We start from the raw sequence: 72,089 nt of genomic DNA on the forward strand, positions 1-72,089 counted from the left end.
ATAGATATAGATCTATATCTATATAGATATATAGATATAAATCTATATCTATATATCTATATAGATATAGATATATATAATGCTGTGAAAAAGTATTTGCCCCCTTTCTGATTTTTTATTTTTTTGTATATTTGTCACACTTAAGTGACTCAGGTCATCAAACAAATTTTATTATTACACAAAGCCAACCCGAGTAAATACAAAATACAGTTTTTAAATGATGGTTTCATTTATTAGGCAAAAAAGCTGTCCAAACCTGCCTGGCTTTATGTGAAAAAGTAATTGCCCCCTAATCCTAATAACTGGTTGTGCCTACCTTGGCGGCAACAACTGCAATCAAGCGTTTGCGATAACAGGCAATGAGTCTTTCACATTTCTGTGGAGCAACTTTGGCCCACTCTTCTTTGCAGAATTGTTTTAATTCAGCCACATTGGAGGGTTTTCCAGCATGAACGGCCTGTGTAATGTCATGATACAGCATCTCAATTGGATTTAAGTCCGGACTTTGATTAGGCCACTCCAAAACCTAAATTTTTCTTTGTTTGAACCATTTGGAGGTAGACTTGCTGTTGTGTTTCAGATCATTGTCCTGCTGCATAACCCAAATGCACTTGAGCTTGAGGTCATGAACTGATGGCCGGACATTCTCCTTTAGGATTTTCTGGTAGAGCTCAGAATTCATGGTTTCATCAATTATGGTAAGTCGTCCAGGTCCAGAAGCTGCAAAGCAGCCCCAGACCATCACGCTACCACCACCATGTCTGACTGTTGGTATGATGTTCTTGTTATGAAATGCTGTATTAGTTTTATGCCAGATGTAATGGGACGCACACCTTCCAAAAAGTTACATTTTTGTCTTATCAGTCCACAGAATATTTGCCTAAAAGTCTTGGGGATAACATAAGATGTTTTTTGGTAAATGTGAGATGAGTCTTTGTGTTCTTTTTGGTCAGCAGTGGCTTTGGCCTTGGAACTCTCCCATGGATGCCATTTTTGCCCAGTCTCTCTCTTATTGTTGAATCATGAACACTGATCTTACCTGAGGCAAGTGAGGCCTGCAGTTCTTTATATGTTGTTCTGGGTTCTTTTATGAACTCCTGGATGAGTTGTCGTTGTGCTCTTGATTTGATTTTGGCAGGCCGGCCACTCCTGGGAAGGTTCACCACTGTTCCAAGTTTTCTCCATTTGTGGATAACTGCTCTCACCGCGGTTCGCTGGAGTCCCAAAGCTTTAGAAATGTACTCCTTTCCAGACTGATAATTGTCACTTACTTTGTTTCTCATGTGTTCTTCAATTTCTCTAGATGGCAGCATGATGTGTTGCTTTTTTAGATCTTTTAGCGTGCTTCACTTTGTCAGACAGCTTCTATGTAAGTGATTTCTTGATTCAACAGGTCTGTCAGTAACCAGGCCTGGGTGTGCCAAGTGAAATCTAACTGCTTTCCAAAAAAAATTAGTTAATCACAGTTCATTAATGATTTAGCAAGGGGTGGCAATTACTTTTTCACGCAGGGACAGGCAGTTTTGGACAGCTTTTTGCCATTAATAAATGAAACCATCATTTAAAAACTGCATTTTGTATTTACTTGGGTTATCTTTGTGTAATAAAAAATCAGAAAGGGGGCAAATACTTTTTCACAGCACTGTATATACACAATACTGTGCAAAAGGAAGGTGTTAAAATGGTCAGTAACCAGGCCTGGGTGTGCCAAGTGAAATCTAACTCTGATTTCCAAAAAAATGTAGTTAATCACAGTTCATTAATGATTTAGCAAGGGGTGGCAATTACTTTTTCACGCAGGGACAGGCAGTTTTGGACAGCTTTTTGCCATTAATAAATGAAACCATCATTAAAAAACTGCATTTTGTATTTACTTGGGTTATCTTTGTGTAATACAAAATCAGAAAGGGGGCAAATACTTTTTCACAGCACTGTATATACACAATACTGTGCAAAAGGAAGGTGTTAACAAGGCCATAAATAATTAGGAATGCTTTCAGAAATAGAAGTGTTAATAGTTTATTTTTTATCAATGAACAAAATGGAAATTAGATGAAGATAAATCCAAATCAAATCAATATTTGTGTTAGCCACCCTTTGCCTTAAAAACAGCATCAATTCTTCTAGGTACACTTGCACGCAGTTTTTGAAGGAGCTTGGCAGATAGGTTGTTCCAAACATCTTGGAAAACTAACCACAGATCTTCTGTGGACGTAGGCTGCCTCAAATCCTTCTGTCTCTCCATGTAATCCCAGACAGACTCCATGATGTTGAGATCAGGGCTCTGTGGGGGCCAAACCATCACTTCCAGGACTCCTTGTTCTTCTTTACACTGAAGCATGGCCAACGCTACCTATAGGTAAGGTGGGCACCGGCCTAGAATGCACATCAGTCAGGGGTGCTGCGCCGGCATTGTGCTGGCGTGTTAAGCAAGCAAGCTGGTGCTGTTTCGACTGGGTTCAGAGGTACAGATGCAGGCCTGCGCAGTGTCCCCCCCAGCCAGAGTCCCAGGACACTAGAAAGCAAAGCCAAGCCGCTCCAGGTGAGAGCAATTCCAAACTTCAACCGCACGGTGCAGGTCCTGTCCGCAATCTGGATAGGAGCCACTGGAACAGTAAAAGGTTTTATCGCACTCACAGGTTTGAAGCGAACGTGAAGACTTTATTGAAGATAAAGATCATCAGACAACATCGTAGACATCATTACATCAATGCAGACCTGGAAGAGATTAATGTGTTTCACGAATTAGAATTCGCTTAGTCATAATATGACAAATACTGGTAAGTATAACCCTTATATAGCATATACTCGGCTGAAATCAACCAGTGATTGATTAATGATTATGCCAATTAACCCTTGTATCTGAGGTTTCTGCAACAAAACAGACAAAAACCACAAATGCCACAAAAACTACAGTACAACCTATACCAGGGGTGCCCAACCGCTGGTCCACAAGCCACATGTGGCCCGCGGCGCCCTCTGATGTGGCCCGCCATGTCTTGCTCTGAGATGGCAGGTCGGCAAGCCCGAATCGCGGGTTCCCGACCCGCCATCTCTGAGTATTAGTGCGAAGAACGGAGCCGCCGCTAGAGGAAGCAAAGCCGATGTTTCCTGTATAGCGCCAGCTCCTCCACAGGCGGAGTGATACCAAATGTACTCCATCTGTGACAGGAAGCATCGGCTCTGCTCTCTACTGCAGCTGCATGCTTCTGTCACAATTATGCTCGGGGATGGTGGGTCGGGACACAGGAACCGCGGTCTTGGACAGCAGCCACCAGTATCAGTACCAGCCACCAGTATCAGTACCAGCCAGCAATACTAGTACCAAACAGTACCAGCCAGCAGTACCAGCCAGCATTATCAGTACCAGCCAACAGTACCCGCCAGCAGTACCAGTCAGCAGCACCAATACCAGCCAGCAGTACCAGCACCTGTCAGCAGTACCCACCGGCAGTACCAGCCAGCTGCAGGAATCCTGAGGAAGAAGTGAAGATTGAGGTCAGTTGAGGTGCAGGTAAACCACTGTGCATCAGTGTGAAAGCCTTAGGCCCCTTTCGCATGATCGGTCCAATCGGGTCCGCCTGTCTGTTTTTCAGATGGAATCAAACGGACTCTCCATTCACCTCTATAGAGGGTGTCCGTTTACACACGCCTATCTGCAATCCGATCTTCTTAAAAAAAAACAGAAGGGGATCTGTCCCCTTCTGTCTGGGGGGATCGGAGGGCCCTTAGGGTAGAGTGGGTTGCACTTGTTGAATATGTAGAGTGGACACAGACCTGCCATCCCTCCTTTACGCTCATTGTGGCCCGCGACCGGTTACCAAGTCGATAAAGTGGCCCTCGCTCCTCAAAAGGTTGGACACCCCTGACCTATACAATAAAACCAGTACACATATAGGATGGGAAAAACACATATAAGGAGAGATATTGATGCTGCACACCCTGAATTGTATGTTATGGGAAAATTCCCCCAGAGGGATTTTCAAAAAATCCTCAATATTAGTTTCCTATATAGTGGTAATCAAAAAATGTTATAACAATCACACCAATGTTAACTGTATATGTACATAATGCTTGTATCTGTCAATACATGTCACTATTGATAAAAAAAAATACAAAATAGTGATGTACACAACCCTAATAACTAGTATATAAGTATATAGACTGCAACAGGATACTAAAAAAAAACAAAACAACTTATTATATGAAAGGGCACTGCCCAGAGGGGGAACTGATTTTAGAACCAAACAATTCAACTTCAAAGGAAACCAAAACAGGAACAAAAACAAAAAATAAACTGTGTAAAGAAAAAAAGCATTGCCCAGAGGGGGGACTGATTCTGGAACAAAAAGTCAGACTTCATAAAAATATGTGACATCCCACTCATGGTTTAACCCCCTCTGTATCCTACTCTGTAATTTGGAGATCCAATATACCTCTCTTTTGCAGATAAGCCGAAATACACCTCCTCTTCTGGGGATTTTCACCTTTTTGATAACCTGTAGTTGTACAAGTGATTAATTTCCTCCAAGTTTGGAGTTAAAATGACGGGCTACATTAGTGGGCGTACATAATCTAATGTCTGCTAAATGCTCACGAAACCTGTCTCTGAGTCTGCGAGTGGTTCTCCCCACATACTGTACGGAACATGCTGCACAGGTAATGGCATAAACTACATAAAAGGTGTTACGATTTGTTAGAAAGTTTCTTTAATCTAATATCTAATATTCATCTATTAACAAATATTAACAAATTAATGAATGGATTAGATCTTTACAGAATAAATGAGTTATACTCGAGTCAATAAGTTTTCCCAGTTTTTTGTGGTAAAATTAGGTGCCTCGGCTTATATTCAGGTTGGCTTATGCTCAAGTATATACCTTTATATCTTTTAGTTATGGAAAAAGTGAAATTATATAGACTTTTATACTTGTAAAGGTGTACATATTGTCATAAGCTTCATAAACATTCCTATGGAGAACCAAATGTGTTAGTAATTAGGAAACTTACGTTGGTTTCCCTCACCTCCCCCCATCACAGATGGAGAAGGAAGGATTCACATTTCTTAAGATGTAAAAGTTCATGTTTTAGTTAAGATTATAAGTTCTTTATACTACAATATTCATTGATTAGGAAATGAATAAGAATATTGGGGTTTCAATGAATATAATATACATACTGATTTATGTAGTATTTGATTTAGATGTTAAATAAGTTATATCCTATACTTAAAATAGTTTCACACATTGTTCTTGCCCACTCCTCAGGAATGTCAATGCATAGAGATTGAACAACCCCCACATTACATGAGGTGGTTAAAGCCCGCGGTTTTCTGTATTACTGCATGACATATGAGAACTTTAAACCAGCCCTTTTAAAGATAAAGTGGGGGTCAAATTTTAAGAAAAAGCTAGTAACAGAAGGACAGTTGGAGAGATTTGCTAGCAGACACACCACGAGACATTGAAGGAAGCTGCCACAGCTTCACACATACACAAAGATACACATCTGATTCGATCTTCATTTTAAGAATATAATACACTATTTATGTTATTTTTACATTCTACAGTTTGATACTGTATTTGTAATATTTTTCTATGTTATTATTAAATCATTTTACAAATCATTTACAAATACTGTACTGGTGACCCCACAATAGGGCTAAAACTTTTTCGCAGAAGAGAGTTTAATAAGACTCGTGGCCACTCATTACAATTAGAAGAAAAGAGGTTTAACCTTAAACTACGTAGAGGGTTCTTTACTGTAAGAGCGGCAAGGATGTGGAATTCCCTTCCACAGGCGGTGGTCTCAGCGGGGAGCATTGATAGCTTCAAGAAACTATTAGATAATCACCTGAATGACCGCAATATACAGGGATATGTAATGTAATACTGACACATAATCACACACATAGGTTGGACTTGATGGACTTGTGTCTTTTTTCAACCTCACCTACTATGTAACTATGTAACTATGTAATTTTTTTGAGTTTTTGCATAAGAACTGAATGGACTTTCTTGGAACTTTCCTCATCAATATAATTTACGGAATATCGATATAAAAACCATAATAACGGTATTTTAACAGTGGCGAGCCTTAGCCAGTTTCATTTTGTCCGAATATCAAAGATTTTTGAATTATTTCTCCTTCCGCTTGAAGAGAGCGAAGATAAGCAAGACAAGCACTGATTATGCAGTCAAGCTTCCAGGTGAAATATAAACAGCAAATGAACTTGCGGCATCATCGAATGAACCTGGAATCATAGAATCATCAAAATTGGAGAGACGTTTGTACACGTGCAAGAAAACTCTGTTTCTTGATGACGTCATTTTTTGCCAAGAGAGGGAACATGTGTTACATGAAGGAAGTCTGTCCTAAATTGGTAAGTAATGAATTTTATTGATGAATTATCTAGTGAGAGTAAATTAGAATTCAAAAATTTGTCAAAATTTGTTAAAGATTATGAATTATGGTGTTACAATGAATGCTTACAGGCTAATATTAAGATATAAAAATCAAAATGTACTTTTAAGAGATTCAGCAAACAGGTTAGAAATGTGAAAAAGTTAGTTAAAGTTTTTGACACAATGATATTAGGAGTTCCTAAAAGGAATGTTGTTTGTACAAAAGGGAAAACAAAGACTCAGCAGGATAACAGTGTATGTGTTAACTGTCTGATTTTCACTGAGCGAATAGATGATTTGCAAAGTGCAATTCAAATAAAAGATATTCAGTTGTCTGAATTACAAAATATTGTAAAAAGGATTTGTGTAAATTCTAAAGCACAGTCAAGCAAGAGTTTAGAGATTAATGATAGTGCAGACTCTAAACAGAAGTCTTTTGTACCAGATATGTGGTCTATAGAAATAGATGACCAGGACCATGAAGTTTTGCTTAAAAGTTTAGACAGACAAAAGCAAAATGGCGATCAGAGGGTTGCCACATGTATGGCCACACCCAGATATGGTGAGATACACGTCACAGGCAGAACCAAAGTTTCAGAGCAGACAGGAAATGTTACTTGCTTACATTGTAAGAAATGTGGCCATGTACAGAAATAATGTTTAAAATATAAATTAGATTCACTAGGAAAAACTTTGGAATTAGAAAATGAGAAAATTTCTGAGCAGTTTATTCATCCTTTTCCAAACAATAGGTTGATTGATTTGCCTTATGCCTCAGAAGTCAAACAGATCAGTACACTGACTGTTAATGACATTTAAATCAATATGACAAACAATGCTGACATGTCTTTGGATTATAATTGGCCACATACAGGAACCAATCCCATATTGGAACAATTGGTTCGATCACATAAAAGTCTGTGGAGTCAGACCAAAATTGATACAGGTTTGTTTAAAGATATTGAAATAGAAATTGAGTGAAAAGATCCTAAGCCCCAAATTCAATATACGTTGCCACAAGAATCAATAGGTCCAGTTTCTGACATTGTACAAGAATTTTTACAACAAGAAATATTAAAGAAAGCACAATCAGTGGTAAATAATTGTATTTGGCCTATCAAGAAACCTGATGATTCGTATTCTTTATCAGTTGATTTAAGATCACTGAATAAATGTATCACAAATAACAAACCTATTGTTCCTAATTTAAATTTAACCACTTGCTTACTAGGCACTTAAACCCCCCTCCTATCCAGACCAATTTTCAGCTTTCAGTGCTCTCACACTTTGAATGACAATTACTCAGTCATGCAACACTGTACCCAATTGATTTTTTTGTCCTTTTTTTCATACAAATAGAGCTTTATTTTGGTGGTATTTGATCACCTCTGGGTTTTTTATTTTTTGCGCTATAAATGAAAAAAGACCGAAAATTTTGAAAAAAAACACATTTTTTCTAATTTCTGTGATAAAATTTTGCAAATTCGTAATTTTTCTTCATAAATTTTGGCCACAATTTATACTGCTACATATCTTTGGTAAAAATAACCAAGAATTTGTGGAAATTATTTGGTCTGTGTGAAAGTTTTAGAGTCTACAAGCTATGGTGCAAATCATAAAAAAATTATCACATCTGATGTACTGAGGCCTATCTCATTTCCTGAGACCCTAACAAGCCAGGAAAGTATAAATGCCCCCCAAATAACCCCTTTTTGGAAAGTAGACATTTCAATGTATTTAGTTAGAGGCATGGTGAGTTATTTGAAGTTGTATTTTTTTCCCACAATTCTTTGCAAAATTGAGATTTTTTTTTTTTCCCACAAAATTGTCATTGTAATAGCTTATTACTCTCACATGGCATGTGTATACCACAAATGACACCCCAAAATACATTCTGCTACTCCTCCTGAGTATTACGATACCACATGTGTGGGACTTTTTCACTGCCTGGTCACATACAGAGGCCCAACATGCATGGAGTGCCATCAGGTGTTCTAGGAGCATAAATTACACATCACATTTCTCAACCACCTATTACACTTTTGAAGGCCCTGGAGCACCAGGACAATGGAAACACCCACAAAATGACCCCATTTTGGAAAGCTAACACCCCAACGTATAATCTATGAGGCATAATGAGTCTTTTGAATGGTTTATTTTTTTCCAGAAGTTTTTGGAAAATGTGGAAAAAAATGAAAACGCATTTTTTTTTACACAAAGTTGTCTGTTTATAAGATATTTCCAACACATAGCATTTAGATAGCAAAAATGACACCCCAAAATACATTCTGCTACTCCTCCTGAATATTACGATACCACATGTGTGGGACTTTTTCACTGCCTGGCCACATACAGAGGCCCAACATGCATGGAGCACCATCAGGTGTTCTAGGAGCATAAATTACACATCACATTTCTCAACCACCTATTACACTTTTGAAGGCCCTGGAGCACCAGGACAATGGAAACACACACAAAATGACCCCATTTTGGAAAGCTAACACCCCAACGTATAATCTATGAGGCATAATGAGTCTTTTGAATGGTTTATTTTTTTCCAGAAGTTTTTGGAAAATGTGGAAAAAAATGAAAACGCATTTTTGTTTTACACAAAGTTGTCCGTTTATAAGATATTTCCAACACAAAGCATTTAGATAGCAAAAATGACACCCCAAAATACATTCTGCTACTCCTCCTGAGTATTACGATACCACATTTGTGGGACTTTTTCACTGCCTGGCCACATACAGAGGCCCAACATGCATGAAGCACCATCAGGTGTTCTAGGAGCATAAGTTACACATCACATTTCTCAACCACCTATTGCACTTTTGAAGGCCCTGGAGCACCAGGACAATGGAAACACCCACAAAATGACCCCATTTTGGAAAGCTAACACCCCAACGTATAATCTATGAGGCATAATGAGTCTTTTGAATGGTTTATTTTTTTCCAGAAGTTTTTGGAAAATGTGGAAAAAAATGAAAACGCATTTTTTTTTTTACACAAAGTTGTCCGTTTATAAGATATTTCCAACACTTAGCATTTGGATAGCAAAAATGACACCCCAAAATACATTCTGCTACTCCTCCTGAGTATGGCGATACCACATGTGTGAGACTTCTACACAGCCTGGCCACATACAGAGATCCAACATGCAAGGAACACCGTCATGTGTTCCAGGGACACATAGCATGCACATACCAAGAATTACACCCCAAAATACATTATGCTGAGCAAAGCGTAAACAAAAAAGATTACCTGTGGTTGTAGTAGCGCAGTCGTACACAGGAGGATAGCACTGGTCCAGGCAGCAGGCAGGGACTTGGTCAGCAGCGGCGAACACAATTGTCCAGGCAGCAGGCAGGGTTACTGTCCATATAAAGTCCAGGGTCAGTGCAGGCAGAGATATTGTCCGCAGTGCCAAAAATATTGGTCCTGGTAGTAGGCAGGTCCATGTGGTGTGGTCAGTGCAACAGGCAGAGGCATGACGGCAGTAAGTCCTACAGGCAGAAGTAGGGCCTCGTTCAGGACAGAATGGGGACAGGCGTAGAGGCTTCTCCCACCCAAATCTCTTTGAAGCCTCCGAGTCTCCAGACCCTAATCTAGGATTGAGAAAACAAAATAAATTGTTTTCTTCATCCAGAAAAACAATTCTGGAGCCCCTCACATATGTGAGACCCCTGTGTTGAATCCCACTAGTCCAGTTGCAGGGTACAAGATCAGTCCAAGAGGCAGGCAAATATCATGGTCAAACAGTCCAAGGTCAGTTCCAGATCAGGCAGAGGTATGTACAGAATCGTTGGGCAGAAGCATGGTCGAATAACAGTCCAGGGTCAGTTCCAGATCAGGCAGAGGTATGTGCAGAATCGTTAGGCAGAAGCGTGGTCAAATAACAAGCCAGGGTCAGTTACAGAGGAGGCAGTGGCATAAGGGGTGTGAGGGTAAATTGCAGGAACGGAGGCTTACGTTTACCATACTTCACTAATAATTTACTGAAGTATGGTAACGACGAAAACATTCACCTACGCAGAGGCCTGGTTCAGAAGGACATTGTGCACAATAATAAGATGTGTCTCTTCTGAATCCAGCTCTGGTACACACCTTACATTTTTTTTGCCGTCGTTGGCCTGTTGGTTTGGGAAGGATCTTATCTGGAAAGTGGCGTTCGGAGAGTCGACTTAGAACATCAGATCGGATATTTTCTGGGGGGCCGTTCGGGAATGTAAGGGCAGTGAAAACTTCCTCCTGGTAGCCAAGGAAGCGTTTGGGGTTTTGGGTGGAGTTACGATATATAACATAAGAATTGTAGATGGCCAAATGAAAAAAATAAATTGCGACTTTCATATACCAATGGTATGTCCGTCTTGTGGCAAGGTACGGTTCTAGCATCTGGTCATTCAAGTCGACTCCCCCCATAAACAAATTATAGTCAAAGATGCATTTAGGTTTCTGTATGGGGCCATTTCTTCTGGGGATTTCCATGAAGGTATCATCGTGGATTGAAGACAACATGTACACATCTCTTTTGTCTCTCCACTTCACTGCCAAAATCTCGTTGTTTCGTAGACTCGCCGTTTCTCCTTTTCTCAATTTTTTATTGACCAGACTTTGAGGAAAGCCCTTCCGGTTCTTTTTGATGGTACCACATGCAGGCGTCTTCATCCGATGCAGGTTGTGGAACAGGGGCAGAGATGTGTAGAAGTTATCTACGTACAGGTGGTAGCCTTTCTCCAGTAGGGGGTATGTGAGATCCCAAACAATTTTCCCGCTTGATCCCAAGTAGTCTGGGCAATTAGGGGGTTGCAGCTGGGTGTCCTTCCCTTCGTACACTTTGAAGGCATACAAGTAACCTGTGACTCGGTCACATAATTTGTATACCTTCACCCCATAGCGTGCCCTTTTACTGGGAATATATTGCTTTATTTTAAGCCTGCCACTAAACTTAAGAAGGGACTCATCCACACATATGTTTTTGTCTGGGGTAAACAGCAGGGGGAATAGTGCAGAAAAATAATTTAAAAGTGGCCGAATTTTGAAAAGTCTATCATAGTTTGGGTCATTTCGGGGAGGGCACTGGGTATTGTCGTTGAAATGAAGAAACCTCATTATCATGAGGTATCTGTTTCTGGGCATTACCTTGGAGTATATTGGCATGTGTTGGAGGGGGTGGGTTGACCAATAGGACAGCAAAGTGTTTTTTTTCGTGAGTCCCATATTAAATGTGAGCCCTAAAAAAACCTTCAATTTCCCCACCGTTAGGTCTCTCCATTCGTAGGGACGGGCATAGTAGGATGTTGGATTATTCGCAATGAATTGCTGTGCATAAAGGTTGCACTGGGCCACAATACTTGACAGCATGTCCTCGGTAAAAATTAAATTAAAAAAATCTATTGGGGAAAAATTCTCCGTGTTCACCTGGACTCCTGACTGGGCAGTGAAAGGGGGAATGTTGGCTTCTCCTGAATTAGGAGGAAGCCACAAGGGGTTCTGCAGGGCATAGGGAAGGCTGGCATGGGTCCTTGGCCTTTCTTGCCAAGGCACTGCGGTGCTGGTGGATGGCACTGCGGTGCTGGTGGACGGGACTGCCGTGCTGGTGGACGGGACTGCCGTGCTGGTGGACGGGACTGCGGTGCTGGTAGATGCCACTGCCTCCCCACCAGAACGTCTTCGTTTGGCGGGCCGAATCTCTTCCTCCTCTGAGTCACTCAGTGTTTCACTACTGAGGACTGGCTCATAATTTATGTCCGACTCGGAATCGGAAAGGGAATCTGAAAAAGAGAGCTCCCCGTTGCTCTCGTCGGCCTGGGACAGTATTTGGTACGGCTCCTCGGCGGAAAAGCTTCTTTTGGCCATGGTTGCTAAGCCTCCACTGATGGGCACTGATGAGGCGGCACTGATGAGCACAGATGGGCACTGAGGTGGCACAGATGTGCACTGATGAGGTGGAACAGATGTGCACTGATGAGGTGGAACAGATGTGCACTGATGAGGTGGAACAGATGTGCACTAATGAGGTGGAACAGATGTGCAGATGTGCACTGATGAGGTGGCACAGGTGGGCACTGATGAGGCGGCACAGGTGGGCACTGATGAGGCGGCACAGGTGGGCACTGATGAGGTGGAACAGGTGTACACTGAGATTGCACAGATGTGCACTTATGAGGTGGCACAGCTGGGCACTGATGGGACGGCACAGATGGGGCGGCACAGATGGGGCGGCACAGATGGAGCGGCGCAGATGGGGCGGCACAGATGGAGCAGCACAGATGGGCACTGATGAGGCGGCACAGATGTGCACTGAGGCAGCACAGATGTGCACTGAGGCAGCACAGATGTGCACTGATTGGCACAGGTGGGCACTGATGAGGTGGCACAGGTGGGCACTGATGAGGTGGAACAGATGTGCACTGATGAGGTGGAACAGATGTGCACTGATGAGGTGGAACAGATGTGCACTAATGAGGTGGAACAGATGTGCAGATGTGCACTGATGAGGTGGCACAGGTGGGCACTGATGAGGCGGCACAGGTGGGCACTGATGAGGCGGCACAGGTGGGCACTGATGAGGTGGAACAGGTGTACACTGAGATTGCACAGATGTGCACTTATGAGGTGGCACAGCTGGGCACTGATGGGACGGCACAGATGGGGCGGCACAGATGGGGCGGCACAGATGGGGCGGCACAGATGGAGCGGCGCAGATGGGGCGGCACAGATGGAGCAGCACAGATGGGCACTGATGAGGCGGCACAGATGTGCACTGAGGCAGCACAGATGTGCACTGAGGCAGCACAGATGTGCACTGATTGGCACAGGTGGGCACTGATGAGGTGGCACAGGTGGGCACTGATGAGGTGGCACAGGTGGTCACTGATTGTGCAGATTTGCAGCTGGATCACTGATGCACTGATCACCGCTGGGCAGACAGGTGGGCACCGATTGGCACAGGTGGGCACCGATTTGGCACAGGTGGGCACCGATTTGGCACTGTACTGATGCTGCACTATTGATGGGGCACTGTATTGATGGGGCCTGTGTTGATGGGGCACTGTGTTGATGGGCACTGTATTGATGGGCACTGTGGGCACAGTAAAATGCAAACAAACACTCACTGAAGGCTGACAGATTTCTCTCTCCTCACACGCTGTCTCTGTGTGAGGAGAGAGAGCCGGCAATGAGAGATGATCTCAATTGTTTACATTTTAGATCATCTCTCATTGGAGGCAGCGATCGCGCTGTAAACGGCCGCTGTGATTGGCCGTTTACAGCGATCTGTGATTGCCTGTGTCCAAGGGACACGGCAAACACAGAATTTCCCCGTTGCACGCTCGTGAGCGCGCACGGGGAGCGAGGAAAGGGGAGGCCGTCATATGACATCCTCCCGGGAATTGACATCCGCGCTGAAGCCGTCATTCGGCTACGGCCGGATGTCAGGAGGTTAATGTCACACCTGGATGCCAAGGCCAAAGTATTTTCTGTACTGGAATTCGCCAATAGTATTTTTTCTATATCATTAGCTAAAGGCTGTCAATATAAACTTGCCTTCAGCTTTAATAAAGAAACCTATGCATTCACTAGAATAATTCCAGGATTGGACATTAGTGAGGGTATAGTGCACGTGTGTTTAAAGAAAGTATTATCAAAATTCTCTAGACCAGAATGTATTTTCCAGCATGTGGACAAGTTTTTGTTGTCTACACAGAGTATAGAGGAACATGTCACTCTTTTGTGTGAGTTATTTACTCTTTTACAAACAGCAGGGCTGAAACTGAACACAGAGTTAGTTTAGTTGATGAAAAGTCAGGTAGCATTTTTCATATGCAGATTAGTCATGGACAGAGACAGTTATCACAGGCAAAAGTTAGAAACATTTCTGCTATTCCAATTCCAACATCTTACAAGGAATTATATCAATTTTTGAGCACAGTAAATGGTTGCAAAGAGTTTTTACAGAAATGTGATGATAAAGTTAAACCATTATTTGATTTTTTGAGACAAAAAGATGTTGTGTTTGATCAATGGGGTCAAACCCGAAGAGATGTTGAAAAGGATCTGAAGAATGCTCCCTCATTGAATACAATTAAAGTTGGGTCGTCAATGCCTGTTGTTTTGCATACTGATGTATCTGAGAGTTCGATTTCAGTAACTTTGTCTCAATTATAAGAAGGTGATCATAAAATAATATTTTTTTTCCTCCAGAGGTTTGACAAATATGGAAAAGACCTTTTACCCACATATTAAGCAATTGTTAAGTGTTTATTTTGCAGTCAAAGTACCGTATATACTCATGTATAAGTAGAATTTTTCAGCCCCTTTTTTGGGGCTGAAAGTGCCCCCCTCGACTTATACACGAGTAACAGCCGTCTGCCTACATGATCAGCGTGTCATGCAGGCAGACAGCGGCCAGCGTGTGCTACATAGCACTCGGCAGCGGCTGTCGACTCTCACAGTTCAAAAGCCGCGCCTCCTCGTCTGTGATAGGCAGTCAGTGTACAGCCTATCACGGACATTCTCTCATCCTCGTCTGTGGTATAAGGATGAGAGAATGCCCATGATAGGCTGACTGCTGACTGCTGGGAAATGGAGTTTTCTGTCTATCATGGACGATGAGGAGGCGCGGCCTTTGAACAGTGAATGGCCGCCGAATAGGAATAGCACACGCTGATCGGTGCAGAGCGGCACACGGAGGCATGCACAGGACACAGGTAGGATGCACACAGACACATACACAGGACCATATACACATGACACATGCACACATACACAGGACACAGGTACAGGACACATGCACATATACACAGGACACAGGTACATATACACATGACACAGGTACAGGACACATGCACATATACACAGGATGCAGGTAGAGGACATATGACAGATGCACATATACACAGGACACAGGTACAAGACAGATGCACATATACACAGGACACAGGTACATATACACATGACACAGGTACAGGACACATGCACATATACACAGGACACAGGTACAGGACACATGCACATATACACAGGACACAGGTACAGGACACATGCACATATACACAGGACACAGGTACATGACACATGCACATATACACAGGACACATGACACATGCACATATACACAGGACACAGGTACATGACACATGCACATTTACACAGGACACATGACACATGCACAGGACACATGCACAGGACACAGGGAGGTATACAGCTGCAGATGGGCATTGTTGACCCTCTTTTTCCACTTACAGTAGCTGCTGCATTTCTCACCCTTGTCTTATACTCGGGTCAATAATTTTTTCCCATTTTTTGGTGGTAAATTAGGGCCTCGACTTATACTCAGATCGACTTATACTCGAGTATATACGGTAACAGAAAAGATTGTGAGATCTAGTAAGATCATAATACAGACACCTTATCTATCACTAAAACTTCTAGAGAGAATTAATTCAGGACAATTATATGACAAATATTGCCAATTTTTTAAAAACTTTACAATTAAAATCTATACAGGTAGATTTGGTAACAGAACATTATGCTTGTACAAATGAACCCAGGAAACCTGTAAATGGTATTTTTAGAACAAGTACTGAGAGAGGCTTTGAGCCAGTATTTGTTAATGCTATTAAAAGTCGTTCAGTAGGTCTTCCTATGCTTTACTCAAAAAATGGTTATGCTATTCAGCAAAAATTCTACAGAAAATGCTGAATTGGAAGATGCCAAAAATTAGAGTACAGCATGCATGACTCTAAATCTTAAAGAGGAGAAGTGAATGGACACAGTTCACTTTAGTGTTCTCTTCTGGGTTTATTTGAAACCTTTCTTTGTTTATGAAAACGAGGTTTCGAATCATGACAAAAAGGAGAACTTGCGTCCTGTTATAGTTAAAATACACAGAATAGCAGCATAAGTAGTATAGGCCAGTTTAAGAAAAATAAGTAAAGTAAGGTAATTAGAAATATTATGTCATAATAAAATATTAGGATTGTGCTATGTAAAATGAATAAGTAAATGAAAGTATATTTTGCATTAGTAAATTCAAAATAATGGTACTGCATTCTGTTTCAGGATCTCACTTATAAGTCACCAAAAGAAGAGAAATATAATATTTCTAAACCTTCCAGATGAAAACAAACCCTTGAAGCTTAAGAATATCAGTTCTGGGAGAAGATTAGACACAAGAGATTCATTCATTATAATTATTGTTGTCTTTTTATGTTCAATAAAGTTTTTCCAACTTTACAGAGGGCAGGAAGAAGAAAAAGAAGAAAAAAACTTCAAGACCTCTAATAAGAGAGAAACTTATAAAAAGTTGTCCCCACAATGTTGCAGGGTGACACTTTCTGCCCTTCAGTTGATGGCAGGCAGTAGAGTATTGACACATTTTTCAATTGTAACACCTTTTATGTGGTGTATGTCATTACCTGTGCAGCATGTTCTGTACAGTATGTGGGGATAACCACTCGCAGACTCAAAGACCGGTTTTGTGAGCATTTAGCAAACATTAGATTATGTACTGATGACACCCAAATCTATCTCTCCACCCCCCAGCTCTCTCCATCTGTCTCCTCACGCATTACCAACTTACTAGCAGACATATAAGCCTGGATGTCACATCACTTTCTCAAACTCAACCTATCCAAAACTGAGCTCATGATATTTCCTCCCTCAGGTGCCACTTCCCCTGATTTCCCTGTCAAGATCAACGGCTCAACTATCAACCCATCTCCCCACGCCAAGGTCCTAGGTGTAATCCTGGACTCTGAACTAACCTTTCGACCCCACATTCTATCACTATCCAAAGCTTGCCGCCTCAGTCTTCGCAACATCTCCAAGATACGCCCCTTCCTAACCAATGACACCACAAAGCTTCTAATCCACTCCCTGGTCATCTCCCGCCTCGATTACTGCAACTCCCTCCTCATTGGTTTACCTCTAAATAGGCTATCCCCACTTCAGTCCATCATGAACGCTGCTGCCAGGCTCATCCACCACACAAACCGCTCAGCTTCTGCCACACCCCTCTGCCAATCTCTCCATTGGCTGCCACTCAGTCACCGAATTAAATTCAAGATACTAACTATAACTTACAAAGCCATCCACAACCTGGCCCCCAGCTACATCTCTAACCTAGTCACAAAATATCAACCTAATCGTTCTCTTCGCTCCTCCCAAGACCTCCTGCTCTCAAACTCCCTTGTCACCTCATCCCATGCTCGCCTTCAGGACTTCTCCAGAGCCTCCCCCATCCTCTGGAATGCTCTACCCCAATCCGTCCGATTTTCTCCTACTTTATCCACTTTCAGACGATCCCTGAAAACTCATCTCTTCAGAGAAGCCTATCTGGCCCCCACCTAACAACTGTACATTTATCTTCTCAATCAGCACATCACCCATAGTTATTACCTCTTGTATCTCTTGACCTTCCCTCTTAGATTGTAAGCTCTAAGGAGCAGGGCCCTCTGATTCCTACTGTATCAAATTGTATTGTATTTGTACTGTTTACCCTCAAGTTGTAAAGCGCTACGTAAACTGTTGGCGCTATATAAATACTGTATAATAATAATAATAATAATAATAATAATAATGTATGCCCACTAATGTAGCCGTCATTTTAACTCCAAACTTGGAGGAAATCAGCTACTTGTAAAACTACAGGTAATCGAAAAGGTGAAAATCCCCCAAAGAGGAGGTGATGTATTTTGCCTTCTCTGCAAAACAGAGGTCTATTGGATCTCCAAATTACAGAGTAGGATACCGAGGGGGTTAAATCATGAGTGGGATATCACATATTTTTATGAAGTCTGACTTTTTGTTCCAGAATCAGTTCCCCCTCTGGGCAGTGCTCTTTTCTTTAAACAGTTTATTTTTGTTTTGTTGTTTTGGTTTCTTATGAAGCTTAATTGTTTGGTTCTAAAATCGGTTCCCCCTCTGGGCAGTGCCCTTTCATATAATACTTTTTTTTTGTTTTTGTTGGTATCCTGTTGCAATCTATATACTTTTATACTAGTCATTAGGGATGTGTACATCACTATTTTGTATTTTTGTTTTTTTATTATTAATAGTGACATGTATTGACAGATACAAGCATTATGTACGTATACAGTGTAACAAAGGTGTGATTGTTATAACATTTTTTGATTACCACTATGTAGGAAACTAATATTGAGGATTTTTGGAAAAATATTTGATCGTTTCATTAGTGGTGTTCTAAAAGGTGTTTTTTCTCTTATCTGTTGAGACAGCTATCCGCAACAGGGAGAGAAATTTTTCTACAATTTTTTCTACAATTTTTTCTATACAAAGGAGGACTCTGTTTAAAGTTTCTTTCCTGTATTTTGCTATACAGTATGTGTACTGGTTTTATTGTATAGGATGTAGTTATTTGTGGTATTTGTGATTTTTGTCTGTTTTGTTGCAGAAACCTCAGATACAAGGGTTAATTGGCATAATCAATCACTGGTTGATTTCAGCCGAGTATACGCTCCTCGCTCTGTCCATGCTGCTGCTAGAGAGGGAGCCTGGCATCCATGGACTAGTAGAATATATAAAGTGGGTGCAGCTGGGGTCACCAGCTACTGCGGTGGGACGTCTCTAAACCTCTACACAGAAAAGACACCCCGGTGAGGCACCCCTAGGACTCCAGTGTACCGTTGGGATCTCCTCATCATCTGCCAGGGGGCAACTCTTAAGCTTTCTTGACTCATACAGCATATGCTGTTTTGGGTCCCAACCTTTCGGTAAGCCTCCATTCATATGTGGTGGTATCTGCACATCTTTATTTGTCACAAGAGAAGGTCAGAGAAGGTCACCAAGATCGTTTATATATTTTTATATTTATTTTTGGATTTCTTTCTGATTGACACCGTTGCCATTAGACCTATAAGGCCTGTATAGACCTATATAGCATCAACTATCTTTAGGTCTAATATTCATGATATGCCTTCATCATTCGGGGGACTATTTTGACCATCTGTTTTCACTATATATTCACGTGGTGATTATCATTGTTTCACTATCAAGATGGACTGTTTGATTTACCAATGATGGACATTTATTATTATTTTTATGTTAATATCCACACTTTGTCACTTCACTTTCGAAATGTTTTCAATATGTTGAATTTATAGCGCTGCACCCACTTTATATATTCTACGGTCTTCAGCAAAATTTCTATTTGCAGTGTCAGCGGCTTATATGTTTTGAGTTAACACGTTTTTTGAGTTAGCGCAAGGTTATTTTTGTTTTTTCCATCCATGGACTAGTGCTCGGAGGATAGAGGGGGTCATCAAGTCCTGCCACCTGTGACAGCAGACAGCTCCATTTCCAACATGGTGCTGAATTCCTTACTGACAACCAGGAGTACGGAATGAGGTGGCACAGCCAGGCCATGCTGGGTGGGATCCAGCACCCGCTCTCCTTCAACTTCACTCTGCACCTTGGTAAGTGAAACAGCCCCATCTTCTCCATACACCACCCCATCTCTCCTAGGGTCAGGGACCCCATCACTAGATCATGCTGGCCTGCAGGGCTGGCACCAGCCGCCATACGGTGCCAGGATAGGAGAGGGGGGCAGTAAAAAAAGTCAAAATTTGTCCAGTAGTACAAGCACTGGGTGGCTGGAGGGGGGCTGGAGGGGTACAGCAGTACAAACATTGGGTGGCTGGAGGGGTACAGCAGTACAAGCACTGGATGGCTGGGGGGGGGGGTGTAGGGGTACAGCAGTACAAACACTGGGTGACAGGGGGGATGTAGGGGTAAGCAGTACAAACACTAGGTGGCTGGAGGTGGGGGGTGTAGGGGTACAGCAGTACAAACACTGAGTAGAATGAAAAATTGGGATGGTTCCTTGTTAATAGTTAGGTATTATGAATTGTGATGAGAACTGCTGCCCCTACTAATACAGCTACCTAAGTAAAGTATACAATGAGAATTGATTGGGCTAGTAGGTGTGAGGCTGTTCTATTGCTATAAATGTCCTTTTATAAGGTGAAATATTTGTGCTCAATTAGGTCTTATTTATATTGTGATAATCATTCCTGAAATTTGTGTCAAATATTCTTAATCCACAAATAAAATTATTAATAAGTGAAACAAAAATCAATAGAACTTAAACCATGTGCAAAAAAAGCAAACCGTATTGCGACTGTTGCTCTAGTGTGTATGCAGTTAATTGGAGCTTCTTTATATTTGCAATAGTTTTTCTTAGGACATATATCAAGTGCTCATATGCCTCAAAATTAAAAATGCAAAATAAGATGAAAGTAAAAATAAAAATAAAAATTCCAAAGCAAATATAGATGGTGCAAAATTTTGCACATAAAATAAAATATGTGCAAAATGCTCTTTTAAACATTTGATTAATCTCTGGTATATACAGGCAAATTATCAATCCTTGATATATACACAAATAGTCCTTATTTAAATATTCAGTGAATCAGGTGACAGGTGCTCTTCAATTTGTCATGAATTCATGCTTGTGCTCGTGCTTCTTGTTCCCCCTCTGGTGCCGCACTCACCAAAACGCTCTCCCCTCAAGAGGGTATCTCTCATTCACAGTTTATGCCACTGTGCAGCAGATCCCAGATCCTAACTCTCCTCTCCTTCCTCTTTTAAAAGCTCCGCCCCTCTGTTTCATCCACATGCAGATAGAAGATTACATCCCATAGCATAATATTGTTTTATATCATTTTATTTAGTTTATGTACTAAACCAGCCCTCAAATGTTGGAGGAAGAGGAGAGCTACGGGGTCACCGAGCGATATAGCATGCTGTTACAGCTTACATTGAAATTGCCTCCGCTCTGCTCGCTGTCACACACAGCCCCGCCTCCTCCTAACCCTGCGCCTGTGAAAGACAGAATACGGGTCCAATGCTGGGATGTGTTCTGTCTATCACAGGCGCAGGGTCAGGAGGAGGCGGGGCTGTGTGTGACGGTGAGCAGAGCGGAGGCAATTTCAATGTAAGCTGTAACAGCGTGCTATTCGTGCTCTGTGATCCCATGACTCTCCTCTTCCTCCAGTCATGATCAGGCCACCCTCTCTCTTCCTCCACCCTGGCAAGGCTGCAGTGTTGGGCACAGTGAGGCTGCAATGTGGGGCACAGTGAGGCTGCAATGTGGGGCACAGTGAGGCTGCAATGTGGGGCACAGTGAGGCTGCAATGTGGGGCACAGTGAGGCTGCAATGGGGGCACGGTGAGGCTGCAATGGGGGCATGGTGAGGCTGCAATGGGGGCACGGTGAGACCGCAATGGTAGCACAGTGAGGCTGCAAGGGGCACAATGAGGCTGCAAGGGGCACAGTGAGGCTGTAATGTTGGTCACGGTGAGGCTGAAATGGGGGCACGGTGAGGCTGCAAGGGGCATGGTGAGGCTGCAATGGGGGCACGGTGAGACCGCAATGTTAGCACAGTGAGGCTGCAAGGGGCACAGTGAGGCTGCAAGGGGCACAGTGAGGCTGCAATGTTGGGCACGGTGAGGCTGCAATGTTGGGCACGGTGAGGCTGCAATGGGGGCACGGTGTGGCTGCAATGGTGGGCATGGTGAGGCTGCAATGATGGGCACAGGTCACGTTGCAAAGATGGGCACAGGTCACGCTGCATTGATGGGCACAGGTGAGCCTGCGTTGATAAGCACTGGTGAGGCTGTGCTGAGGAGAACTGATAAAGTTGTTGTTAATATTTATTTTTATAACTTAATTCTGCATAAAACATTTAAGTGTCATTTCATGAGATAATTTATGAGGGCGTGATTAGGGACTTGAAATTTTGAGCCCTGCACTAAACTAAATAAAAGGTTATAATAGACAACACAAGGCACTGGAAAAAGTAGTGAAGAAACATTGGTCAATTTTAAAATCGGATAAAGTATTAAAAACAATTCTTCCACAGAGACCCACCTCCATCTACAGGGAAGCACCCACCCTGAGAAAAAACTTGTCCACAATGTACTAGACCCTCCCAAACAAGTCAGTATGTTCAAAGAACTAAAAGGATTTTACAAGTGCAAAAAATGCCTACCATGTAGAACTAGTCAAAACACAGGCCAGAAAAAAGAGATATATAGATATATATACACTGCATATATATACAGTATATCTCTGTACAACCAATTTATTTGTTCTGGGACTTTAAATGAGGCACAGCTCATACAACCAATGAATAACTAGTTTCCAACATTGTTGTTTAATAAATTAATAAATATTGCATACAGAAAGAGGATAAAATGGTAACAAGCTGATTTGTAATGAATCCATATTAATGTCTTTCATACATAATTGAATACAGTGTTGACCATATACAATCCAACTGACAAAAACATGATTAAAACAAAAATTTCATCCATAAACTTGACTTGCTTTGTGATCTTGTTCATTCTTCAGGAGTGTATAGTATCTGTAAGATAAAACATCAGGCTTGTACTATACCTAATGATATCTCGTAATACATAGGGTACTTCCAACCACAAAAGCCGCCAGAGGGGCTCTAATACTTACAAATCAGCTAAAAATAGATATGACAATATGGTGATTGCCAGGGGAGTCCCACCCGGGAGCTGTGGAAGCTTTGGAAATATTGTCATATCTATTCTTAGCTGATTTGTAACTATTAGAGCCCCTCGAGTGGCTTTTGTGGTTGGAATTACCCTATGTATTATGAGATACCATGGTATGTTACATGCCTGATGTTTTATCTTACAGATACTATACATGCATCTACTCCTGAAGAGGGAACAAAATGTCATGAAACACGTAGAGTTCATGGATGCAATTTTTGTTTTAATTAGGTATTGCCAGTTGGATTGTATATGGTCAACACTATATTCAATTATGTATGAAAGGCAATAATATGGATTCATTACAAATCAGCTTGTTACCATTTTTTTCCTCCTTTGTATGCAATATTTATTCATTTATTAAACAACAATTTTGAAAACTAGTTATTTATTGGTCATGTTTGCTGTGCCTCATTTAAGGTCCCAGGACAAATAAATTGGTTGTATAGAGATATTAATGAAGGGATGGAGGCACATAAATGGGTGCACCAGGCAATATTCCATATACTGTAAATATATGTATATATATATATATATATATATATATATATATATATATATATATGTTTATATATATTTTTTTTTTAAGCAGTGTAAATACATGAATCTGGCTGTTATCAGTCTCCTGTATAGCAGAGCTTAGCAAGAAGGCGGGAATAGCAGAAGGAGCCTCTCAAGGCTCAAGGTGTGCTGCAGTGCAAGGAGCATGTGGATAGGAGGAGGGAGCAGAGTAATGGAGGAATTAGTTCTTGGTGCGCTGCTACTTTTTTTAAAGTCTAGTCACAGCCATAGAGTAGGTAAGAGTCCTGCAGGCGAAAGTGAAACTGCAGTAGAGAAAAATGAGGTCTTCTTTTCTGAGAACTGTGCTGTGTGGCAGAGCTATGTAAACGTCAGGACTGGATGGACAGGGACACAAATCCTTTGGCAGCTTTCTTATATGTATGCCATCTATGTATTTAGAATTTTGTCTGCAGTTCAGCTTTAATTAATAGCAGCAGATTACCTGGGAAATATACCGGGTATATTGTACTGGGCACTGGCACACCATTCACTCTTGTAGTGTCACTGTTCTCCTTCCTCTTCTGTTTTTTCTTGTTTCAGGAAGTTACTTTTAACTACAAATCTTCCTCTCCTTTGATGCATTTTCTACTGTAGCTCACTTTCAATTCTCTCTCATTTTTCCTCATTACGTTATTTTCTGTGCTATAATGATGACTCACGGTTAAAGATGAACTGCAGTCTAAGGAAAAAGCCGGAGATTGTTTTAAATGAGTTGCTTATGAAATCGCTATATGCAGTCAATTATCACTTGTACCCCCCTCTCTCCTTTCCTTGCAAGGAAAGAGCAACTAAATTGCAGTCAAGTGCCTGGGGCCCTCTCAAACTACTCGGGGGGTGTTCAATGGAAGTCACACACATACTGTATATATATTATCATAATACCATGAACATAGGAAGGGGTTCTTTATGGTAAGGCCCATGTCACACTTGTAGTCCTGACACTACCGACAACTCATCGCAAGTGGCAGGATCACATTACAGGACAGAGATCTACTCACCGCTTCCATGTTGTCACTCCCTCATTGGGTGGACGAGGGGACATTGTCACAGATGAGTAACTTTCTGTAGCATTTCTGGAAAGGGAATATTTTCTCCACCCTTTTTAACGACGCAAGTGTACCATAGGCCTAAGAGTGATTACACTTTGAAATGCCCTACGGAAAGTAGTAATGACAAAGCCAATAATAAAAAATGTAAAAGGACAGGGTGATTTTTTTACAATATATACTGGTAATAATATTGGTGATAATTATGCTGTTGTGAATACTGGTGACATGCTGGTAATAATTATTTAAAGGGACTGTAAGCCTCAGACATGAACTATGAACCGAGCATATCCCTCTATAGTGTGTACTTGTCTCAATCCAGAGTGTCCTTTCTATCTGCTGCTTCGTTCCTGTGCTACTGTATATGAGAGGAGGGAGCCACCAGCGCACAGCCTGTGATTGATTGCATCAGCTCTGTTCCTGTGTGCCGAGGGAGGGGGGTGTCTCCCCCAGTTTTCTGAAAGCTTAGAGAAGCTGTAAAAGTAATGGACTTTTAACCACTTGCTGACCGTATAAATTACATATACGGTGGCAAAGTTGCATTCCTGCACAGGATCTGGAGCTGATCAGTGGGTACCGTGGACTCGATCTCCACCAGCATCCCCTGATCCTTCGGTACTAAGAGAGAACGGCGGTCTTCCTATGTAAACAAGGCAGATCCCCATTCTGTCAGTACAGAAGGCGTGGATCCTGTGTTCCTGCAAAGCAAGGAGAAGGATCTATGCCTCCCCCTAGTAAAAGCACCTCCCATAGTACACATAAACACAGGCTAGGCACACAGTTAACCCTTTGATGGCCCCTGATGTTAACCCCTTCCCAGACAGTGTCATTAGTATAGTGACAGTACATATTTTTAGCACTGATCACTATAGTAGTATCACTGGTCCAAAAGTGTCAGTTAGTGTCTGGCTGTCTGCCCCAATATCGCAGTCCCGCTATAAGTCACTGATCATCGCCATTACGAAAAACATTTTGTAGACGCTATACCTTTTGCTCAAACCAATCAATATATGCTTATTGGGATTTTTTTTACCAAAAATATGTAGCAGAATACATATTGGCCTAAATTCATGAAGAAATTAGATTTTTTTGTTTTGGGATCCACTTCGCTGCAAGCTTTCTCATTTCCAAGTCGTTATGGATAATGGCACCAACTGGCTTTCACATTTGCAGGCACAGACACAGAAACAGGCCTTCCACTGGGGTTTCTCACTTTCAACATCAAAATAGCCAGTTTTAACCACTTCAATACCGGGCACTTATATACCTTCCTGCCCAGACCAATTTTCAGCTTTCAGCGCTGTCGCACTTTGAATGACAATTGCGCGGTCATACAACACTGTACCCAAGCTAAATTTTTATCATTTTGTTCCCAAAAATAGAGCTTTCTTTTGGTGGTATTTGATCACCGCTGGGATTTTTATTTTCTGCTAAACAAATAAAAAAAGACCGAAAATTTTGAACAAAAAATTTTTTTTGTTGTTTCTGTTACAAAACTTTGTAACTAAGTAAGTTTTCTCCTTCACTGATGGGCATAGATGGGGCTACACTGACGGGCACTGATAAGGTGGCACTGATGAGGTGGCAGCAATGAGGTGGCACCGATGAGGTGGCACTAATATGCGGCACTGATGGGGCACAGATAGGCGGCACTGATGGGTACACATAGGTGGCACTGATATGCAGCACTGATGGGTACACATAGGTGGCACTGATGGGCACTGAAAGGTGGCACGGATGGGCACTGATAGGCGGCACGGACGGGCATTGATAGGTGGCACAGATGGGCACCGATAGGTGGCACGGATGGGCACTGATAGGTGGCATAGATGGGTATGGATGGGCACTGATAGGTGGCCCTGATGTACACTAATTGATGGTACGGATGGATGCCAATCAGTGCCAAACAATAATGCCTGCCAATTAGTGATGCTCATTGTGGGCACTGATTGGCATCCATTGTGAGCACTGATTGGCATCCATTGTGGGCACTGATTGGCATCCCTGGTGGTCTAGGGTGGCATACCTGGTGGTGACATCCCTGGTGGTCCTAGTGGCGTCCCTAGTTTTTCAGTGTGGGCATCCTCGGGGGGTCTGCGCTGACAATCAATCAGCACAGACCCCCCCTGTCAGAGGAGCAGCCGATCGGCTCTCCTCTACTCTCGTCTGAAAGACGCGTGGGAGGAAAAGCCTATCAACGGTTCTTCCTGTTTACACTGTGATCAGCCGTGATTGGACACGGTTGATCGCGTGGTAAAGAGTCTCCGTTAGAGACTATTTACCTAGATTGGTGTTGCGGTGTCAGACTGACACACCGCAACAACGATCACCGCGATGCGCGCCCGGGGGCGTGCAGTGGCTTGATATCCTGGCGACGTCATATGACACCTGGTCAAGATATTGAAACCACTTTGCCGCCATCATTTTGCTATATGGCGAGCAGCAAGTGGTTAAAATTGACAACCCAATGTTTAACTGTTGCATATGAAGGGCCACTGTCACCCAAAGTTTGTGACAATTCATCATGGATCTGCTTTGCACTTTTCCCTTGGAGAAAGAGGAACTTGATTATGATCCTATGCTCTTCCACACTGAATTTTTCTGGAGTAGCTGCCATGTTCATTTTGGACCTGAAAAAGAAAGATAAGTTAAAATCATAGGTAGTTGATTTTTCCAACATTGAATAAAGACAAATTGGCCAGTACACCCTGCAATTTACAGCTTCCTAGTTACATTTCTTCTGGGTAAGACTCAATACTTATCAGCACCCCCTTGTATATTTTTATCACTGATCACTGTATTAGTGTCACTGGTTCCCACAAACTGTCAAAAGTGTCAGTTAGAGTCAGATTGCCCGCAATACTATCACAGTCCTGCTATAAGAAACTGATTGCCGCCGTTACTAGTATTAGAGGGTAACTCCATTTTTGTGGGGGAAAAAAATAACAAATAAAGAAAAAAAAATATAGTGCATATAATTGTGACACTAATCATATTGTAATTGAATGCTATTAAAAATTACCTTTCCTTTTCAATCTGCAGCTCTGTAATTTTCTGAGAATGCATTGCAATATGGCTACCTGGGGTTGTTTTGCAAACAGAGTGTTTACTGATCACTCCCCAGAAACATCATTTCCTGCTTGTGTGATTGGCTCATCAATTTTCCCAGAAATCTGTACTAAGATATGTGAGATTTCAGGCATCCCCGGCAACAAAAATGTCATTTTTGGAGAGATACTTTCAATAGGAACCCGGGATGCAGGCCCAGCAGATTTCCTCATTAGTGCTCTGCTGCTGCCACACCTGACAGTTAATTATGAAACCACTCCCCTTAGACCCACTCAGAACAGAGGCACAGACAAACACACATGGATTTCTTCAGAATAACAAAGAGTAGGAATCTGCAACAAAGTTTGTTATACTCCTTGCAATGTACATTGATCTCCCAGAGGGGAATGTTTTTTTCTCAACAAAAGTGGAGTTACACTTTAAACAAATAAATCAGAATTCCAATATATATTCCATAGTTTGTAGATGCTATAACTTTCGAGCAAATCAATCAATATACGCTTATTGTGATATTTATTATTTTATTTTGCCAAAAATATGTAGCAGAATACATATTGGCTCCTGCAGGTCTTGGTTCTTGGCAGATCAATGAACCTCCACTGTCTCCCTAAAAGAAAAAAAATTTTGGAAAAAAAAAAAAAATTTTTTGGGGGGGTGGGGATTTTCTATTTTTTTATATTTTTATTATAATATTTATAAGTCCTGGTGATACATAATACTTATACTTAGTACTTATCTTTTAAAGATGCAGCATACCCAGCTGCTGACCACCACCACGAAGAAGGTCTTGTTCCGGGTCCTGATGTTTGGCCTCCACTGTCCCTAAATAGAGGAAAATGTACGAAAAAAGATATTATACACCAAATTCATGTGTTTTTTGCTTTTTCATAGTTTTATACATTTAAAAAAAAAAAAAAATATATGATTTTTTTTTTTTACTTTTTTGTAACATTTTGAAGGGTTTTCTTAATTTTGTTTTTATTTTGTGTGTGTTTTTTAGCTTGTTTATTTATTTTTTTCTTAAAACTGCTGCAGAGGGGACTTACCTTTCATATGCTGGGTATGTTTGTAGTAGAGGCACTAAAGGACCATATTGTCTCCGGAAAGGATGACAGCGAACCACCCTCTGAAGCCCAAGGAGGATCCTCTGTCAATCTTCATTGGCCAGTCGGTAGTGTCTAACTGGCCTGATAATCCGCAGACTCATTGGTGCCATGACAGGGAGGATAAAACCTATAAGAAAAATACCATTTTAGTATGGGTGTGCAACCCTGCAGTACAATCAGTTGTAATTGTAGAACAGAAACATTTCATATTTTTCATGTTGGCATATATTGATAATTTTAATACATAATAAATACAATATTATTATTAGTAATAATAATAATAATAAAAAGACATAATAATAGGTATTACGGTTGATTTACATAAGGAGCAAACACTGTTCACATTGCAAAGAGAATGTTGGTACATGGGGTGAAGCTGTGTTCCCTTTGAACGCCCAAATGTGCACATTTGGGCATTTAAGGCTTGCTCACATCATCTGCGTGTGGGCAGATGCCTACCTTATGTTGTGGGTTTGTATGTTTATTAAGCCAATGTGTACTGTGACTTTAAAGTTTTGGCTGATGCTGCAGGGTTTGGGTCAGTTATGACACATTTTCCCTTGCAGACATATCACTTCCCAATGAGAAGGGCATAAATGCAAAAGAGTCAACCTCATTGAGGGCAGTTCAGTGTGGGACGCAGACCAGTTGGACCTGTATCATAATGTAGCTCTTCTTCAGGCTGTGGGTCCTCCAATGGGACCCATTCTTTAGGGCAACCATGTGTACTGCATCTTACGGTAGGAGTGTCACTATTCACTTATCCACCATTATCTCTAAGTACTACTAGGGAAAGCATAACTAAATCCAGCACAGCCAGATAGCTGAGTCAAAGATTGTATTAATGTACATCTTTTGTGAATGTATGTATTTAAAGGGAATTATGTATTTATTTTTATGTGGATGTACAACTGTTAATTTGAGAGTCTGCAAGTAAAAAGACTTTCGTTACTAAGAGAAGTGTCTGAGTCATTTTACTGGGGAAGAAGTAAATGAAGTGTGAGAGCAAGGTGTAACAATGGAGTATAGAAAAGACCTTAAATACTGGGAGTGAAGCCATGTTAACACTCCAGGTTAGAGAAGGCAATTATGTGTGTAACCAAGTTAACTCTTGTGGTTAAGAGTGTGTAAATCACATCACAGGCAACCTTTACGTTTAAGGGTGAAGATGCGAAGAAGGAATAGTGGCCAGCCAGCAATGGAAGCAGGCACTGGTAGTACTTCATGTTCCCCAATTAGTAACTTGATAGTGTGGGAACCGGTGTACTTCATGTTCCCCACTTAAGGGCTCAGTTTCTATCTTGGAACCTGCTACAGTGCAGGGCTTGCCTAGGGACCTAGTCTTCAGTCACATTCTGCAGGGCCTTGTGAATTGGAGGTACAGTGGCTTCCCTATGTGCCCAAGAGGCAGACTAAACTAAAGTGTCAGGATCTGGACGTGGGATCTTTGTAGTGCCTGGCTGTGGCTCTTCTTGCTATACCTCCTGAAATGCTGGACAGCTCCCTGTCTGGTCCTGCTTCATACCTTGTCTCTGTTGAACCTTGAACTCTTTCCTCCTCCCATGAACTTCCTATTTAAGCCATGTCCTTGCACTTCCTGTTTACCAAATTATTGTTCTCTCTCATCTCTCTGCTCTCTCAGCTAATATCTTGCTCCTTGCATTTCTGCTGTTGACCCTATCTTCACTACCACTCATTATTGACCCATGGCTTGTTCATTGAAAATGCTTCCGCCTGATCCCAGCCAGCTACTACTTGTTACCAAACCTTTGGCTTGTTCATCGACTATGCTTCTGCTTGTTCCCAATCTGCTTCATCCACTACCTAACTCCCACTTGCTCTGTTCCTGGTGGAGCTATCCAAAGGGCCACGGCCTGGCATTAGCATGCAGTGAAACCCATCTCCACCGTCAGGAGCTCTGGTGAAGATCAGATAGTACTTAGACCCCACACCTAGGATGAGCCTGCGTCATCCACTAGGGGGATATGCTTATTTATTTATCCAGCTGATTACTGCATGAACCTCTCTACGTTTACCACCACTGACCTCCAAACATGATCCAAGATCGTAATATAAGGAGAGTTGAGAGTGTGAGTCAAAGTTACTGTGTCAAGTAAAGGCACAGTAACTTTTGGAGGTTGGAGGAGTTTAGGATATGCTCAGCATTACTTGCTCAAAACACAAGGGGTGTCAGGGCATGTAGGAACAGACCTAACCAACGGCTGAACAACTGGAACACTGTACTGTATTAAGTATGTATGGAGCTACAGTGTCAATTGGCTTCTGGCCTGAAAATGTTAATGCCCACACAGAACAGTGAGTTTGAGTTCTACTTTAATGGCTTGTAGACAGTGTGAACGGCCTCTAGGGGATGACCTCCCAAGACTCAATATAGTCCACAGAATACATCATGTACAAGGTTACATTATGTGGCTGCATATAATATGGAGTGTTCTCCAGGTGAACGTGTGCAGGAGAGTGATCAGAACATGATTAATGATGTCAGATGGTTTAATCTATTTCCATTGGAAATGCAACATATCAGGAGATGGTGCTTGGTCCAGGAAAACCCTGCCTGCCACTTGGTTTAGTGTATATGCCTGTGGATGCGTAACCATGGCCAAGCAGATTCTGCCCTGGAGATCCCGGTGAAAGTCAAGGTGCCCATACTTAACACTGGGGTGCATTATGGCCCCAAGGGAGGACTGGCACATATTCATGTGGAAGAGAAAGTACTGCTGCATGTGATATGTGTGTCCTGAAGGAGCCTAGAGTGCCAGTGGAGGACTCCAGAAGGTTCAGGCATTGCACTGCACGTAACTATAACATGTTTGTAATTTCAGAAGAAAAAAAATTAGCCTTTACAACAGCTTTACTTACATCTCTTTAAATGTAATTACCAGTATTGTAGGTGAAAGACTGTAAAACGAAGCAATAAGAACATTTCCTCTGTTGTTTTTGTAAAAGGTTTTGCTGTTCAGGCAGAGCTCAGAGAACTGTGTTACCTTGTATTAGCTAAATGCTAGCGAGCGGCATTGGTTGTGACACAGGACACGTCTCTGCCACTTCTCCCTCTGACAATCCATTTAGAAAAAAAAGATTTGTAAGTGCCCAGAGACCAGCAATTTTCTGCAATGCACTTGCCATATTATTAGTGTACTCTCAATTTAATGTAGTACTTCACAGCTTTCCAAACAAAAACTGCCTCTCCGGAGCCGCCTCCTCGCCCCCCTCCCTTTCTCCTCCGTCAAGATCCAGGCTCAAGTGTCCATTCGCCTGAAAGATGTCAGCACTCAACCACCAAAAAAAAAAAAAAAAAAAGAAAAAAAACAGTTATCTTATTTTACATCCATGGCCAAACTTGTCTAAATGGCTCTATTAAAACACACATTTCTCTTTTCCAGGAGACGAAACACAATTACTGGGGACTCTGTTTAGTTTATTATAAGAGAGATGCAGCCGGGGCCTCTCAGGGAGTCTGTAGAGCCTAATGGGAAAAATACGATGTTCTGCTTGAAAAAAAAAATGGTTTGTTCTGCCTGCGACAAGATGGATCTTTCAATCCTGAATTCTGGCCAGCTTGCTGTGAGCTCCCAGACTGATAGATAGACCACTTAATCCAGATTTCCAGCAACCCAGCAGGCAATGGAGTCCTGAATTAAAAGTGAACTCCGGGCAGATATAAAAGAAATGCATTAATGCAGCTCCATATTCAATAATACATCATCAGTTAATATATTTTTTTAAATGCAAGCAGTGTAAGTGCCTGACCCTGACTTGGTATCAGTCTCGGCAATTTATGTACAGCGGAGCTCAGACTGGGAGAGGAAGAGGTAGCACAAGGTGCTTCTATAGTGCAAAGAGCATTCTGATAGATGAAGAAAGAAGAGTGATGGAGAGATGAGCATAACATTCTGCTGCTTCTCCTATTAATGATGAGCCAGTGATGGGCCGGGGGGAGGGACAAGACCTGTAAGTGTTATCCTAAATCACAGCAGTGAAGAATCAGGTCTTCTTTCTTATAAAACATAAAAGGATACAACACATTTCTCCCAAGTCATGTATGTGTCACCCTTGGAGGACACCAGATGCTAAATCCATGGCGGCTCGCCCTATGCCCCATGCCAAAGCATCCAGAAAAATAAACGACTGGAAGTACTCTCGATTTTTAAATGCTGGCAAATGTATTGCTCCAGACAAAAGGAAAGAGAATTCTCACCTGGGACTCCTACTTTTGCCCTCAAGATTGGGCTTAATCAATCAACACGTGGTCCCAGGTAAGGATTCTCTGTCCTTTTGTCTAGAGTAAGAAAGTTACCAACATTTAAATACATGGAGTACCAGAAGATAAATATGAATAGCTAATTAAATAATAAAATAACAAAACCAGCTTTTGTTGCAATTTTCAGCTCAACACCAGAAATCTACCCTTTGATAAAGTCACATGGGCGGTGACGATACGCGTCAGGGAAGAGTCAGGTGTCATCACTTCCGGCCACGGTCGAGACCAGAAGTACTGGGATCTATGCTGTTCATTTTATGCTGTACATGTAAGTTACTATGTTGTTTTGAATAAACCTGTTTTGAATACTGCACAATGGGGATAGTCCTTTCTATTGCATGCCTCCACCCAACTTGCCAAACTTGAGGCCTTCCATTGAAGATTTGCCAGACCTGTGACGATCGGAGGAGACCGATCGATTGATAGTTTTTCATCCACTTCCTGATTGCAGGCTCGACTTGACCCTAGGGGTCTTTGCTAGAGGTGACAGGCTAGAGGAAACGTGTGGCGCACCACGGAGTTAGGTTATTAAGAGGAGTCTGTCACCTATCATCGTTTGCACTTGCACTTTTTTCATCTATTTCTTGCACAAACTGTTTAATGAAGACTCACTTTGTTCACGTTGGAACTGTATTACAATAATTGGATCGACTTGTGGCTATTTTTTATAGCGTTTCTGCACTTTTTTGCACTTTATGCGATTTTTGTTATTGCATGTGACTTTTTTATCTCATGCGATTTTTTTCAATTTTTTCTAAATTTGTGATTTTTTTCATCTTGATACACTTTTTGACTATTTTTGGATTTATTCACCTTAATTTGGATTTGTTTATTTATTTAATTGATGTCATATTTCATGAATTTTCACTGTTATTTATCCAATCTCACTTCTTATGAATTTAATGGATGTTTAGTCACTTTATTTATGTGATTTTGCTGCATACGCATATGCACTTTACTTGAAGAATTGGATTATATTTATTTCATCACATTTATGCACTTTGAGTTAGCACCACATATCTCTATTTACCCAGCAGTACTTTTTTCTGCCATTAAATGTCCTCAGCCTGATGGCCAGTAGAGTTGGGCTGAACACCCCCCAGTGCGGTTCGTGCCAGAACGTTTGAACATTGCATTGCAGTCTATGGGACCCGAATTTGAAAAATCAAAAGTTCCCATTTTGAAGGCTTATATGCAAGTTATTAGCCATAAAAAGGGTATGGGGGCCTGGATACTGCTCTGGGGTGTATCAATGCAATTTTATTTCCAAAAAGATCACTTTTACAGGAGTAGTGAATTTAATGATGCTTAAAGTGAAACAATAAAAATGAAAAATTCCTTTAAATATAGTGCCTGGTGGGTCCCCTTAGTCTGCCTGTAAAGTGGTGCATCTGTACCATGCATAGAACCTGCTTCAGCAAAACTGACATTTATAAAGAAAAAAAAAATGACATTTGAATTGCAATACAGTACCATTGCCGGCAATACAAAAATGTTTAAAAAAACAGCATGGGTTCCCCCCAGATTTTAAGGGGAACCTCACACCAAAATTTATGAAAAAAACAGCATGGGGCCCCCCTGAAATCCATACAAGGACCTTATCATACAGTATACAACCCAGCAGGTCAGGAAGGGGGGGACAAGCAAGCGCCCCCCCGTACCATACCAGGCCACATGCCCTGAACAGGGGGGGTACTTTGTGGTGGGGGGATCTGCCCACCCCACAGCACCTTGTCATTCCCATGTTGATGGGGACAAGTGCCTCTTCCCGACAACCCTGGGCTGTGGTTGTGGGGGTCTCCGGGAAGGGGGTTTATCGGAATCTGGAGGCCCCCTTCAACAAGGAGACCTCAGATTTTGACCCCCTCCCTATGTGAATGAGTATGGGGTACATTGTATCCCTACCCATTTACTAAAAAAGTGTCAAAAATAAAGACAGGAGGCAGTTTTTGACAATTCCTTTATTAAAAAAATAAGGAAACAATATCCCCTGATGTAGAACCATCGTCAATCACGGCGCCCGCCGCAAAGCTGGACCTGAAAAACTCAGGAACCGAGTGTCTCTGAGCTTCTCTGAGTGGTCTACGAGCATCACCGAGTGTCTTCGAGTGTCTCCGAGCGTCACCGGCCTCCCTGCACCTCTGACCACATGCGGTACTGCATACACTAGCAGTGGTACTGGAACAAATTATCTGAGTTTCCATTGATTCCTAGGGGAAACTCGCTTTGATATATGAGTGCTTTGGATTACAAGCATTCTTCTGGAACTAATTATGCTCGTAATCCTAGGTACTACTGTATACAGAAACAGTATCTTTTTTTTTTTTTTTTTTTTTTAAGTTCCACCTTTTATCATTAACCATGGTTTTACTGTATTATGACACGTCAGCAATTTATTGTAAAGTTACTGAAAGGTGCCCCTAAAGTGGATGACGTTTAATAGATATTTGAACACTACTGTAGATTTCCTTTAGCATTCATTCTGAATTTGTCAGGTGTAGTAAGGACAGCTTATGATGACAAAGGGCGGGTATGACTTGCCATAATAAGAGATATTCCCTCGCAGTGAGGGGGGATTATGCGGTTTTTAAGCACTAATACTCTCCTGATTGCTGGTAGCAGCATCTAAAAATACACACAGCGCACCATGGTTTATGAATTGCAAATATCTTCCTACCCCCCGCTGTCACATCAGGAATCCTGAGTGAAGTCCTATTCTTCTAGAAGACAGACGAATGAGCTTGGCAACTGTTCATCTCCTCCGCTGATAACGATTATTTAATAGCTTAGCCGTTATGTATTAGGCACTGGGATTCGAGAACTCGCTACTGGACAACAGAGCTGTCAATCAGCAGGCTGCTTGTGAATATCAGGAAATTAAAGAGCATTACCACTGGTGAATGTACACTTAGTGGAGAAGTGACACTGTACATAGTGAAAGTGAATATAAACCCAGAAGCTACCAATTAAAAACCCACCATTTAACCTTTGCAATAGAACAATTATCGTGCAAGTGGCTAAAAATACCTATTTAACACCTTCACGCACGCAAATATGCAGCATTGCTGGACTGGGCTTTTTTCAGTGGCACCACATATTTGCATATTCCCCTTTGTGCTGGGATCATTTTCTAATGATCAGGACCCAAAATGTCCGATTCCGGGTAACCTGATCGCTGTCATAGCCTCTGATTGGCTATCACAGTGATAAGTCACTGTGAAGCCTGCCCCCATGTTTCCGTCTCTGTGAAAGGACGAGAGCGATACATTGTATCTTTCTTTGTCCTTGCAGAGATAGGGAAAAAAAAAGTGTGTACAAAAAAATAATAAGTTAAAAAATACTTAGATCAAGGTTATCACACATATGTGGTATCGCTGTGATCATCAGGAGCAGAAAAATTGAAATTAAGTTGTTCTTTGGTGGTAGGTTATGGCAGTAGCAAGAAATATACAGTTGACCACTTTCCATCCGGTCCAATTTTGGCATTTATTTTTACACTTTCCCTTGTATGTAAACATTCCTTGTAATAGGAATCTATTGTGACAGGTCCTCTTTATGGAGAGATGTGGGGTCACTAAGACCCCACATTTCTCCTCCAGGCTGGAAAGCCTGAGATAAAAAAAAAAAAAAAACGATCTTGGCTTTCCAGCCGCTTACACAGCAGTATTTACAACTGCCAGGCCAGACGTTATGTCAAAACATTGCACCCAGGCCTCTGCTGGGGACCATCTGGTCACCGATATTCTCTATGGTGAACTTCTGTTGGCGGCAGAATCCTTCTCTGGCGAGCTGGTAGAAGCACCGGAGGGCAGCAGGAGGGGGGGGGGGGATCTCCTCCCACCGCTTGTGAGAACAATCAAGCAGCTAAACAGCCAGTATGATTGTTCTTATAGTCCAGGGAATCGCTGGCTGAAAAGATCAATACTAGGATGATGCCTATAGGTGCAGGCTTCATCCCGTTATAACCACTGAAACGGGAGGACGTCCATGTACTGTACGCCCTCCCAGTGGGAAGTGGTTACATTTTGGGCCAGTTTTCCTTAGATAATAAAAAAAAAAATCAGGAGATATCCATTACCATTTACCACCAAATGAAAGCCCAATTTGTCCTAAAAAAAACAAGGTATAATCCACCTGGATGCACAAAGTAGTTGTGATGATATGTACGGTTTTACTAACACATGTCAAATTTGCAAAATGGGCTTAGGCGTTAAGATTTGTTTTACCCTTAGGCGCAAAGGAATTAACAATGATTTATGATTGGTCATGTGACCACTATCTGTGCTCCATGATCTGAGAGCAGAGCCTAGTGTTAGGACCGCAAAGGAGCTGCTTTGATCCACCCCATAAGGTGGTGCTGCCTGCGACCTCACAGGCGGCAGGGGGAATATTGAGAACATCACATGGCTTTCTTTTTCACAGGACCAGAGCACGCGCAATAACGTGGCAATGCAGCAGAGGCTAGATGGGCCTGCATGTTTTTGCTAGTCACTGGCATGAATTCACAGCTATATTCAACAAAGTATAAACTATGTTGATCAATAGGAACGGCACACCAAATTCTCATTCTTCCAAAGCTCTCTATTTTGCTGTCTGTAAGAAATGTTCTCCCTGCCCAGGAACTTGCCCCACACTAATACATTTCACAAATGAAGGCTTGATCCTTAAGCCCTCCTTGTTATCAAGCCTTGGTGAAATGCGTTATGAGTTTGGTGTGCGGCTCCTATTGATACTTCAACATACTTAGATGACAAGTAGAGAAGGGCTTGATGATCCGATCAGGCCTTTTATTTATGTGTAAACGATGTATTAAAAAATGCACAAACTGTTTTTTCATTTTATTTGGAAATATGTAATATATATATATAATATGTATTTTTAACTTTTTTTTTTTTTATTTTGGGTTTACTGACACTTTAAAATGCATCTAAACCCAAGAAGAAAAACATTTAATATCTTGCAGGATACAAGTCCTTAGATGTGATGGTTGCATTTATTTTCTAGGCTTTGTTCTCTTTATTTTTTTACCTGGTTATCCTGCCATTAACACACTTCCTGTCTTAGGGTGGCAACGCTTACTCTTTCACTGGTATCTATGGAGGAGCAGTGTTGTCACCCTAGGGCAGGAAGAATGTTAGGACTGCAGAACGCACACCCCTCCTCTTCTTCTCCATAACATAGGGTCACGTGTTCTGTAGTTCTTACACACTTCCTGCTAATGTTGCTTGAGATAACACTGCAAGGAGAACAGGACATGGTACAAGGGACAGCAATGGATTTCTGTCAGGATATACTTAAAAGTTGAGTTCACACGGGTGGCAAAGGGGAGGTAAAAAAACAAAAAAAAAACAGGCAGTGGATCTGAATTTTTATTATTACCTACCTAAAAGAAAACCCCATGGTGGCACATGTTATATTTACGAGGCAGTGAGTGCCGTAAAGGCTCCCATTAAACTCAATAGGACCAGGCTGTAACCGCTCGGCATGCAGTTTTAGCCATGCAATATCCTCTTGGAATAAAAGAAAAAAAAAACACAGGCATTCGGTAGGTGGCAGTATCACTGTCAGGGTTCAGCAGCAGAGATGGCCAGATCTGTGTGGCTAGTGGCTTCATTGAGAAAGTTGGAACCAGACTGTGTATGCTTTAAAGTGGAGTTCCACCCAAAAATGGAACTTCCACTTTTTGGATTCCTCCCCCCCTCCGGTGTCACATTTGGCACCTTTCAGGGGGGAGGAGGGAGCAGATACCTGTCTAATACAGGTATTTTTCTCCCACTTCCTGGCATAGATCACCGCGGCGTTCGTGGTGACCTACGCCACTTCCGGCGCCTACTCTGTCCTCCCCCGCTGTATTCTGGGAGACACACAGGTCCCAGAATACAGCAGGGACCAGTGAGGATGTGCAGTGTGACTCGCGCATGCACAGTAGGGAACCAGGAAGTGAAGCTGCAAGGCTTCATTTCCTTACTCCCTTCCCGAGGATAGCGGAGGAAGCAGCCGAGAGCCGACGGACAGATCAGCTTTGGCTGCCGACATCGCGGGCTCCCTGGACAGGTAAATGTCCATATATTAAAAGTCAGCAGCTGCAGTATTTGTAGCTGCTGGCTTTTAATATTTATTTTTTCGGCAGGCCTCCACTTTAAGTGAGATTTACAAAATATTTACAAAACTCATCCAAACACCAGCACATAGCAAACATAAAACAATAAGTGAACCAAAAACCCAGTGACAGAATACCTAAGTAAACCAAACAAACAGAAAGCCTAAATAACAATTAACTATATACAATATATACAAAATGGGGAACACAAAAAAGCAGAGAAAAACTGGAGGTACAGGGAGCAGATGGGAAGGGGGAACCAAAACTGGGATCAGGAACAAGGGAGAGCAGGTACAAAGCAGCAGGGTACAGGACAGGAGTAGGATCAGGATCAATGGCAAACAGAATATGGCAGCAGTAAAACACTGGAGCGAGAGGCACTGGTAGGGAAGAACCAAAATACCTTCCCAGCAGCCAACATCAGGTGGAAATGAATTACTGGGATCTTCTTGCTGCTTGGAGACACCCCCTGGTGGATGCTGGAACTACAACCTTCTGCTCTGGGAAGCACAGTACTGCAGGTAATTCAGGTCCTTACATTCACCTCCTGAACACCTGCAAACCACCACTCAACTGCCACTGAGGGATGATCCACTGCAGATTGCTTTTCAAGGGAGCGGTAAAGTGACTTCAATCATTCATTCGTGTGTGAGCAGAAATGCTGTTTTTTTGTTTATTTCCTTTGCATGAAACTGTGTATTCTTTCCAAAGTGAGTTTTCACTTTGTATCAGCTCATTTACTGGGATAATTTAAAATTCACGTTGTGCTCTACAACTTTGTGAAAAATAACCCCATTACCCCAACTTTAAACAGCAGTTTTGGTCCAGAGGAAGATAAACATTCTCAGTGTACTTGTAAAGAAGTCATTGTAAGGTAATGCAGTCACAACTATGTGTCCCACTGGGTGTGAAGTGCACCCCTGTGCCTTTAAGGAGGAGTGAGCTCTCTCCAGTCCTCAATCTGTTCATTATTATATATGTTCTCCTACTATGAAGGCTCTCAAAATTTATAGAGTTAGGACTGCAGATAATACTGGGGTGCCATGAAGTGGCCTCTGCAGCCTATGCATGTATTTGCAAATGTGTGCAAACGAAACCCCTGTTTTTAACATGAACTGTTAGATAGGACAATTCATTTTGTTGCAGACTGGCTGGTAGGTTGAGCTGGGAATTTTTCTTTGTTGTTGTTTGACATGCATTACCCTTCCATGTGCTCTTTGCTGTTAAGGCCTGTTATAGGTTGGGGCAGTTGCTGTTTGTTTGTACAGTCACTATTTTGTACCAGCTCAGCAGTTGTACTGACACATTGTTACTTTTGAACTGTATTCAGGGTTACTTTAAAGCAACACTCAGTTTAAAAAAAAATAAAAAATATCCCATTATAAGATACGATTTTTAAAAAAGCAATACTCTCCTACTGTTAAAAAAAAAAAAAACAATACTCAATCCATAGCTTTCCCCTGCAGCACTTCTTTTTCATCACTAGATATCCTCAGTCTTCCGGAGTGAACGAAGGCCAGTATCATTCAACGCACTTCCTCTGTCCCCTGGCTGTCATGGGCCCATCCCAAGACTGAGACCAGAAAGTGAAAAAGAAGCTGCACAGGGATGAACTCATCTGCTCTGTCCTATCAAATTCAAATTATGGTACTTACAGTGCTTGTATTTTTTTTTTAAAACACATACGTTTAAGGATGTATAAATGATTTTAGAGCTGCAATAATTTGTGTGTTTTACTGTATATCTGCCTATAATTTGTCCTTAAGTAAAATTTGAGATATATACATACATGGTAAGCTATGTATTTTAAAGAGATAGTAAACACTGCTTGGTCACTTTTACCTACAGGTAAGCTTACGATAAAGCTTACATGTAGGTACATGGAATATCTCCTAAAGATGCACCGTTTTAGAGATATTCATGTTTGTAGCAGCCTGTGATGTCACTGGTGCATTCACACTGTACTCTGAATGGATGAAATTCAGAGACCTGTGCTATGATCATGGCTCCCCTGCACATGCGCAGGAATGATGTCATCAAGGCTCTTTTTTTTCAGACTTTTCTACCACTTTAAGTATTCTAAATGTTTAAATCCCTTTTCTGTGATGGTGTTCTGCTTCATTACTCCCTTGCTGTGTTACATGGCTTTGTTGATAAACATGTTTATACCCATTAGGGTTATGGTTTCATTTTATGGCACAAGAACAGTTCAAACATAGTTTAAAGAAGGTGCTATAACCCTCGTGGCCATTTAAAGCCCATTTAACTAATTAAAAACCACCAAGAACAACCTTAAAACCCAACACCAGGCTTCCCACCACACCCCCAATTACCATTTCCCCCCTACAGTTCCCCTCCCAACACACATGCATTTTCTACTTTTTTTACTATATATACTTACCTCTTATAGATATCTTCTGGCTGGTTGCATGATGTGCAGGGTCCTTTTTCTCTTTGGATCTTCGCCAGGCTGTAGGCAGTCCTCACTGATGCATGATTACATGATGTAAGTGCAGGACGCCATAGTGGCACACAGTATTATAGTGGACAGACTGTCGTGACACACTGTATGCCCTCATTCTTCTTGGATAAATGAAGCTCGGCCTCTTTCAACCTAGACACCCAGTGGGAGAAAGAGATCCCCATGATTAAGCTCCGGGGCAGAGGGAAACGCATTGGTGGAATGGTCTGGCCAGAGCCTAGACTGAGGCTGCCACTCATTCTTTCACATGAATCTTCTTTGTGATGTGCAGTTTATGGACACATTTTTTGCATGGGAGAAACAGACTACTGCAGGGGACAATGCTGAAATGAAGGTGAGTATTGCAGCCTGAGCTGTATTTTTTTTTAGCCTTGTGGAGGAACTTAAAAAAAATGACTCATGTTTGGGCTCTGATTTTGCCTGTTGAACACCAATGAATTTCACTGACATGGCAAAATTTCAGCAGGTAGTCCTAATTATGGCTAAACTTTTGTTAAGGCAAGACCTCACAATTTTCGTTCATTTTTTCCAAAACAATCAGAATAATTCAGCACTTTAAATAGCAAAGTAGAGTCTGCAGTAATTGATGGAAAACAGTCCAAATCAAAGGGTTCATCTGCACTCTGCACATTGTCATTCCCCATTTGCAGTGCATTTGCCATATGGGCCAAGAGAAGACATCCTTCTACATGCAGAAATTACATCCAGATCTCTTTACATTCTAGTGCATTATTATTTACACCTGCAATACTGCTCTCAGCATGGGTTAAGGTAAATATATAACATTCCCTCTCATTGAGGAAGATACATACAGAAGACATCAATTCTTCAGAAGGAACCTCATTCGCCCCATCATCTGCTAAGCATTTGTATGAGATCCCCGGCCCCTGTCGTTGGCTTAATCATTGTGATTGAGTCAGTTTATGGAAATTGTAGTATCAGAGGACTTAAACTGTGGACAGCCTGGAACTGGAAGCATCTAGCTGTGAAAGTTCAGGCTATATGAAGAGTTTAAGAGATTAATGGAGAGATGCTTACTTTTCCGCCTGACCAGAAAATAACAGTTCAAATGTTCTCTGAAGACAAAGCTGAAGAATTGTTGCCTTGATAGTGGATATAATACATCCTGTTGAGGGGGTAGATGTTCTTAATATACTGACTGGTCATTCTAATTAAAACTAAACACCAGGCAGATTTAAAAGACATAAATAAATGCATCTCTGTATTCATACAAAAATATCATTACCTTGTATCAGCTTCTTGAAGTCCCTGTACAGCACAACTCAGTCTGGAACAGGGAAAAGCAGCACAATGAGCTAGTTAGTTGTGTTGCAGTGCAAAAGCATGCCAGAGATGAGAGTGTTCAGTCCAAACATAAGTTCAGACCCAGCATTCAGTTTTCATCCAGATGCCCAACATTTAGGGCGCTCACCATGGACAGAAAAGACAGCTTCCTGCTGTCAGTGGTTGCTAAGGAAGTAGTGGCTGCCTGTACCTTAGCCACCACTGATGTCACCTGGCCTAGGAATTGTCAAAAATTGTGTGAGTAAATAAAGGACTTGTCAAAAACTCGAAAATGTTTTCTTTTCTGTTTAAATTTTTTTTTTTTCTGAATAAGTAGGGTATTTACATGTGGTTAGGTCAGTATTTGTGTGGTCCCTTATTGTTAAAGGTGGCTTCCAGATTACGTTAAGACCCCTACAACCACCGGGCCAGGGTTGTGGGAAAAAGGCTCTTCGACATAGGGATAAGGTGCTTTTCAAAGGGGTTCCTTAGGCAAGGCACCCCCCATGTTGAGGACCTGTTTTATGGTTCGTGAGGGGGCCACTTGCATTTTTTTATTCTTGCTGTAGGAGATGTACTACAGAAAAAATTACATTAACAAACAAAAAAACCCCACACTTTTAAATTGCCGGTAAATGGCATTTCACTGTTGGCACTGTTTCATTGTTGGCAAGGGAACCCGCAAAGGGCCCCCAAAATACCTAGAAGACCCCTAACAGCATGCATTTTGGGTGGGTACTGTGCATTTTTTATAAAGAAAAATAAGCTGGTAAGGAACTGTCATTTACCAGCATTTAAACATTATTTTCCTTTGTAAATTTCAGTCTAGCTGTAGAAGGTTGTGTACAGTTGCACCACTAAGCTGGCAGATTTAGGCACCGTCCCTCCCCCTTGTTCCAGGCATGCATTTTGAAAATAATTGTGAATTTTTGATGTTTCACGTTAAGCATTAATAAATTCGCTGCTCCCTGACAATATAATATTGCACGCAGTACCCCTACCCATTCACCAAAAAAATTTTAAAAGACAGTACTAAAGTTTTTGACAATTCCTTTATTAAAAAATAAAAAAAAACTGTCCCTGATGTAGATCCATCGTCAATCATGATGCCTGCCGCCACTCACCCACAACGGTGAATTGGCCCCAAAGTTATTGACATTTATCAGTCTCAAAAGGGTTACAAAGCCATTGTTTTGGGACTCCAGCGAACCACAGTGAGAGCCATTATCCACAAATGGAGAAAACTTGAAACAATGGTGAGCTTTCCTGGGAGTGGCCGGCCTACCAAAATCACTCCAAGAGCACAAAGACGCTCATCCAGGAAGTCATAAAAGAACCCAGAACAACATCTAAAGAAATCCAAGCCTCACTCAGTTAAGGTCAGTGTTCGTGATTCAACATTAAGAAAGAGACTGGGCAAAAATAGCATCCATGGGAGAGTTCCAAGCCAAAAGCCACTGCTGACCAAAAAGAACACAAGCGCTCGTCTCACATTTGCCAAAAAACATCTTGATTGTCTCCAAGACTTTCAGGCAAGTATTGTGTGGACTGATGAGAAAAATTTCTTACTTTTTATGGTGTGCGTCTCATTACATCTGGTGTAAAAATAACATTAGCGTTTCATAAAAAGAACATCATACCTGCATACAAACATGGTGGTGGTACTGTGATGGTCTGGGGCTGCCTGGATGACTTGCCATAATTGATGGAAACATGAATTCTGAACTCTAACAGAAAATCCTGAAGGAGAATGTCCGGTCATCAGTTCGTGACCTCAAGCTCAAGTGCACTTGGATTATGCAGTAGGACAATGATCCAAAACACACCAGCAAGTTCATCTCTGAATGGCTAAAAAAAAAAAAATTAAGGTTTTAATGTGGCCTAGTCAAAGTCCAGACTTAAATCCGTCTGAGAACCTCTGGCATGATATTAAAGTGGTTGTAAAGGTAGAAGGTTTTTTATCGTAATGCATTCTATGCATTAAGATAAAAAGCCTTCTGTGTGCAGTGCCTTGAAAAAGTATTCATATCCCTTGAAATTTTCCACATTTTGTTATGTTACAACCAAAAACTTAAATATATTTTATTGGGTTTTTTATGTGATAAACCAACACAAAGTGGCACATAATTGTGAAGTGGAAAGAAAATGATAAATGGTTTCCAAATTTTTTACAAATGAATATTTGAAACGTGGCGTGCATTTGTATTCAGCCCCCTGAGTCAATACTTTGTAGAACCACATTTTGCTGCAATTCTTTTAGGGTTTGCTGCTAGTCTTTTTGGGGATGTCTCTACCAGCTTTGCGCATCTATAGAGTGACATTTTTGCTCATTCTTCTTTGCAAAATAGCTCAAGCTCTGTCAGATTGGATGGAGAGTGTCTGTGAACAGCAATTTTTAAGTCTTGCCGCAGATTCTCAGTTGGATTTAGGTCTGGGCTTTGACTGGGCCATTCTAACACATGAATATGCTTTGATCTAAACCATTCCATTGTAGCTCTCTCTGACTATATGTTTAGGGTCGTTGTTCTGCTGGAAGGTGAACCTCTGCCCCAATTTCAAGTCTTTTGCAGACTCTAGCTTTTCTTCTAAGATTGCCCTGTATTTGGCTCCATCCATCTTCCCATCAACTATGAGCAGCTTCCCTGTCCCTGCTGAAGAAAAGCATCCCCACAACATGATGCTGCCTCCACCATGTTTCACGGTGGGGATAGTATGTTCAAGATGAGGTGCAGTGTTAATTTTCCGCCACACATAGCCTTTTGCTTTTAGGCCAAAAAGTTCACGTTTGGTCTCATCTGACCAGAGCACCTTTTTCCACATGTTTGCTGTGTCCCCACATGGCTTCTCGCAAACCACAAACGGGACTTCTTATGGCTTTCTTTCAACAACGGCTTTCTTCTTGCTACACTTTTATATAAAGGCCTGATTTGTGGAGTGCATGACTAATAGTTGTCCTGTGGACAGATTCTTCCACCTGAGCTGTGGATCTCTGCAGCTCCTTCAGAGTTACCATTGGCCTCTTGGCTGCTTCTCTAATTAATGCTCTCCTTGGCTGGCCTGTTAGTTTAGGTGGACGGCCATGTCTTGGTAGGTTTGCAGTTGTGCCATACTCTTTCTATTTTCAGGTGATGGATTGAACAGTGCTCCATGAGATGCTCAAAGCTTGGGATATTTTTTTATAACCTAACCATGCTTTAACCTTCTCCACAACTTTATCCCTGCTTGTCTGGTGTGTTCCTTGGCCTCCATGATGCTGTTTGTTCACTAAGATTTTCTAACAAACCTCTGAGGGCTTCACAGAACAGCTGTATTTATAACAGAGTAAAGGGGGCTGAATACAAATGCATGCCACGCTTTTCACATATTTATTTGTAAAAAAATTGAAAACCATTTATCATTTTCCTTCCACTTTGTGTTGGTCTATCACATAAAATCCCAACAAAATACATTTACATTTTTGGTTGTAACAATTTCAAGGGGTATGAATACTTTTTCAAGGCACTGTACCTAAACCCCATCTCCATCCAGCGATGTCCACAAGTGCATCGGCCATCTGAGACTCTCCCTCCTGATTGGTTGAGACACAGCAGCTGCGCCTTTGGCTCCCGCTGGTGCAATCAAACTCAGTTAGCCAATCAGGAGAGAGAGGGGGCAGGGCCGAACCGCAACTCCGTGACTGAATGGATACACGGAGCTGCAGCTCGGCTCGGGTGCCCCCATAGCAAGCTGCTTGCAGTGGGGGCACTCAACAGGAGGGAGGGGCCAGGAGCTCCAACCAGGGACCCAAGAAGAGGAGGATCCGGGCTTCTCTGTGCAAAACCACTGCACAGAGCAGGTAAGTACAACATGTTTGTAATGTCTCGTTTTTTTTCTGTTAAAATAACAATCACTTTAAATAGGCTGTTAATGATGGAAAACCCTTCACTGTGGCTGAATTAAAACAATTCTGCAAAGAGTGGGCCAAAATTCCTCCACAGCGATGTGGACTCATTGCCAGTTATCGCAAACACTTGATTGCAGTTGTTGTTGCCAAGGGTGGCACAACCAGATATTAGGTTTAGGAAGCAATTACTTTTTTTACAGCACTATTAGCCATTTTCCCTCTCTAGTGTCATGTGACTCGATAGTGTTACAAGGTATCAGGTGTGACTGGGGGGCTGGTGTGTTAAATTTGGTGTTTTCACTTTCACTCTCTCATACTGGTCACTGGAAGTTCAGCATGGCACCTCATGGAAAAGAACTCACTGAGGATCTGAAAAAAAGAATTAATTGTGGCTCTACATAAAGATGGCCTAGGCTATAAGAAGATTGCCAAGACCCTGAAAGTGAGCTGTAGCACAGTGGCCAAGACCATACAGCGGTTTAACAGGGCAGGTTCCACTCAGAACAGGCCTCGCCATGGTCGACCAAAAAAGCTGAGTGCACGAGCTCAGCGTCCTATCCATAGGTTGTCTTTGGGAAATAGACGTATGAGTGCTGCCAGCATTGCTGCAGAGGTTGAAGGGGTGGGGGTCAGCCTGTCAGTGCTCAGACCATATGCCGCATACTGCATAAAATTGGTCTGCATGGCTGTCATCCCAGAAGGAAGCCTCTTCTAAAGATGATGCACAAGAAAGCCTGCAAACAGTTTGCTGAAGACAAGCAGACTAAGGACATGGATTACTGGAACCATGTCCTTTTGGTCTGATGAGACCAAGATAAACTTATTTGGTTCAGATGGTGTCAAGTGTGTGTGGCGGCAACCAGGTGAGGAGTACAAAGACAAGTGTTTCTTGCCTACAGTTAAGCATGGTGGTGGGAGACAGAGGGTCATGGTTTGGGGCTGCATGGCTTCCTGCACTGGGGAGCTACAGTTCATTGAGGGAACCATGAATGCCAACATGTACTGTGACATACTGAAGCTGAGTATGATCCCCTCCCTTCAGAGACTGTGCCGCAGGGTAGTATTCCAACATAATAAAGAGCCCAAACACACCTCCAAGATGACCACTGCCTTGCTAAAGAAGCTGAGGGTAAAGGTGATGGACTGGCCAAGCATGTCTCCAGACCTAAACCCTATTGAGCATCTGTGGGGCATCCTCAAACGGAAGGTGTAGGAGTGCAAGGTCTCTAACATCCACCAGCTCTGTGATGTCTTCATGTAGGAGTGGAAGAGGACTCCAGTGGCAACCTGTGAAGCTCTGGTGAACTCCATGCCCAAGAGGGTTAAGGGAGTGCTGGAAAATAATGGTGGCCACACAAAATATTGACACTTTGGGCCCAACTTGGACATTTTCACTTAGGGGTGTACTCACTTTTGTTGCCAGCGGTTTAGACATTAATGGCTGTGTGTTGAGTTATTTTGAGGGGACAGCACATTTACACTGTTATACAAGCTGTACACTCACTACTTTACATTGTAGCAAAGTGTAATTTCTTCAGTGTTGTCACATGAAAAGATATAATAAAATATTTACAAAAATGTGAGGCGTGTACTCACTTATGGGATATACTGTATATATATATATATATATATATATATATATATATATATATATATAGACCCAGGATAAGCAGAGCTGGGACTGAGGAGAGTGTGCAGTAAATGGATGCATGTTGCTTGTGATAGGATAGCAGTGCGAGGTGATGGGGGGGCGAGGGCAGCCGATTGACGTGTTGTCATGGAAACTGCTCAACCTGAATGCATGGGTGCACAGGCTGGCTTGGCAGGTGCCTATAATGGTTTGGAGGAGGGAATAAAATTACATTTTCATGACAGTTACAGATTAGCTGAGCGGAGAAGCTTTTCAAAGATGATGGTTTTCTCTTTTCTTAGTTTTCTTTTTTTTTAAACTTCACATATTCTTTTTTAACCTTTTCCCTGTAGTTACTGAACTGCCCAAATCAGATCGGAACTGGACATCATTAATGCTAGAATTAGTTATCTGTTTTTTGCTTTTTGTTTTGTAGGTAGACAAATTAAAACATTGGAATTTGAATATTCATAGATGGGCCCTTTACTACAATATGCTTTACTATAACCAGGGTTTTTTCTCAGAGAATAGGTTCTCATACCTGACCCCATCTCCGCAGGATACACGTAAAGTGGCGCACACAGCTTGCTGTGCCAAATTGTGAGTTTGGTCAAGGCCCAAAACTGTGTATTGCACAAGGTGTGAGGTTCAGGAATGCACAATGCACAGAATACAAGACTCAGGAATGGAGTGCATATCACAGAGCTCTCTCCCAACCATGCCAATACAGAGCTCCTCTGCACACTACAGAGATAAACCCCCCTCCTTATCCCCGCCCCCCCCCCCCCCAGTACAGAGCTCCCCCTAAAAATACAGAGCCCTCACACAGTACAGAGCCACCCCAAATAACAACCACCTCCCCTATACACAGTACAGAGCCCCTCCACACAGTACAGAATCCCCCATACAAACAGAACAGAGAGCCCCACCACAATGCAGAGCCTCCCCACAGTACAACGCTCCTCTACACAATGTACAGACTCCCCTTCCACAGTACATAGTCCTTCCTAAACAGTACAGAGCCCCCCCCCCCCTTACACACACACACACATAGTACAGAGCAACCACACAGTACAAACTCTCAGCCCCCCAATAGCAGAGCCCCCTCAAAAGTACAGAGCTCTCCCACACAATACATAGGCCCCACCCCATACACACACACACTTCAGAGCCCCTCCCCTTACAGTACATAACCCCCCTCCTGACTATATAAACCCCCCCCTTACACACACACACACACACAGATAGTGCAGAGCTCCCCCAGAGTACAGAGCCCGCCACACAGAACAGAAGCATGCTGCTACTAAGAGGGAGAAGGGTCAGCCTAATATGACTCTAATCCTAATGAGAGATTGAGCTGTATAGGAACCAGATACACTTCCCTACAGTTGCAAGAAGAGAAGTAGTCAGTGGTGGCCGCTCCATTAGGGGTACAGGGGCACCGCCCCCTAATCCAATGTGCCCGGCCCCTAATCTACATGCAGGATGCCGAACGCATGGATTTTAATGGGTTTTTATTTTAAGCACATGATTAAAGCCTAAGGCGAGTGAGGGGGGCAGGTTTGTTTGCTGCTCCCCCAAAATATTGAGCACCAGCCGCCACTGGAAGTAGTCCAAATGTTAGGCCTGAAGTCTGTCTTCACCAGCAGCGTTGGAGCTCAAAGTTGTCCAATGGCATCCCTAGGGGGGGTCAGAGGGGGCCCTGACCGCCCCCCCCCCAGCATTATGCTGTGCCCCACCATGTGCCCCCTACCCCCCCCAAATTACAATACAAAAAGGCAATGTCTAAGAGGGAGAGCGTTCCCAGTCAGCTCACACAACCACGGCCGCCCAATCTGCTCCTTCCCCTGCATCCTCATTGGCAGGGAGAAGAGCGAGTTGCAGGAAGGACTCCAACAGGACTCTCAGTTACTGAAAAAACAGACTGATTTCTCCTGTCCTTAGGACAGGAGAACCAGCCTGTAAATTCCAAGAGATGCCAGACCAGCGCTGTCAATAGCAGGGGCAGGACAGCAAGAGGAGGCTGGGGAACCCCACAGTGGCAGAACACCAGGGCCCGATGGCAAGACAACCTTTGCAACCCTGATAGCTCTCCCACTGCTTTGGACCCTTATATTTTCTTGGTATGCTGGTGACATATATCTCTTTTTTTCTGCCACCCTGGGGGGCCCCAATACAGTAGGAAGGGAGTTCACTGCAGAACATGTGAAAGGGTCCGTTGTGGGATCATAGTAAAGGGCCCCAGGATATATATATATATATATATATATATATATATATATAATTGCATTTTATAGTTGCCCCCCTACTTTTGTCCCTGTCACCCCATGTGCCCCCCTAAATATGAAAGCTGGAGATGCCACTGAAGGTGTCAACAGGGAATCCTCAGTGAATAACAAAAGGGTCCAATAACCAGCAGGGGAATGCTAGGTATGTGAAAGTGGTAGATCCCTTGAGAATCCAGGTTTTGATGTCTGCATGTAGTGTCCATTTGCTGTATGTTGCTGACAAGCAAGGGAGGGTTTGGGCATGAGCCCGCTCACCAGATCCTGGAGACAGCTGGCAATCACACAGGAAGCGATACAGGGTCTGTACACCATCCAGCAGGGAGCTGAATGCGGTGGATCGGTCGAATGTGCATTCAGCAGTCTAGACGGACTCTGATCGTCGCCCAGGGGCACTGGAGGTCCTCAGCGTAGCAGTGTACGGCAGGTCCTCTTGGGTAGGACAGCGGTAACTCTTTGAGCGTGGTAGGCCGTGACTCTGGCAGCTGGGCGGTGAGACTGGTGCTCATTCAATGCGTCCTGGAAAGAAGAGGGCCTGCCGAGAGACTTCTTTTATAGCTTCTACCATGATTCCACAATGGTGGCTTGTTGGGAGATGTAGTCTGCAAAGGGTTCAGCAGTTCAGTAAAAGCTGCGCAAGGGACTACAAATCCCACAATGCTCCTCTTTATGGATCAGAAGTGTGATGCAGATGATCTGAGACCAGCACTGCATGTGTTCTTCTTCTGATCCTATTAATAGCACAGGCAGGCTCTTGAAGTATTTACAGTTAGTGTACTGTGTATCCTGCACAGTTGCACCTATAGCTACCTGAAGACAAGTGCCTGTGAGCTTCTTCTTATACATAGTTACATAGTTACATAGTAGATGAGGTTGAAAAAAGACACAAGTCCAACCTATGTGTGTGATTATGTGTCAGTATTTCATTACATATCCCTGTATGTTGCGGTCATTCAGGTGATTATCTAATAGTTTCTTGAAGCTTTCAATGCTCCCCGCTGAGACCACCGCCTGTGGAAGGGAATTCCACATCCTTGCCGCTCTTACAGTAAAGAACCCTCTACGTAGTTTAAGGTTAAACCTCTTTTCTTCTAATTGTAATGAGTGGCCACGAGTCTTATTAAACTCTCTTCTGCGAAAAAGTTTTATCCCTATTGTGGGGTCACCAGTACAGTATTTGTAAATTGAAATCATCCTCTCAAGCGTCTCTTCTCCAGAGAGAATAAGTTCAGTGCTCGCAACCTTTCCTCATAACTAAGATCCTCCAGATCCTTTATTAGCTTTGCTGCCCTTCTTTGTACTCGCTCCATTTCCAGTACATTCCTCCTGAGGACTGGTGCCCAGAACTGGACAGCATACTCCAGGTGCGGCCGGACCAGAGTCTTGTAGAGCGGGAGAATTATCGTTTTATCTCTGGAGTTGATCCCCCTTTTAATGCATGCCAATATTCTGTTTGCTTTATTAGCAGCAGCTTGGCATTGCATGCCATTGCTGAGCCTATCATCTACTAGGACCCCCAGGTCCTTTTCCATCCTAGATTCCCCCAGAGGTTCTCCCCCCAGTGTATAGATTGCATTCATATTTTTGCCACCCAAATGCATTATTTTACATTTTTCTACATTGAACCTCATTTGCCATGTAGTCGCCCACCCCATTAATTTGTTCAGGTCTTTTTGCAAGGTTTCCACATCCTGCGGAGAAGTTATTGCCCTGCTTAGCTTAGTATCGTCTGCAAATACAGAGATTGAACTGTTTATCCCATCCTCCAGGTCGTTTATAAACAAATTAAATAGGATTGGTCCCAGCACAGAACCCTGGGGAACCCCACTACCCACCCCTGACCATTCTGAGTACTCCCCATTTATCACCACCCTCTGAACACGCCCTTGTAGCCAGTTTTCAATCCATGTACTCACCCTATGGTCCATGCCAACACGGACCTTATTTTGTACAGTAAACGTTTATGGGGAACTGTGTCAAATGCTTTTGCAAAATCCAGATACACCACGTCTACGGGCCTTCCTTTATCTAGATGGCAACTCACCTCCTCATAGAAGGTTAATAGATTGGTTTGGCAAGAACGATTCTTCATGAATCCATGCTGATTACTGCTAATGATATCATTCTTATTACTAAAATCTTGTATATAGTCCCTTATCATCCCCTCCAAGAGTTTACATACTATTGATGTTAGGCTAACTGGTCTGTAATTCCCAGGGATGTTTTTTGGGCCCTTTTTAAATATTGTTGCTACATTGGCTTTTCTCCAATCAGCTGGTACTATTCCAGTCAATGGACTGTCTGTAAAAATTAGGAACAACGGTCTGGCAATCACTTGACTGAGTTCCCTAAGTACCCTCGGATGCAAGCCATCTGGTCCCGGTGATTTATTAATGTTAAGTTTCTCAAGTCTAATTTTAATTCCGTCCTCTGTTAACCATGTAGGTGCTTCCTGTGTTGTGTCATGAGGATAAACACTGCAGTTTTGGTTACTGAAGCCCCCCGATTCACTCGTGAATACTGAGGAGAAGAATAAATTCAATACCTTTGCCATCTCCCCATCCTTTGTAACCAGATGTCCTTCCTCATTCTTTATGGGGCCAATATGGTCTGTCCTCCCTTTTTTACTGTTTACATACTTAAAGAATTTCTTGGGATTTTTTTTGCTCTCCTCCGCTATGTGTCTTTCATGTTCTATCTTAGCCGTCCTAATTGCACCCTTACATTTCTTATTGCATTCTTTATAAAGTCTGAATGCTGAGGATGATCCCTCCACCTTGTATTTTTTGAAGGCCTTCTCCTTTGCTTTTATATGCATTTGTACATTGGAGTTAAGCCATCCAGGATTTTTGTTCGCTCTTTTAAATTTATTACCCAATGGGATACATTGGCTAATGCCCTTATTTAATATGCTCTTAAAGCAAACCCATCTCTCCTCCCTATTCTTTGTTCCTAATATTTTATCCCAATTTATGCCTTTTAGCAAGGTTTGTAGTTTAGGGAAGTTGGCTCTTTTGAAATTCAGTGTCTTTGTGTTCCCTTCATGTTTCCTATTTGTGTGATTTATACTGAAACTAATTGACCTGTGATCGCTGTTACCTAAATTGCCCCGTATTTCCACATCTGTGATCAGGTCTGTATTGTTGGTAATCAGTAGATCCAGTAATGTTTTATTTCTAGTTGGTGCGTCTACCATCTGACCCATAAAATTGTCCTGCAAGACATTAAGGAACTGGCGAGCCTTAAATGAATGCGCGGTTCCCTCCGCCCAGTCTATGTCTGGATAATTAAAATCACCCATTATGATAACACTTCCCATCCTTGCTGCTAATCCCATTTGTGATAGGAGATCCGTCTCCACTTCCTCCCTCAGGTTAGGGGGCCTATAGCATACTCCCAGTATTATTTTCCCCTTAGCTTCATCCCTTTGGAGCTCTACCCATAAGGATTCCACCTCCTCACTAGCTCCCTCAGTGATGTCATCTCTCACATTCATTTGTACATTATTCTTGATATATAGGCATACCCCTCCCCCTTTTTTACCCTCTCTATCCTTGCGGTATAGGGTATACCCTTGAATGTTTGCCAGCCAATCATGAGAGCTGTTGAACCAGGTCTCTGAAATTCCCACAAAATCCAAATCCTCCTTGTACAACAGTATCTCTAGTTCACCCATCTTGTCCGCCATGCTCCTGGCATTGGTGAACATGCCACATAGTTTAGACCGGTCGCATATTGTCCTCGTATTGGGTGTTTTAAGATTGCAATTAGGACTTGCTACTATACTCACCTCGTGTTTTTGTGCTTTGGTTAACCTACCACTAATGCCCCCAATACTACCCTCTGGAATATCTTCCGCGCTGGCTATCACTGTCTCTGGACCCTCCCCCCCCATCGCCTAGTTTAAAAACCCCTCTAACTTTTTGGCCATCTTCATTCCCAGCAGATCTGCACCCTCCTCATTTAGGTGCAGTCCGTCCCTTCTATAGTACCGGTTACCGACTGAGAAGTCGGCCCAGTCCTCCAGGAACCCAAACCCCTCCTTACTACACCAGCTCTTCAGCCACTTGTTTACTTCCCTAATCTCCCTCTGCCTTTCTGGTGTGGCTCGATGTACCGGTAGTATTCCTTAGAACACTACTTTGGAGGTCCTTTTCCTCAATTTAGCACCTAAGTCCCTAAAATTGTTCTTTAGGATACTCCATCTGCCTCTGACTTTGTCATTGGTGCCAACGTGCACCATGACAGCCGGGTCTTCCCCAGCCCCTCCCAGTAATCTGTCCACAAGATCCGTGATGTGCCGAACCCGAGCGCCCGGTAGACAACATACTGTTCGGCGCTTCAGGTCTTGGTTACAGATTGCCCTCTCTGTCCTTCTAAGAATTGAGTCCCCTACCACCAGAATCTGTCTTTCCTTTCCCTTTGCTGCCCCCCCACTCTCACTGGAGGAGTTCTTCCCCTGGCAGCTAGGAGAGTCCCTCATCTCCAGCAGTGCTGGTCCCTGACTGGTTTCACCAATGTAACTCAATGGAGCGTACTTATTGGGATGCTCCAGTCCTGGATCGGCCTCTCTGGCACTTCCCTCTCTACCCCTCCTGACTGTCACCCATCTACTCTTTGCTAGTGCCTGCACCTCTTTGTCTCCACCCGCCTCTGTGCTGGCCCCTGCCGGCACCTGCCGTGTACGTTCCTGGCTCACCTTTAGTATGGAGGGACTTCTCAGTGCTGACAGTTCTCAGTGCTGACAGTTCCGATCCTATTAATAGCACAGGCAGGCTCTTTAAGCATTTACAGTTAGTGTACTGTGTACCCTGCACAGTTGCACCTATAGCTACCTGAAGACATGTGCTTGTGTGCTTCTTCTGATCCTATTAATAGCACAGGCAGGCTCTTGAAGTATTTGACATATGGCAGTCTGTCTACTGATTGCAGTCTCTGGGTCCTGGGGAGTGGACATATGAACCGCTGCTGGCTGACGCGTTTCAAAGGGATTTCTTCTTCAACGGTGGCTCTGATGAAGAAGGAATCCCTTCGAAACGTGTCAGCCAGGACCCAGGGGCTGCAATCAGTAGACAGACTGCCATATGTCAAAGACCTTTCTAAGCGTTAATGTCTCCCACTTTTTTGAGTAGTTTTCATTATGTTTTCTGAATATATGTACCATAAGATAATGCACTAGGCTGGTGCACCCCCTTTTCTTTGTATTTTTGTCTACTACTAGGATATCCCTATCCTGGAGGGCAGCAAGGTCGAAAGCTAATATCCAATTTGATCGTTTGATCATCTAGCCAACACACCTGTGCGCAGGAGTATTTGTTTCTTTTGAGGCTCTTGAAGTTTACAGTTAGTGTACTGTGTACCCTGCACAGTTGCACCTACAGTATAGCTACCTGAAGACTAGTGCTGGTGTTCTTCTTCTGATCCTATTAATACCACAGGCAGGCAGCTTGAAGTATTTACAGTTAGTGTACTGTGTACCCTGCACAGTTGCACCTATAGCTACGTGAAAACAAGTGCTGGTGTGCTTCTTTTGATCCTATTAATAGCACAGGCAGGCTCTTGAAGTATTTACAGTTAGTGTACTGTGTACCCTGCACAGTTGCACCTATAGCTACCTGAAAACAAGTGCTGGTGTGCTTCTTTTGATCCTATTAATACCACAGGCAGGCATTCTGCTAGCTGCTGTATAATCAGTATATATATATATATATATATATATATATATATATATATATATATATATACATCCCAGTTTTGTGCAGCTACATCCCACTGCAGTGCAGGCCATTAGTATGTCTGGAAGGCCAACAAGGAGAGGCAGACAGTCACAAGCCAATAAAAGAGGGCAAGCAGCCTCTGTGTCTAGAGGCAACAGTGCTGGTCATGGACACAGTGCATCCTCATCAGCACCTGGCCATGGGACACACTTGTCCTTTTTTTCGGCAGCTGACCGTGTTGAGCCGCAACATGCGGAAGACTTGGTAGAGTGGATGACCAAGCCGTCCTCATCCACCACCACCCAGGCTCAGGGTACGTTGTCTGGCAAAGCAGCTGCCAATGCAGCCTCTTCCCTCAGCTCAATGGCATCAGTCACTCCTTCCCTAGCCCCACCATGTCCTCCTGAGGAGTCCCCCGAACTGTTTGACCACAGTGTTGGGTACATGCTCCAGGAGGATGCCCAGCACTTTGAAGGCTCCGATGATGGTACTCAGCTAGAGGAAGGCAGTAACGTGAGCCCAGACAGAGGGGGTGCCCAAGAAGGACAGCAATCTGGCAGTCATGTTCCCCCAGCTGCAGCATACTGCCAGCTTTGCTCCAGTGATGAGGAGGGAGGGGATGATGAGGTCACTGACTCCACGTGGGTGCCTGATAGGAGAGAGGAGGAGGAGGAGGCACATTACCAATGAGACAGGATGCCCTCCAGGGGCATCACACCGCAGAGCTCCGCATGTGCAGGGCGCTGCTGTCTCTGCGCGTTGTTCCAAAAGTTCTTTGGTGTGGGCCTTTTTTGAGACGAGTGCATCAGATCCCACCGCTGCTATTTGTAACTTATGTCTCAAGCGTATCTCGCGTGGCCAAAACATCACCTGCTTGGGCACCACATGCTTGACCAGACATATGTTGACCGGCCATGCAGTTTGTTGGCAAGCGTACCTAAAAGACCCACACCAAAGAACAAAGAGGACCTCTCCTTACTCCTCATCAGCTGGAATCTCCAACTCCACTATACCTTCAGTCCTCTCTGAGACCTGCACTGAGAGGAATGAAGGTGTAGAATTAAGTGTGTCACAGCCAAGTACTTGCGGGCAATCTGCTATCGGTACACCGATGTCAGATTGTACCAGGCAAATTTCCCTGCCCCAGCTGCTGCACAGCCGAAAGAAGTTCGCTCCCAGCCATCCACATGCCCAGCGGTTGAATGCTATCTTGGCTAAATTGCTAGCACTTCAACTGCTGCCTTTTCGGTTGGTAGACTCTGCCCCCTTCCGTGAGTTTGTGGAATGTGCGGTTCCTCAGTGGCAGGTTCCCAAACGCCACTTTTTCTCATGGAAGGCGATTCCGGCTCTCTACCAGCATGTGGAAGGCAATGTCTTGGCCTCGCTGGACAGGACGGTCAGCGGTAAGGTGCATATTACCGCTGACTCATGGTCCAGCAGGCATGGACAGGGACGTTACCTATCTTTCACGGCGCATTGGGTGACTCGTCTGGCAGCTGGGAAGGATGCAGGACAAGGTGCAGTAGTGTTGGAGGTTGTTCCGCTTCCAAAATGCTACTACTGGTGATTCTGACACACCTCTCTCCTCCACCCCCTCCTCTTCTTCTTCCTCCATGGCCTCTTGCTGTGCTTTGTCCTCGGGAATCAGTGGTGCTCCATAGGCGTTCAAGGGGCTACGCAGGCCAAAAGATGCCATGCGGTGCTTGAGCTGGTGTGCTTGGGGGACAGGAGCCACACTGGGGCCGAGATTCTGTCAGCTCTGCAGGGGCAGGCTCAGAGGTGGTTGAGCTTCAGCCAGGAATGGTGGGTTGCGACAATGGCACCAACCTCCTCTCCGCCCTCCGGACAACTGACCCATGTGCCCTGTTTGGCTCATGTCCTTAACTTGGTGGTGCAGCGGTTCTTGGGCAGGTACCCGGGCTTACAGGATGTCCTGAGGCAGGCCAGGAAAGTCTGTGTGCATTTCTGCCATTCATATAATGCCAGTGCTCAGCTGGCTGACCTCCAAAAGGAATTTAACCTGCCCAAGAACTGCCTAATCTGTGATATGTCTACCAGGTGGAACTCAACGTTGGCCATGCTGCAGTGGCTGCACATGCAGCAGAGGGCCATCAATGAGTACCTGTGCGACTATGGCACCAGGACTGGGTCAGGGGAGCTTGTTTTTTTTTCCCCCACGCCATATGGGCCATGATCAGGGATGCATGCACTGTCCTGTCACCATTTAAGGAGGCCATGAGGATGGTGAGCAGTGACAGTGCATACATCAGTGACACTGTCCCTCTTGTCCACCTGTTGGAGCACACACTCCGTGGAATAATGGACAGGGCACTTGAGGCAGAACAGAGGCAAGAAGAGGAGAACTTCGTTACCTCTCAAGGCCCACTTTATCCAGACAGTGTTCCTGCGTGCCCGCCGATCACACAGGAAGAGGACGAGGAGGAGGATTGTGTCAGCATGGAGGTGGAGCCTGGCACTCAGCATCAGCAGCAGTCTTCAAGGGATCATTTACAGTCCCAAGAAACCCATTGACTTGTACGTGGCTGGGAGGAGGTGGCTGTGGATCATGTCATCCTTAGTGACCCAGAGGACTCCGAACCGAATGCCTCAGCAAATCTACGCTGCATGGCCTCCCTGATCCTGCAAAGCCTGCGGAAGGATCCTTGTATTCGTGGTATCAAGGAGAGGGATCGTTACTGGCTGGCAACCCTCCTTGATCCACGTTACAAGGGTAAGGTTGCGGACCTTATCTTGCTGTCGCAGAGGGAGCACAGGATGAAACATCTTCGGGAGGCCTTGCAGAAAGGTCTGTGCAACGCATTCCCAGAGACTGGGAGGTTACAAACTCCTGTTCCTGGACAACGTGTTGCTGAGGCTTCGGTCAGTCAAAGAAGGAGTGGTGGAGAGGGTGGCCGTCTGACCGATGCGTTCAGACAATTTTTTAGTCCGCAGCCCCAAGGTATGATTGGTTCCAGCAACCATCACCAGCCTCTGTTTTACATGGTGCAGGAATACCTAGGGGCAAGATCTGACTTGGACACCTTTCCCACCAAAAATCCTCTGGGTTACTGGGTCTTGAGGATGGATCACTGGCCAGGAGCTTGCACAGTATTCAGTTGAGCTACTGGCCTGTCCTACATCCAGCGTTCTTTCGGAACGCATATTCAGTGCTGCTGGAGGCTTTGTAACTGATCACAGGGTGTGCCTGTCCACTGACTCGGTCGATCGACTGACCTTCATAAAAATGAATCAGTCTTGGATCACCACCAGCTACCAAGCACCTGATGCTGATGTAACCGAATAATTTTTTTTTAAATGTCAGATCCCTTCAAGACTGCCTATGCTGATGCTGAGTGAATATCCTGTTATGCTGAGTGACTATCCTCTTCCTCCTCAATGATCATGCTGATAGATTGTAAGAATATTTTTGGTTCTGGGCGCCACCACCAGTGGCTAAGGCCCAATTTTTCAGCCCCTGTTTAATAGGGGCGTGTAATTACAATTTTTGATGCAATATTTTGCAATGAGGGTTCGTTGCTGCGCTCAACTAGAGTATTTGTGAGAGGTTTGCAGTGTTGTGGCACCAGCACCAGTGCCTAAGGCCCACTTTTTCAGCCCCTGTTTAACAGGGGTGTGTAATTACAATTTTTGATGCAATACTTTGTAGCAGGGCTCGTTCCTGCGCTCCAACTAGAGTATCTGTGAGGGGTTGCGGTGTTGTGGCACCAGCACCAGTGCCTAAGGCCCAATTTTTCAGCCCCTGTTTAATAGGGGCATGTAATTACAATTTTTGATGCAATACTTTGCAGCAGGGCTCGTTCCTGCGTTCCAACTAGAGTATCTGTGAGGGGTTGCAGTGTTGTGGCACCAGCACCAGTGCCTAAGGCCCAATTTTTCAGCCCCTGTTCAACAGGGACATGTAGTTACAATTCTTGATCTAATATTTCACAGCAGGGCCCGTTTCTGCGCCCACCAAGAGTAACTGTGAGGACTTACAGTGTTGTGGCACCAGCACCACCACCACCACCACCAAAGGCCCAATTTTTCTGACCCTGTTCAGCAGGGGCATGTAATTACAATTCTTGATCTAATATTTCACAGCAGGGCCCGTTCCTGCACCCACCAAGAGTAACTGTGAGGGCTTACAGTGTTGTGGCAACACCAACACCTAAGGCCCCACTTTCAAACGACTCCTACTTGCAAACGGAAGGAGACAACAGGAAGTGAGATGAAATCTACCCCTAGGAAGGGAAATTCTCTCCTGTAAGAGTTAATATGGGAAAAACGTGTCTCCTCTTCACTGATGCTTTATCATCAATCCTTGTTTCACTAAAAACCTCAAATTTTCAAAAAACATTTGTCATTGGGATAGAAAGCGAGGTGAAATCTTCTGAAGAAGTGCACAGACAGCAAAAGAAATGTTACAGGGGTGATAACCCTTCCCTATGTTTTCAAAAAGCTTAAAAATAGATTTTTTGGCTGGAGCTACACTTTAAAAATGTACCAGTTCAAAATTACAAACAGATTCTACTTAACAACAAACCTACAGTCCCTGTCTTGTTTGCACCGCCTGTATACTGCTGTTCAGAGTATATAGGGCCTGGGAGCCCCATGCCTTTCCTTTTTTTAATTTGGGTGCGGGGTTCCTCTTAATATCCATACAAAACCCAAAGGGCCTGGTAATGTACTGGGGGGGGGGGTACCCATGCCGTTTGTCCCACTGATTTTCATCCATATTGCCGGGACCCGACATTACATTAAAGCCGCAAGCAGTTTTAAATGACTTTTATTCCTTTAAAAATGTCATTTTGTGCAGGGACTGTTCTAAGCACGGGAAACACGCACCACTTTACAGGCATACTATAGACACCTCCCAGGTATGATATTTAAAGCAATATTTCACTTTTTCTTCACTTTAAGCATCATTAAAATCACTGCTCCCGAAAAAGCTGCCTTTTTAAAACTTTTTTTTGATACATGTTCCCTGGGGCAGGACCCGGGTCAATACCATGCAAATTAGCCTTTAAAATTAGCACTTTTGATTTTTAACGTTCCAGTCCCATAGACTTCAATGGGGTTCTAAAGTTCACGCAAATTTTCGGTCTGTTCACAGGTTCTGGTGCGAACCAAACCGGGGGGTGTTCGGCTCATCTCCACTCTCGAACATCTATAAGGAGAATACCCGGTAGAATTATTCACGGTGCTGTTATAGGCATGAACCACTGCAGTGATGTAGTTTCCCCAATGCTGCTTTTTCTCCAGAGGCAGCATCCCCAACATGTTCAGCAAAGTGTAATTAAATCATTCTGGCTGATGTGGGTGGTATGGGATGTTCTAGACTTCTGGATGTTTAGCAATTCACACAGCCTTTTGGCCATTTCAAAGTCTTGGCCTTGATCCCAATGTAAGCATTGTGGTAAACTATAATGGTTCTGCATGGCGAGTTAGGTGATTAGTCACAACCAGAACATTGCTTTGTCCACTTGAATCGGGTCACAGACACAGAAAGTCAGTGCACACCAGTTCCATTGGCCCTTGGCTCTGTAGATGGTCCATTGGGGCAGCTCTGCCAGGTACGATCTTTCGTTGGATGCATCAGATACAAGAGTGACAATAGCTTTCAATTTCCGCTCCCATGGATGGCCAGTAGAAACGATCTTGAACTAGTTTAAGAGTTCTGTCTGCCCCTAGATGCCCATGGTCATCGTGAAGAGCAGTCAGCACTACGTGTCAATGCTTCTCAGGAAGGAACAATTGTTGAACAACTTTGGGGCCCCGGATGGGCCTTTCCGATAAATTACACCATCTTCCAGCTGCATCCGTTCCCACTCTCTGTAGACTATTTTGGAGTCTCTGATGGAGCTGTTTAGCAGTACCTGGGGGTCTCAATCAACGAATACCTTCCTAGTAAGTTTGCATAGTGGATCCTCATTTTGATCCCTCCTGAAATCTTCTTTTGTCAGCTAAGGCAGTTCTCTGCTGCATACTTGGGTCAGGTCGCAAAATAGTACTGGGGTACACTGGCCGGGGCAACTCCAACAGCTTCAGCTCCAGTGGCTCCTTTGTGGCGATGCTCCATCCCCCGGAACACCACATGGACTCCCTCGGGGTCAAATGGGCCCAACTCTCCAAATCAACATCTGGAATATAGGGATGGAGCGTCCTCATCCTGGTTTAACGTTCCCGGCCGCTACTTTAAGCTGAACTGGAACTCAGACAGTGCGGCTAGCCACCGATGTCCAGTGGCGTCTAACTTGGCAGTTGACAGTAGATAAGTCAATGGATTATTGTATGTTTTGACCATGAACATACAGTATCCCACAAAAGTGAGTACACCCCTCACATTTTTGTAAATATTTTATTATATCTTTTCATGTGACAACACTGAAGAAATGACACTTTGCTAATGTAAAGTAGTGAGTGTACAGCTTGTATAACAGTGTAAATTTGCTGTCCCCTCAAAATAACTCAACACACAGCCATTAATGTCTAAACCGCTGGCAACAAAAGTGAGTACACCCCTAAGTGAAAATGTCCAAATTGGGCCCAATTAGTCATTTTCCCTCCCCCGTGTCATATGACTCGTTAGTGTTACAAGGTCTCAGGTGTAAATGGGGAGCAGTTGTGTTAAATTTTGGTGTTATCGCTCTCACTCAGGACAGATTCCACTCAGAACAGACCTCGCCATGGTCGACCAAAGAAGCTGAGCGCATGTGCTTAGCGTCATATCCAGAGGTTGTCTTTGGGAAATAGACGAATCAGTGCTGCCAGCATTGCTGCAGAGGTTGAAGGGGTGGGGGGTCAGCTTGTCAGTGCTCAGACCATACACCGCACACTGCATCAAATTGGTCTACATGGCTGTGGTCCCAGAAGGAAGCCTCTTCTAAAGATGATGCACAAGAAAGCTCGCAAACTGTTTGCTTAAGACAAGCAGACTAAGGACATGGATTACTGGAACCATGTCCTGTGGTCTGATGAGACCAAGATAAACTTTTTTGGTTCAGATGATGTCAAGTGTGTGTGGCGGCAACCAGGTGACCAGTACAAAGACAAGTGTGTCTTGCCTACAGTCAAGCATGATGGTGGGAGTGTCTTGGTCTGGGGCTGCATGAGTGCTGCCGGCACTGGGTTCATTGAGGGAGCCATGAATGCCAACATGTACTGTGACATACTGAAGAAGAGCATGATCCCCTTCCTTTGGAGACTGGGCCGCAGTTCAGTATTCCAACATGATAACTACCCCAAACACACCTCCAAGACTACCACTGCCTTGCTAAAGAAGCTGAGGGCAAAGGTGATGGACTGGTCAAGCATGTATCCAGACCTAAACCCTATTGAGCATCTGTGGGGCATCCTCAAACAAGGTGGAGGAGCGCAAGGTCTTTAACATCCACCAGCTCTGTGATGTTGTCATGGAGGAGTGGAAGAGGACTCCAGTGGCAACCTGTGAAGCTCTGGTGAACTCCATGCCCAAGAGGGTTAAGGTAGTGCTGGAAAATAGTAGTGGCCACACAAAATTTTGACACTTTGGGCCCAATATGGACATTTTCACTTAGGGGTATACTCACTTTTGTTGCCAGCAGTTTAGATATTAATGGCTGTGTGTTGAGTTATTTCGAGGGGACGGCAAATTTACACTGTTATACAAGCTGCACACTCACTACTTTACATTGTAGCAAAGTGTTATTTCTTCAGTGTTGTCACATGAAAAGATATAATAAAATATTTACAAAAATGTGAGGGGTGTACTCACTTTTGTCAGATATTGTAGCTCCATATACGTAGTCCCTCAGTTTGTCAACTACAGCCCACTTCAAAGCCAAGAACTCCAGTTTGTGTACAGGATCTTCTCAGAGGGAGTGAGACTCTGGCTCACATAGGCTATAGAGCGTAGCATCCCTCCCAATCCCTGATATAAGACCCCCCTCCTCAACATAAAGCTTGTAAGGTTTAGAGGAGTCAGCATAGGCTAGAACTGGTGCTTCAGTAAGGCTCATTTTTAGGTGTCGGAAGACTTTCTCACACTTGGAAGGCCATCGGTCCTGAATAGATTCACAGGATTTCCTGACCTCTCTCTTCATCGGGCCTCCTCGATTTGGCCCATCCGAGCCTTCACTCACATCAGTCTGTAGTAGCTCATTGAGGGGTCTAGCAATCTGTGCAAAAGTCCCTACAAATCTTTGGTAGTAAGAACAGAACCCTAGGAATGATCTCAGCTCTGTGACAGTTCTTGGCCGAGGCCAGGAGGTGACTGCCTCCAGTTTCTTAGGATCCATTGCCACTCCTTTGGCTGAAACTTCATGCCCTTGATAGGTGACTGAAGTTTGATAGAACTGACATTTTTCTAACAACAGCTTTAGTCCTTCTGCATAAAGGCTCTGGAAAACCTTCTTGTGCCTTGTGTTCTTCCAGTGTCTTCCCAACGACAATAATGTCATCCAGATGCAGGAGCATCTCTATCAGATTCATATCGCCCACCGTGTTTTCCATCAACCTTTAAAAAGTGGCCGGGGCTCCTGAAAATCCCTCTGTGGCATTCGATCGAACTCGAAGAATCCTAATGGACTAATGAAAGCTATTTTCCCTCAGTCTTCAGGGTGCATTGGTAGCTGATAATACCTACTCTTTAAGTCCAATACACTGAACCACTTTGCTCTACACAAGCACTGTAGAGCATCTTCTATGCGAGGTGTGGTGTACTGATCTGGGATCGTTTTTCAGTTCAACATTCAATAATGAATGCACATCCTGAGGAACCCATTTTCTTATGTACCAACACTATGGGGGATGCCTAAGGACTCCTGAATTCCCTAATGACTTCAGACTTTTTCAATTCAGTCAACTGTTCCCTGAGATCTTCAAGGTCACTGAAATGTATCCGCCCACTTTCAGAAAGGTTTGTCTTCACTCAACCTGATCCGGTGTTACGCATTCTTTGCAGAGCCCACATCAAAGTCATTCTTAGAGAACATCTCTTTCCATCTGGCTAGATGTTTCTTGACTCTCTCTTCCCACCTGATGGGCAAAGTGGGGTGCTGAGCATGAAACTCTTTTCCGTGACCTCCGATGTCTGTTTTTTGGACCAAATCGTCTGGCGTCACAGAAGTGGCCGCACTCACCCGTCCTATCACGATACGAGGCTTCAAGCTGACTGGTTGACCAGTGATGTTGTGAACACTAATTGGGACTCTTATATCTATTTCTGAATATCATTTTTGTGGGCGCTATTTCTGGGATCAGCTCTACCCCTGTCTCCTCTCCCTGTGAATCAGCTTCGAGCACCACAAAGGGGCCGGGCTGATCCCATGAAAGCTTGACTGTGGCTTTCATTAGGGTTGTCCCGATACCACTTCTTTAAGACCGAATACAAGTACCGATACTTTTTTCAAGTACTCACCGATACCGATTACCGATACTTTTTTTTAATGTCACGTGACAGTGTTTTTTTGGGGTTTTTTTACAATTTTTTTTGTTTTTTTTACAATGCTTTCTTTTTTTTCTTTTTTTTTTAAGGGAGGGAGGGGGGTGGATGGTGTCTGTGTGTTTTTTATTTTAATTTTTATTATTTTTTACAATAATTTTTTTTTATTATTTACTGCAATACTTTTTTTTTTAATCAGCCCTGTTGGGGGGCTTTGTGAGATATCAGTGGTCTTACTAGACCCCTGAAATCTCCCCCTTGAGACAGAGAAAGAGACAGAGGATAGAGATTCGCCAGTTCCTCTCTCTGCAGCCTCAGCTGCACTGAAAATGAATGGAGAGAAGACAGCGGCTCCTCTCCATTCATAAACTGAGACATCGTAATCACAGGAGATTACAATGTTTCAGTTATGTGAATGGACAGAGTCAGTGATCACTGACTCTGTTCATACATCAAAGGAAGGAGGATGACATGGAGAGGGACAGCAGAACGGAGGGGGACACGGAGGAAATCTGGAGGGGGACAGCAGCAGAAAGGAGGGGGACAGCAGCAGAACGGCGGGGGACACGGAGGAAGAAAGGAGGGGGACAGCAGAACGGCGGGGGACATGGAGGAAGAAAGGAGGGGGCCAGCAGAACGGCGGGGGACACGGAGGAAGAAAGGAGGGGGACAGCAGAATGGAGGGAGACAGCAGCAGAACGGAGGGGGGCATGGAGGAAGAAAGGAGTGGGACAGCAGAACGGAGGGGGCATGGAGGGGGACTGGAGGAGGATGCGGTGACAGTCATCGGTGATCGTGTGTGGGGGAGTTACAAGTACTGATCACCGCTGTAGAGATTTCACTAAAGCAGCTGAAAGGGGGGGGGAGGAAGCTTGTAACTCCCCCACTCACCGATCACCGCTGACTGTACAGGTATCGGGTGAAGTATTGGGAACATTTGCCCGAGTACAAGTACTCGAGCAAATGCTTGGTATCGGTGCCGATACCGATACTAGTATCGGTATCGGGACAACCCTAGCTTTTATGCAAGCTACCTCTCCTGGATGTAACACTCTCTCTCTCTGTCCAGTCGCCATAGGCTTCCCACTCCTTTGGCTGGAGCCCTCTGTTCTTGAACTACACGCTGGATGGCCTAAGCTCATCTCAGCTGGGGTTGTATCTTCTCCATGGCCGAGTCCTTTAAGGCCAATGGCGTGAGTAACCGCCTTACTAGGTCAGTGTTGGTCCCAATGAGCAAGGAATTCTGTCCTGCTCTGGGGGGATGAGAACACACAACAGCCAGAGCGTCGAATGTCTCCCGATTCTTCCAACAGAGGACCGAAGGTTACCCTAATAGGGATGTACCCATCATAAAGAAACCTTTGAGCACCGATGCCCCAGATTTCTAGCTCTTCTAGCTGACACATATGCTGCAAGCATCTGTCATAGAAATCTCTAAAAAACTTGAGCCCCAGTGTCTAACAAAGCTTTGGTATAAATACCCTCTACTTGGAGTGAGACAACCAGAGATAGGCCTACCAAGTTTTTTGGCAGACTCTTTGCTGTAGGCTCAGTTGTCGTCTGGTCCCTCGCTAGCTTCCTCCACTGTGGCAAAAACCCAAGGATGGCTAAAGTTGAAAGCTTCTGTAATGTCTTTAACACTTCAGCCTATAATTCTGGCCTGATTCCTTCTTTGGGACTAGGGATGGGCTATCTGTTCGAGTTGAACATGAGTTCGACTCGAACATTGGCTGTTCGCCGAACAGCGAACAATTTAGGGTGTTCACGGCAAATTCGAAAAGCCGCGGAACACCCTTTAAAATCCTATGGGAGAAATCTAAAGTGCCAATATTAAAGGTTAATATGCAAGTTATTGCCATAAAAAGTGTTTGGGGACCTGGGTCCTGCCCCAGGGGGACATGTATCAATCAATCAACCAAGAGGGCTGTTGCTGTGATGGCCTGCAGGCAAGGTGGCCAATCTTGAGCTACAGAGTCCAGTTGCTTTGAAAGATATGCCACGGGCTTTGCCATGACCCCAAGTAGGGGATGAGCCGAACACCCCCCCGGTTTGGTTCGCACCAGAACTTGCGAACAGGCAACAAATTTGTGCGAACACGCAAACACCGTTAAAGTCTATGGGACACGAACATGAAGAATCAAAAGTGCTAATTTTAAAGACTTATATGCATGTTATTGCCACAAAAAGTGTTTGGGGACCCGGGTCCTGCCCCAGGGGACATGTATCAATGCAAAAAAAAGTTTCAAAAACGGCTGTTTTTTCGGGAGCAGTGATTTGAAAGTGAAGTTAAACAATAAAAGTGAAATATTCCTTTAAATTTCAAACCTGGGTGGTGTCTATAGTATGCCTGTAAAGTAGCGCATGTTTCCCATGTTTATAACAGTCCGAGAGCAAAATGACATTTCTAAAAGGAAAAAAAAGTCATTTAAAAGTGCTAGCGCTAGTGCCGGCTGTTAATGAATTTTCGGTCCCGACAATACACATAAAAGTCATTGAAAGTCATTGAAAAAAAAAAAATGCGTGGGGCTCCCCCAAAATTGTATTACCAGGCCCTTCAGGTCTGGTATGGATATTAAGGGGAACTCCACGCCAAAATTTTTCAAAAAATGGCGTGGGGTTCCCACCAAAAACCCATAGGTCTGATATGGATTTTAAGGGGAACTCCGCGCCAAAATGTAAAAAAAAAATTGCGTGGGGTTCCCCCAAAAATCCACACCAGACCCTTATCCGAGCACGCAACCTGGCAGGCCACAGGAAAAGAGGGGGGGGGACGAGAGAGCGCCCCCCTCCTGAACCGTACCAGGCCACATGCCCTCAACATGGGGAGGATGTCCCCATGTTGATGGGGACAAGGGCCTCATCCCCACAACCCTTGCCTGGTTGTTGTGGGGGTCTGTGGGCGGGGGCTTATCAGAATCTGGAATCCCCCTTTAACAAAGGGGACACCCAGATCCCAGCCCCCCCTATGTGAATTGGAAGGGGTACATTGTAACCCCGGCGTTTCCCCATGTCAGATTTTTGGGGGGAACCCCCATGCATTTTTTTTTTTTATTTTGGCGCTGTGTTCCCCCTAATATCCATACCAGACCTGAAGGGCCTGGTAATGGAATTTTGGGGGAGCCCCACGCATTTTTTCTTTTATTTTTCAATGACTTTTAATGACTTTTATGTGTATTGTCGGGACCAACAATTCATTAATAGCCGGCACTAGCACTAGCACTTTTAAATACTTTTTTTTCCTTTAGAAATGTCATTTTGCTCTTGGACTGTTATAAACACAGGAAACATGCGCTACTTTACAAGCATACTATAGACACCCCCCAGGTACGAAATTTAAAGGAATATTTCACTTTTATTGTTTCACTTTAAGCATAAACGGCCGTTTTTAAAACTTTTTTTTGCATTGATACATGTCCCCTGGGGCAGGACCCAGGTCCCCAAACACTTTTTATGACAATAACTTGCATATTAACCTTTAAAATTAGCACTTTTGATTTTTCGTGTTCGTGTCCCATAGACTTAACGATGTTCGCGTATTCAAACATATTTTTTGCCTGTTCGCATGTTCTGGATGCAAATCGAACAGGGGGGTGTTCGGCCCATCCCTATTTGGGACCCTTAGCCCTGAAAAAGTCCAACTTCCCCACATCCAAAGCATTTCTTTCTATTGAATTGGGATGACTTCGGCCCTCCTGCGTCAAACCTTGACTCCTGCATCTTTCCTTAATTTCCCATTACTCGCATCAGAGCCTGTTGCATTTGAGTCTGAGCTTGAGCGACTTGGGTCAACAGCTCCACTTGCTTTGGTTCGCTAACCAACTTTTGGCCATCAAAACTGTAATGCCACTCTCGATCTTTCTCTGCCTCACAATCCTCATCCGAGAAACTGGGTTCCATCTGAGCTGCACGGGCAGATACTTTTTCCCTTCTCTCCCCAGCCATAGCCAGCCCTATCACCTTTTGACTCTTCTCCTCTAGTAAAGCTTTCTCTTCCCTCACTCCTTTCACCAATTCTGGGTAAGGACTTCTCAAACTCCCTTCAGCAGCAACTTCAAAATAATTAGGTGATTTGGATATGCCCCCTTTAGGACTCGGTCTAAGCGGACTCGGTCAGCATCTTTGGGATATATGCCCCTTTTTAGAATGATCTGGTGCAACATTTTTTCCACCCGGGGAAATGTACTTTGAAAGTCTCTCTGCTTTTCGCTGGTGAGTCTGATTGAATTTGTATAAGAGGTCAGAAGTCTAATTTACTCTTCCCAATACAGCGTACAAGGTCTCTCTGTAGCCCATAGCTACACAGCCCATCCACAAGCTACAGATTACTTCCACCACCTGGTCTCTAAGGCTTTCACTGAGCCGCTGTTTCTTTACAGCTTCTGGAAGGTCCCACTCTTCTTCTGCCTGGGTGGCCTGATTCATCCATGTCTCAAACTCTTCCTCTCCAACAGGGGTTGGTAGATGTCCTGAGCAGAAACTGAGTTTTCTACACTCTTGGTTGGCAGTGGTGGAGCCATTCTTCACCAAACTCTCAAATAGCCGGCTCATATCAGCATAGAATGAATCAAGGGGGAGCCCTAGCCCCGCAGAGGTTTGTGCCAGCCGGTTCCATATTCCCTACACTGGCTCGAGGTTGCCATTCTGCTGCATCTTCTCTTGACTGTAACAGAATTACCAAGGCATTCACCCCCTCTGCCAGGCATACCTTTTCTTCCTGGAAGTGGGTGGGTATGTCTTCTTGCCATTCCATCAACACTCGAACACAATCCAGGATAAACTCTGCCCTCAAATCCAGAATGTATGCTCTCTGTTCTGGTAATAGGGCCCTTACCCACTGTCGAATTTCCCTCTCAGTGCACTCACTCCCTGGGACTTCTATGACGGTACAATGCTCCATACGAGCCCCTTGCGCTTGTCCCTATGTGCCTTCAATGGCTGAATTCATGTCTTGCTCACTTAGTAGCTCATGACTGAGCTGACTGGGGTCTGCAGCAGAGGATATCCCGGATGAGCCCACCCTTATGAGGGCCACTAGATATTGCTTGTTCTTTTGTGCTGCCCTGACCCTGGGAACTTCCCAGCCCATCTGACACTCTAGGGTCAGACATAGCGTATACCCCTTTAAATGAAACACAGACACAATGTAAACTGAGTTCAACAGTTTCTCTGTATTAACCAAACAGCAAAAAAAGGTGTATACGAGCGTCAATCAGCCAAACCCTGGGTTAACACCCAAAATTGGTTGAATGAAGATGAAGATAAAGTCTGCTACATCCATACTACAGTAGTCCGCTCCTGGCTACACAATATATGCGACTTAAAGCTGCAGCAACTTTAAAAAGGTGCTTGCACTACTCTGATGTAACATTTGATGCGACTTTGATCCAGAGAGTGTAAATTTGGTTTAAAGTTGCACTCAAAGTCACATCAAAGTCACACTCCAAAGTTGCACTCTAAATCGCGCAACTTTGAATTCATACTAGTGGAAATGTAGCCTTAGAAGTACTTTCAAAACAATCCTTGAGCCCTCTGTGTATTTTTCTAACTTCTTATCTGCTAACCAAGATTGGTTCCTATCTGTGTCTTACCTGTGTTTTGTTGCTATTTTCTTGCCCAGAAAGGGATAAAAGTAGAATGGTTTCCTAGGAAGGGTAGCAGCTTTGCAATGCCTCCTCCTCCCCAACCAATCCCTTTTAATGACATTGATAGGGATTGCAAAAGTCACAGAGTAGCTGCCCCATATGTTTGCTCTGGTCGGTTTCTATCAGACAAACTATCTACTGTCTACAAACTACAAAAGAGAATATGCCCTTGGTAAGTGGCACAGGTGCACATCTTTGGCCAGTTGTGCTATCCCCTGATTTAATGGGCCACAAGACCAAATTAATGGTGGACACTGGAGCCCAATATTCAGTGATCACCCAACAAATAGCCCTCCTCTCTGACATACAAATCACTATTGTGGGAGCCACAGGAAGTAAAGTTAAGAGACCATTTCTAACAAAAAGACTTTGTAACCTGGGTGGACATAAAGTACAACATCAGTTCCTGTACAAGCCAGACTGTCCTATTCCCTTGCTGGGCAGAGTCTTACTTGCTAAACTCAGAGCACATATATACTTCCAATCTGACAGACAGGCTGTCTTACAACTGCCCCACCCCTCTGAGACCCCCATCATGGTCCTCAACATGCCAAAAGAGGGGGAATGGAGAATGTTTACTCAGACAGAGGAACCACTCCAACTCCCTACAGGACTGCAACACAACCCGGG

This window comes from Aquarana catesbeiana, linkage group LG03 (genome assembly GCF_042186555.1).
Source record: "Aquarana catesbeiana isolate 2022-GZ linkage group LG03, ASM4218655v1, whole genome shotgun sequence".
In the NCBI taxonomy this organism is placed as follows: domain Eukaryota; kingdom Metazoa; phylum Chordata; class Amphibia; order Anura; family Ranidae; genus Aquarana; species Aquarana catesbeiana.